Below are 72,089 nucleotides of genomic sequence, written 5' to 3'. Positions count from 1 at the left end.
GTATATGTTCAACGAGTGACAAAAATTCTCGAGGTCGCAGATTCAAATCCAGTAATCATCCATCCTTTCACATTTTCCACAGTCTCAGTCCTGTAAGGTGAGTGTTGATGTTGTACCTTTAATATTAATAGATAGGGACATCTCTCTCCAGTTTCAATGATGAAGACTCAAGTAGTAAATAACCTAGCAGTTTAATGAACTTTTGTCCGCCAGAGAGACAGTATACGAGTATAGGCCATCTCGTAAAATTCGAATCTCCACCCATAAATTAGTCTCGCTCAGTCCCTACCTCCTCCTCACACGTTTTGGGGAGTTACTGTTTTTCAATCGTCGTTGAGGTTAATCTAATTTCAAATATAAGTGACGTTAGAAGTAACTTTTCAAAACTGTCATGTCTTTTCAAGAATCTCACTTACAAATATTGTATTCAACATTACATACTATTTCGAGCTGGATATATAGTTTCGAAGCACTGAAATTGTCCTTTCTCCCCTAGAATCGAACCCTGCCATTTTTATGATAAGTCGGGTGAATTAGCCACTACGCTATCGTTGGTTAAAATCCAGTTTTTGTAATATTAAGCTATTTCCGGAACCGTCACTAAATTATTGCAAATAAACAGTCAAGTAATAATGCAAACTAATATAAAAAAATATTCTTAATACTCTTTAAAAATCTATGTTCTTTTCTCAGAATTTCAAATAGCGACATGATTCTTGGAAGGTAAAGCAAATCTTACCCTCCCCTAGGATGACCAGTCACATACATTCAAAATAGCGGACAGAGCATGGCGAAAAAGGAGGACAGAGTCATAAAAAAGAGAACACCGCAAAATATGGCACCACATTTGCCATTATTGACAATTTAAGCAACATTAAAAAATCTTAACAACACTTTGTTCACAGATACTTTTCAGGTGATCTCTTTTAATAACTTCCTCTTACCTTTAAGTAAAGAAAGGAATCTCCTAATCTGCTATTTAACAAATGACAAAGAATATCTACAATTTGAAGCACAGATCTATACTCCTTTTCTAATTCAGATCTATACTCCTTTTCTAATTCTTGGATATCAGAATGAAATATCCCCACAAGTGAATGCAAATGTAACAAGTCAGATTTATTTTAACTTATTTCCAAAAACAGAATAAACATTTGAGGTAGTTTACATTGTTTCAAGAAATATGATTTAAATGCCAGGAACATTGCTAGCACTCTTTCAACAGCAGGGGAAAGTGACAGCCACCTTACACTTACCTCATATTCGTTTCTTCCATTTTTAAATGCAAGATCATTGTTGAATTTACACTTTCGCTTCGTTATTTCATGAAAGTTAATATTACTTATTAATCAAAATTCTCACTACGCGTTTCTGTATCGCCTATGTATAACTCGAAAAGGAACTGGCCGATCTCCGTGGCGGAGAGGTTAGCACACCATGCCACAACGCCAGGGGTCCCGAATTCTAATCCCGGGTCTGGTATGGGTGTTATCTGTGAATGTCCATTCATCAAAATCCTCATATCATCGCTCATACCCATTAGTCAAAAGTGGCAGAAAAGCGAAGTAAAATAAACCAAATCAATCAATCGAAAAGGAACTGCACAGACTCAGTCGTTAGGGCGTCTGACTACCATGCGAGCGAGAGGTTCGATCCTTGGCGGAGGAGATCCGGGATTTTTTTTTCTACCGGGTCAAGCGGCTCCGACACTCACCCAGCGTCGTATTAAGTGGATTCCTGGAGGAAACTCTGGGGGGTAAAGGCGGCCAGGGGCTTGGTGCTGTATCACATCACCCCCACCTCCGACCGTGATCAAGGAAGTGGGGGGCCCTAACTCCACCCCCCTATAAGCCTTCATGGCTGGTGCAAAGCACAGGAGAGCACTTTACTTTTACAGACTACGTGCGTTCCTGCAGTCTCAAAGGGCGAAGCAACGAGTTAGAATAATACTAATGACTAGGGTGTGAGTAGAATAATACTAATGACTAGGGTGTGAAATTTGGCCTATTTCATTTCTTTGTAGTAAAACATAGGCTTTAATGTTTAAAGTTCGTTTCATGGTGTTTGTAGTCCGAAAACACATTTTTATAGTGCCTATAAATGCCTATTTTGAGGGTTAGTGCCTATTTCGATTAATCGTGCCAAAAAATTGCTATTCTGCAATTTTTGCATACTTCAGGTTGTTATTACGTGCCTTTGGCTTTCCCTACATTGGAGAAGGCTTTGTTGGTGTTATCTGGTATTCGGCAGATTTGAGGGTCACAATTGGAACACTGTTTACAATTTTTTGTCACAATGATGCAAATTGTTTTTCCATCACTTGTTCAAATCCGCACAGTCGTAAGCACAAACTCTTTTTGTGAGAATTACTTTAACTGACGATTCCCCACAAATGTGAATTTCGATCAAAAGAGTATTAATAGTTTGTGAATCATTGGCGCACTTTTATGTACTGAAGTGAATACAGTACATTGTAAGAAGAAAATTAAAATAAGTTCACATTCATTGCTCATTTTCATGTTTTATTTTTTTATTTTAGGGTGCCTATTTTCGTGCGTTTTTAGAATATAGTGCTTTGTTAAGTGCCTACTTTAATCATTTTGATACCTATAAATCCGCACCCTACTAATGGCTCAGCCGGGAAAGTGATTGTGTTGTGTTCAGCTCCCAGATGCTACGTGGACATTGTTCGAATACTTAATGCACCCCAAGTGATATGATGATCGTTATGTGTGGCAGCATTATCTATGCAGCACAATTGCTATGGTCGATACCACACTCTTTCCATAAAAGGAGGACATCTAACGATTTCTAAAAAATCCGCCCGGACGCCGAACAGACATCTAAAAAGGAGGACATGTCCAGATAAAAGAGGACGTCTGGTCACCCTACCCTCCCATATCAGGGCCGGCCCTGTGAGGGACGTAAAATGTATACAGGGTATAACCAAAATATTGCAGAAATCTGAAAAATCAAAGACTTTTGTTCTTAGGTTTGATGTACAGGTGTTATATGTAATGACAATTTCTTACTATTACCTAACAGCAATAAGCAGAAAACGTTGAAGGTTAAAAAACAAGACTGGGGTTATAAATTGGTGTTTCTTGGTTCGACGTTCATTGGCGGTTTTACCACAACAGCTTTCTCTCATGTAAATGATCAAGGGCGTATTTTGTGCTGGTTGTTCTAAGTTCTTTCATCTTCCCCTGCAACCACCTTTTAATCAGAGGCGTATATTCTGGGCTATCTAGGCTATTTGCGAAGCCCAGACTCAGGGAATAAAATACAGAAAAAATATCTATCAGAAAATGTGCATAAAATTGTTCATTTCAATAAGAAGATGAACCTGATTTCTTAGATGTTGGAAACATTGCCCGCTTTCTTTGAATTCGCGAGACGGCTGGGCCAGCTGGCTGGCAATTCACGGGGCTGACGGGTAAGCTTGACAGGGCTCCGATCAATGTTGCAAACCAATTTTTCCCACCATGTAATTTCTCCAGGATCGGGGAATTTGATAACCGTCGCTGCGCTTAAACTTGCAGAACGATTATCAATGCAAATAAAATTGCGTAATTAACGATAACCGTTATATTTAAAATAAATACAATACAGGCGCAGAAAATCTCACTACTTCCATCACCATTTTCGTACTTATTATTTCTCGTTGCTATGGTTACAGCAATTTGATTTCTTGTATTTTATACAGCGTCATAAGATGATTATAACAATATATATAAAATAAACATGCATAAGTTAAAAACAACATCAATAACATAAATAATATTAACTTTGAACATGACAGTTTGAGAATAGGACAGTCTCAATCTCTCCCCTTCTCCTGGTAAAAAAAAAAATGAACATAACATTTTTTTTTTTTTACATAATATATAAGATTTGAGTCCTGCTTTTAATATACACTCGTCAGGATAATGAAAGAGTTCACTTGACATAATGAACCAATTCACAAATTTACAATACTCTTTTTACTAAAGTTCTGAAAATGTCATCTTAGTGTTCGAATTTACAGCTACTTATGCATCACTTCATGACAATTACATTAGTTTAAGCAATTCTTCTTTTTTTTCATCAGAACAATTAAATTTCTTGATATTTGACAAGTTCTGCCTTGTTGTTATCTTATTTCCGTCCATAGACATCAAAATTGTATAATTGTTTTTCACAGCATCAACTATATAGGGTCCAAGCCATAATTCCATAAACTTATGAATTTTCTTGTTAATTGCACTACTATGTTCATGATTTTTCACTAAAACAATATCACCTGGGACTATCTTCAATTTATTTGCATCATACTCAATAGGTTTGGACTTATATCTTTCCTTAATACGTGCTTTGGCGATAAAATACTTATGTTTCCAGGGCACAAACTTTAAATCATCTGGCCAGTTAATTTGATTGATAATTGAATCCTTTAATTCGTGATGAAGGAAAAGTTCACTAGGTGTGAAACTTGTTATTTCCGAAACGGAATTATTAAGAAGTCCTGTTACATAATTCAAATATTTTACCCAGTCCTGATGATTTTGCGAAGTATATAATCGTAACAATCGTATTAACTCTTTGTTGTACCTTTCCACAGGATTTGCGAAAGGCGAATAAACTGACGTGGTGATATGTTTTATGTTACAGTCATCCATATATAACTTCCACTCTTGTGATTTAAATTGGGAACCGTTATCTGATAATATTACCTTACATGCTGGATAGTGGTAAAAATACTGGAGCTTGAATTTGTTAATTATTTCACCTGACGTTGCCTTCCTTAACGGATAAGCCATTAAAAATTTGGACATCGTGTCAACTATTGTTAATATGTAACTATATCCTTGTGATTTGGGTAACGGTCCAACAAGATCTATTGATAACATATCATGTGGAGTAGTAGAATATACATGCAATTCATCCTTACTAATTTTTGTGTGAGCTTGTTTAGTTTTTGCGCATGTTAGACAGTCGTTCAAATACTGCTTGATACTAACTTTCATTTTAGGCCAATAATATAAACTTCTGCACTTATTAAATAGTTTATAGTATCCAAAATGACCTTGTAAGTCATGTAATTTATGAAGAATTTTGGGTACAACAATAATAGGTACTACAAGTTTCCACTTGTCTTCTTTCAAATGTTTCAGGAATAATATATTATCTTGAATCGAATATTGCCTTTTTATATTCTGTGACAAATTCCCATTTTGTAACTTTTGTACAATGGCACTGCAATAAGAATCCGAATTTTTACTTTCTTGCCAAAATGTTACACTATCTTCGTCAAGAAAATCAAGACTTATGTTATTTACATATAGTTCCGATAGAGTTGGAAAACCTGTACTTAAATCAGGATATCTGCTTAAAGCATCTGCAGCTTCATTCGATTTTCCCGGCACGTGATATACATTATAATCAAACATTTGTAATTTCAAACTCCAACGATTTAATCGTGGATTCAAAGTTTTAGTAGATTCTAGCCAAGATAAAGATTGGTGGTCGGTAAACAATTTCACCTTAGTTCCAGCTATGTAAATGTAGAATTTTTCAAAAGCAAATAATATCGCTAAGCATTCAATCTCGTGAGTATTATATGATAACTCATTGCCTTTAAGAGATCTGCTAACGTATTGAATTATACGTGGTCCTTCTTCAGAATTTTCAGTTGAGTCTTGCCATAGAACAGCTCCTATTCCTTTCTTCGAACCGTCCGTGTTGACATTGAAAGGCTGCGTGAAATCTGGTTGATACAAAGCCTTTGGAGATATCAGTGACTTGCGGAGGTTTTCAAAAACTGAAGCATGAACATCATTCCATTGCCATTTTGATTCCTTTTTCAACAGATCATACAAAGGCTGTGCCATTTCAGCAAATCCTTCAATAAACTTTCGCCTCCAATTAGCTAATCCTAAGAACCTTCTCAAGGAGCGTTTGTTTGTTGGAATTGGAAAATTAATAATTGCTGAATTCTTTGCAGGATCAACCATAATTTTATCACCGGACACTATGTGTCCAAGGAAGCAGATTTCTTTGTAAGCAAACTTACATTTGGAAAATTTAATAGACATATTGACACCCTTTATCTTTTGTAAAACTAGTTCTACATGTTGCATATGTTGAGACCAATTTTTGCTGAAAATTAGAATATCATCCAAATAACACACAACAAAATTTCTGCAATCGGTGGAGAATATTTTATTCATCCTATCCTGGAACACTGAGACTGCTGATCGAATCCCAAACGGAAGATAGCGGAAAAGATATTGTCTGCCTCTATAAGAAAAAGCTGTGTAAGGATATGAATCTTCAGTCAACGGTATTTGAAAATAACCGCATGATAAATCAATTGAAGAAAAATAAACACATCCTAGGAACCTCTGTAACAGTTCGTTGATTGCTTCTACTCTCACTTGTGGAGAGATAACATGTTGATTTAGTTTCCTAAAATCGATCACAGGTCTCCAAAGACCTCCTTGCTTTGGCACTATATGTAGAGGGTTAAGATATGGTGAAGAATCCTGGTAAATAATTCCCCATTTCTCCCACTTGGAAAGCTCTTCTTCTAAAGGTAGTCTCCTTGATATTGGTATGGGATAAGGTGTGCTTGTAATAGGTGTTACAGTATCTAATTGAATCTTGTAAGGTTCAACAATTGCTTTTCTAGGTTTATCTGAAAATTGTACGTGATAATACGACAGAAGTTTGAATAAATCAGCTTTCTGCAAATTGTCTAAATTATCATTTCTAGAAACAGACTCATAAATGGACTTCTTAGCTGGCATATATTCTACATCATCATTCAAAGTTGACGCATCACGTAACAATCTACATGAATAACTTTCATTATCATTTAATGTATCTTCGGAACAAAAGTTAGACTTTGTACAATACTTCAAATCTTCTGTAGAAGAACATTGCCGAGTTAAAACAGAGGAAATTTCCTTTCCTTTATCATTTAGCAAACTTACATTCCCTTCTTTAAAATCAATTACAGCTTTATATTTCCTCAAAAATGGAACTCCTAAAATGACATCGGCATTCAACTCTTTAAGAACAAAAAATTCCATAGAAAAGTATTCGTTCTTTATCTGCAGATTAATAATTTTACTGCCAACAACTTTACACTTCTTGGATCCAGCGAAACCGGTGAGTTTTACATCTTCCACGTTATCCAGTTTAATGTTGCCAATCAAAAACGATAGTTTACACCAAACGTCAAAATTTAGAACATTTGCCTGACTTCCAGAATCTATAATACAAACTACAGGTATTTGACAAATAATTCCATGAATAACTGGAACTTCAGTTAATGGAACCGGAATATCATAATCACTAACAGTCCATTCAGGTTCTTCTTCAAACCATTCCAATAGAAAATTCACTTGTAGTGGTTCCGATATTAAGTCTTTATCATCACGTACATTCATAATTTCCTGTGTTTGAAATGAATTTCGCTTGTTCAAATTTGGCCTCTCTGAAAGAAAGCAGAGTGAACGAGGCACTTCCATCCGCTCCTTTAATTTAAATTTGTTGTTGATTGGTAAGATGTTCCAATACCAGATTGTCGTGTAAAGGTCCTTGATACATTTCCAGAAGGAGAATTTGATATTCCAGAAGTTGTAGATGCATCTTGTGGTTGTAATGAAGTCACATTAACAGGTTGACTGTAAGTAGGAGCGAGAGCAGGCTCACTTGTATACTGCGCTTGCCTATTGTAGAAAATCCTTCCATTCTGACTACTGTTAGGTAACTGAGAACTTACAGCATCCTGATTATAATGCCTATTTGTAATGTCACCGGAAATACCAGAGTATGCATTATTTCTTTGGAATCTGAAATTATTTCTGTTATTATGTGAAAATCGTAAATAGCCTCGATTATTTCTACGTCCTCTAAAATTGCTACCTCTAAACTGTCCATATCTTGAATTAGCATTGCCAAATTCATTAGTAAAAGGTACTTGAGCATCCATCGACGAAGTCTGAGTAGAAGATGAGCAAGTGTTTTTGGTGTGTTTAACATTAATTTGCTTGACACTAAATTTTGATTTCATACTGTCAGGATTCTTGTTCGGTTTAACCTTACTACTATTATCGGTTTCTTCCGGTAAGAAAATAAGTCCTCTTCTACTAGTTCGGACAACATCTAATTTCCTTAACATAGTTGTTAACTGGTCCATAGAACGTATCTCATGACAAGTTATGTTATTAGCTATATTATTTGGTAACTGGCTAATAACTAATTGAATAACATCCAATTCGTTTGGATTCTCAACTAAATTGCAATAATTTGAATATGTTTTCAACGCAAAGCTTTCTAAATCACCATGTACTGTAGGATCATACTTCCTGTTCCTTAATACTGATAACTGAGACTGTATTATTTCCGGACTTGCAAATTGCTTCATGAATTCCCTTTGAAAATGATCATATGAAGAAAACATACGTTTGTGAGTTCTATACCAGTACGCAGCTCTGTTGGTGAAACACTGCTGAATACTCTGTAGCCTTTTGTTAATTGGAATGCCCATAAGATCAAGCATAGAATTAAGATGTTCTAGATATTCTCGAGCCGATTGGTCTTCTATTTTCCCAGAAAATTTAGGTAAATGAGACAGTTCATTTATCTTTACATATCTGTTTCCTCTATCCCCAACAGTAATTACAGGTAAAGACGTTGGAGAAATACAACGATCAAATTGACTTTGTGGATTATCACAGTAATTGTTATTTGTATTTGACTCATTAACACCAATTTCAGCATTTGGACAACTTGTGCCAGTCATTAATTTTGCATTACGCCTTTCACCTTGAAACCATGGTCTGCAAGCTTCATTCTGCAAGGAAGAAATATGACGAAACCCACACGTTTCACCAGGGACATTACTATGATGAACGATAGGGAGGTTAGGTTCTTGCGAGTATGTAAACATTTGATTTATGTAACTATTTTCACCATCAGCAGAACAACATTGTTGAATATTGGAATGTTTATCAATATTTGTAACGGTAGAATTCAATCTAGAAGTTGTCTGCATATTGTTAATCGCATAATTACTTGTATCCTTAAACTGTGCACTATTAGGTGACATATTATTTCGATAATGTTCCTCATTGCAGGTTGGAATAAATCTTTTGTTTCGCTTCCAGCGAACACGATTTCGAACATGCGGTTCATCGAACGTTGTTTTCACATGGGTTGTTAAAGATTCATCAGATGAATAAGTAGATGAATTAGTCACCCCCGAGTCAACTGCATTTCTAGCCCTTTCACGCGATGTCTTAGTTTGAGAACTATTTTGTGCAAGGGGAGGTTTCAAATTTCCTTTTGTGTTGTGTTGAAAATTTGCATAATTAGTTTGCAAAACATCAATACGAGATTCTATATGTTGAAACCTGTTATTACAATCAATAAGATACGTTCCAAAATGTACATTTTCCTTACCAGCAACTTCCAACGATGTCAATCTATTATTAATATCAGTTATTTTGGATGAACATACTGTAATAGATTTATCGTATTCACTAATCAAATCTTTATTTATTAAAATTTGTTGACCTTGAACGTCTTGTTCTGTTCGGATTTGAGAAATATTGCTATTTAAAATACTTCCCAAATGTTCATTTTTCTTGACACATTCGGAAGCTATTGAATCAAGTTGTGTTTTAACATCGGAAGTCAAGTTGTCTAATCTTTGATTAACAGTATTAATTTCTTGATGAACCAATTCAAATTTTGAAGTTAGGTTACTATAAATATCCAATTCCAATTGTTCAAACTGAGACTTAATATTCTCACTAAACTCTGCAAATTCTTGATTAGATTGCTGTAACTGTAATTTCAGATCTTGGTTAGCAAGATCCATTCGTGTTTTTAGTTCTTCATTAGACTGTTCTAACTGCAATTTCATTTCAGAATTAGATTGTTCTAACTGTGATTTCATAGAATTTTCTAACTGAGATTTCATTTCAGCATTAGACTGTTCTAACTGCGATTTCATTTCAGCATTAGACTGTTCTAACTGTGATTTCATAGAATTTTCTAACTGAGATTTCATTTCAGCATTAGACTGTTCTAACTGCGATTTCATTTCAGCATTAGACTGTTCTAACTGAGATTTCATTTCAGCATTAGACTGTTCTAACTGCGATTTCATTTCAGCATTAGACTGTTCTAATTTCGTCTTGAGGTCTTCATTAGAAGCGACCATAAGCAATTGAATACTCTTAACAGTACTTAACAAATCGCCAAAATTCGGGTTAAGAGTTTCTAGATAAGCTGGCAAACTAAAAGGATCATAATCTGGTTTGCAACCTTTACAATAATAATTTTCTAGTGTAGTCGAATAAATTGTCCAGTGAGTGACTGTAAGTTTGAGACAAGATATGTGATGCCATGACGAGCACTGAGTACACTGAACATACCTCAAATCATTGTCTGGTTCATTACAACAAGATAATTTGTCGGGTTTTGTAGAACAAACATCATGTTCTGTAGTATTCGCATTACTGGAAGCGACTACGGGATTATCAGCATCAAAGTAAGTAGTCATTGTATTAGCCTGAATGTTTGTTTCTTTACGCGACGATTTAGATTTACTTTGCTTTAACTTATCAGCCATTGTGATCTTCTCACATATGACGATTCACTTAAGAAGTTACGTTATACAAGCACACTGAAGATTGTGACGTAAGTCTTACTTCAGCATATGACAAAAATTCTGTTCCATTACAACAGACATTCTTACCACTGTCAGAAGATTGCACACTTTTTGAACAATCCTGGCTTCTGGGTCGCCACTCTTGATAACCGTCGCTGCGCTTAAACTTGCAGAACGATTATCAATGCAAATAAAATTGCGTAATTAACGATAACCGTTATATTTAAAATAAATACAATACAGGCGCAGAAAATCTCACTACTTCCATCACCATTTTCGTACTTATTATTTCTCGTTGCTATGGTTACAGCAATTTGATTTCTTGTATTTTATACAGCGTCATAAGATGATTATAACAATATATATAAAATAAACATGCATAAGTTAAAAACAACATCAATAACATAAATAATATTAACTTTGAACATGACAGTTTGAGAATAGGACAGTCTCAAATTGTGGAGTCAAACTGTTACAGAAGAGAGAACAGGGTTGCATATGGCGGGGAAAAAAAACCTCTGAACTTCCTCAACAGTCTGCGTCAATGTTGCAAACCAATTTTTCCCAGCATGTAATCTTCCCAGGAATGGGGAATTTTGAAACCAAATTATCGCAACCAAAGGGGAAAGTGTCATGTGGCAGGGACAAGAACATCATTGAACGCTTGCAGAGGAGTTGAAAAACAGGTCGTTGACCTTCAACCTTTTGGTGCCCAAGCGTCTCGAACGAGATACCCAAAAGTAACCCTCGGGGTACCAAGCGTCTCGATCGAGACGCTGTGTCAAGGTCGTAGTTTTTACGTTATAACTTTTCTATTTTTGGCTAGAATTTCGATTTTATTTTTTTTATATTGTTCCTAACACATGTATTTAACAGAAATGTTTTTTTGCCTTCATGAAAATGGAGGGGGAAAGGCGGGAAAAGGGACTTCTCTTTTGCGTCTCTTTTCAAGGTCAATTTTTTGCCGACAAAGGAAGACCGACTTTGTTGTTCTAAAGCAATGCTTTTCACTCCCTCCTGCTAAGTGCAGTCGAAGGAAGCTTGTTTATCAATATCCGATGTCAAATTGAAAGTTTTCCTTGAGGGTGCAAGCAGGGGGGGAGGGGGAAGACTGGTTGTTGAATCTGCGTTGTGAGAATGGAATTTCGAAGCGCGCTAAAGGAAACCTTTGTTTGAGGAGGGTGGGGGAACCAATATTTTTTTCGAAATTTTGGAATTTTGAGAGTTAGCCCCCTCCCCCCGCCACATATACGCCGAAATTGCAAAAAATTCATATAGTCTGAATCTCTGGTTCATTCCGCGTACAATCGGTATATCACTCATCTCTCTAGAGCAATTAGCTTCCGATCTACACTTATTTAATTGAAACTCTGCATTTTGCTCAAAATCGGCTCGGTACCCAGAGGCTTACTTGTGAAAAAGGTCTTGGGCGTCAAAAGGTCAAGCAATTAGATACAGTGGGTAGTAGAAAATTGTTGGCTGAACGGGAATGGTTTACCGAAATGACCAGGACCAGTTCTAGTCTAGATTGCGTCGAGTGGTCTTGGTGCGTGGAATTTATTTAGAGGCAGCGTGTGAATACAGTAGTGAGTGGATTGTATTTTTGTGAATGATATGTGCTGTGTGTTGTGTAGTGAACTGAAATGAGGGACATAATTAACAAGCTGTCTTTTCGGCTTACGAATGACGATAAGCTCCAAATCGTTGTGGATTATTCTTGTATGTCCACTTTATAAACAGATAAGCTAATCGGGATCGGACCTACAGTTAAAGTGGTATCTAAACCATCATGCATCGAACCCGGAACCCCTTAGTTTCAAGGCAACAACGTTTCAAGACAACAAGGAGTACCCAAACTTAAAATCGTGAAAATAGGTAGGTTGAAATTTTATTTTTATTCTCGTACAGTATGTAACATTCTTATTCGTACACACGGATTTTCAAAGAAAATGCTTTAATATCTGAAAGGAAATACACTCTTTTGAAATTGTTTCTTTACAATTCAGGAACTAATATCATTAGGAACATAAAATCTTACCCAATTCTTTATAACCAATGACAATAATAAATTAAATGAAACTGAAAGAAACATGCAATTTTTTGTACAACTTTCCTATTCGTAAACTTGATAATATAAAAGAAAAAAAAGTATATTCAGAGCAAATTGACTGACAGTTCTAATACTTTGATGCGTATCCTTTGGCTTTAATTACTGCTTGACACCTGTTATTCATAGAATTAACCAGTTTACGACATGTTTCAGAGCTTATTTTATTCCACTCGGCTTGCACAACAGTTTTCAACTCCTGTTTGGACTTGACGCCTGCTTTATGGACTCCTCGCCTCTTCAAAATTGACCATAAAAGCTCAATGTTATTTAAGTCTGGACTTTGAGCTGGTGTTTATAGTAGCTTGGGCACATTCCATATTAGCCAATTCATGTTAACTCGCGCCTTATGCTTACTGTCATTGTCTTGTTGGAATCTGTAGATAGGCAGCATGTCCATTTTTGGGCACTCTGCTTTATATTGTTCTTCAATATGTTCAAATAGACATATGCATCCATGATACCACCAATAAACTGGATGGTACCAACACCTTTGGACCACATACAGCCCCAAATCATTAATGACCCACCACCGTGTTTAACTGTTGGAACTGTGCTAATGTGATCATTGTCTTTATTGATTTTCTCCAGACCCTATTTATCCCATCTGACCCGTGTATATTAATCTTGGACTCGTCTGACCATATGACACTATCCCAAAATTCCTGGTCCTTGTGGATATGCTCTTTCGCGAATGAAAGTCTATTCCTGCGATTCACCTTATTTACATACGGCCTCTTTCGTGGTTTTCTACCATGATATCCATGCTTCCACAAGGCACGTCGGACAGTTTGATCGGACATCATCTTGCCAGCAACATTTTCTACTAACGGTCGTAACTGAGGAACACTTAGTCGAGGGTTTTCTCGCACTCTTTTTAAAATAAAGCGTTCATCACGTTTATTCAACAGTCTCTCTTTTGATTTTCTCAGCACATTCTGTGTTGAACTTTCCACTCTAAATTTGTTTACTATGTATTGAACTGTGGAGTGTGATTTATTGCTTGTTTGTACAATTTTTCTTAACGAATAACCTCTAAGGGCTAAATTTATAATAACATCCTTCAGATCGGAACTAAGTTCCTTCACCTTGCCCATTTCGAACACGCTGATAGATAGACGACAGGTCTACAACAATATTACGCCAGCATTCCGCTTGACGGGGAGCGCGCCTGCATGTTCAAACTTGTTACGAAGTTGCAAACTGCACGAAATCGCCCGAATAGCGGTGGCGCTGTATGCGAGAAAGATTGAAACTCTTGCCTGTACGAATAAGAATGTTGCATGGAACAGCGTGTTTTTATCTTTTCACACAAATTATATGCTCTGTTTATACACTTTGAACATACATTTTTATTGACATTTGTTGGTGAAACCTTCATTAACATTAATTTCCAGGTACATATTAAAATGATTATATTTGCTAGTAGATATGACATTTTTTCCTCGGAAATTCTATGTGTACGAATAACAATGTTACATACTGTATATAGGCCTACATCATATTTCACAATATGGGCCTCTGATTTATGCAAATAAGGAAATTCTTGAAATCCTTTCCTAACTGACAGTGTATATTTCCATGTTTTATTTATGAGGTATATATTTCTAATCACAGAGTCACAGCACTTCAACGCGCCACCCCAAATGAGTTAAATAAACAAAAACACCCCCACCAGCAAATTTTTGTCCATTCGAACACTATGAGATGGTGCGATAGCCCAGGTTCTTAACCCAGTATACGCCACTGCTTTTCATAATGATACGACGTGATGGTCGACGGACGCACAGAGACCGCGGAACTATCCAACGGGACAACTTCCGAAAGGCTGCTTTAACTTTAAGATTCACCTTTGCCCAACAAAGAGGCTGTGTACATAGAGGAGCGTGAAGGATGCAGAGAGCGAGGCCAGGAACTCTTCAAATTACATTTAGTTTCACCACGGCACCTGTTTCGCAGAAATAGTTCAGGTTGTATCTATTTAGGAAGTGTAGGCACTTCTTATCTGAGTTCACCGACCTCTGCCCCCCCTTCCTCCATGGAGTATTACAAGCGAGCAGAAAACCTTGTGGAACTGGAAACAAAAGAAGTAGAGAATTCGTAGGGAGGGTACAATTCACATTGCACTTGATTTAAAAAGACCAAACTGCCATTCCTAATCTGATTAGGGACCTGTGAGTCACGTACTTCTTGTTCTTGCTGTTAGCGAAACTTGAGTCCATATTCAATATTTTCTCAAATTTTCTTCGGAACCAAAAATAAATTTTAAAAATATAGTTTCATTTTTTAGGACGCGAATGGGGAGGGAGCAAATGTATCTTATTGCTCAACCTCGATGATGAGTGAGGGGGCAAGTTGCCCCCTGCCCCTTTGGTTTTGACATCCCGGAAAACAGTTCAATTGAAAGAAAAACTGACGGATTTAGGATCCAACATGGCTCCTTGTTCAATTCTACATACTACAACGTTAATCATGTGACAGTAATATTCCTGAATTCATTGATGGATATAGAAAATAAATAGCAACATAATTTAATAAAATGGCGCGAGTGGTATGAAGTGAATAAATAATCAAATTTTTTAAAAAATTCAGTGATATATACCATTTATAAACTTTATCGGAAGTGACATCACATCTCTACCAGGAGGAATAGATGTCGTTGTATTATTGGCCTCGGCGCGAAACGGAGGAAAGCGTGGAGGAACGGAGCCATGGGAAGTCAGTGAAAATGGGTTAGACACATTTTAAGCCGGAAAGAAATGCTGCTAATCAAGTGTACTTAAGCTATATAGTTATCCAGAATTAGCTGTATGCTATGGCTGGTGGTAAAAAGATCATAAGAGGTAGGTGAAAGTTCACGGTGCATTTAAATGTAGCTACTTGTCTGCAGAGGCTTAAAGGTTTGAGAGAAAAATGTCTTTGGGCTTGACAACCACGTGTTGGATTCCATTGTTAAAGTGCATGAAAGCCTTGCATTAGATTTGTTTCATTGGATTTTTTGTAGATATAATTGCATTATATTTAATGAAATCGTAATATCTGTAGGAACAACTTTTGTTTTATGTACCCTATTTGCGGAAAATGGCATTTTCCGGGCGACATTTTTTTGTGTATGAAGCTTATAGGGAGGAGCAAGTTCACCTTTTTGAACTTCTAAATGTTGAAGAAAATTGTCTTCAGTACAGTAAAATATGCTTGTTAATTGTAGAATATGTGTAAGCTTTTAATGTACAGTACCCCCTGTAATGTGTGAATCGACTGCATTCCGATATCGAGTAGATGGCGCCAAAGGGAAAAAAGGAGTATACCTTCTAATTACTGGTTCGGTTAGAATTCGAAAGTAATGTATTAGTTACCACGTGTGTTTAATCGAATACTCTTTTGCGTGATGAGGATTTTGTTGTTTCAATGGGTGGAAGTGGATAAATTTATTTATAATACAATATCACCATATGGTATGAAAAACTTCAACTGACAAAGGAGGTTGAATCAAACTTCAGTGGGTAAGGGAACACAATGGAATTTTTAGTTACTGTTGCATGAGAGTAATGCATGATAAATATTTTTAACGAGAAAAGAGACGATGATGCATGATTATAAAATCTTTAAAATTCTTACACTTGAAGTAGGCATGGTACCTAACCAAAAATTACTGAAGAATTTTAAATCATGCTGTGACTAAATATGTTTGAATTGAAATTTGAATACGTAAAACTGCAAGCGTGATGAAATCCTATTTTCAAAGGATGGGTGCAAATTATACACAAGGGTTATTTGTAGTAATACTTTGATGGTGGGTGTTTCTAGATTTAAATATTTGAGTTGGCAGGATACTGGCCATGTGTTGACTTTACAATCTCTTGTACAGTATAATTTAAGAATAGGTAGCCTACTTGCAAATAATGAAAGCAGGCAATGGACGTGGTTCAGATTGTGTGATAATTTTGCAAGTTGTACATAAGGATGGGGAACGTGTTCAGAGTACTGGAGATGATCACGAGTGTTTGCAGTCCAGAGAAACCAATCTATGCACTTTATAGCAATAGAAAGTTTTCATTTAAGAGCTATTTCATCATTAAAAGTTGATTTCTTTAGAAATGCCATGGCATTTTCGCTTTACACTGTACCATTTTGTCCATAACCTAAATGTTAAGGAAAATGCTTTAATCTAAACTGGTCCTTACGCAGCCTACAATAATATGCCTAAAGTGCAAAATTCAGTACCAGTTAGATAAGTCGGACACACATTCAACTCGTTTTTTTTTTCCAAATAAAAATCATTTCTACTTATATGCATAGCAGAACATTTTTCAACCTGGGGATCACTTTTTTCCCAATGAAAAACACATTATTTTTAACAAGTCTTTATTTGTCGTTGCTAATTCAGCGGACAAATCTTGACTCACGTCTGTCAGGTGATATGCAGTATTGTCAGCTATAAATGCTGCATAAGCTATTCACAAAATGTTTCGAATCGAAAAATTGTGCCACAAGCCATTCACAGCAGGTTAGGTTAGGAAAATTTAGAAAAATAAATTTCAACAAAAAAAAAAATTAACATCTTGTCAAACTACCACGTGGTTGCTACACTGACGGGGTTACATAACCGAACGCATGGAACATTCGATTCACATAGTCGACGGCACGAGCTATCGTGCAACGGAGATGCGTGAATGACGAAAAATACCTTACTTACAGGCCAAATAAGTTGCACGATTCGAAAAAACTATTTCCCCGGCTTCAGAAAGTCCACAAGAACGCAATTCCGTAAGTACTTTCTAGTCTTTTCTCCTGTAAATTTGAAGAAATCAGTCTCCGGCTTATCTAATCGTTTCCAAAATTCTGTGCTTCTAGAGGTAATTTGGTAAATTCCGGATATTGGACAAACTAATTTCTTCAAATTCACAGGAGAAATTACTTACCGAATGCAGTTTCTTTGTACTTGTGGAAGTTCGGGGAAGTGTTTTCTCGCATCGTTCATTGAATTTTGCCGGTAAATTTGTGACCGATGCACGAAAGCTCTTGGATCCATTTACTTAGAGGTGGATGTAACCTGAGTGATGATGCAATCACGGTCAATGTCAGTCATTGTTTCCAAACAAGTGTTTTTGTAACTGAAGAAGGTACGTTTCCGCAAATGGCTTCCTGGGGAGCTGTGTCAATGGTTCGTGGGGCTATGCGAGAATGGTGTGTTGTGCTACACATTTTGTTTTCGAAACCAATTTTTAACTATCGTAACCTATACATGACCTAACCATACCAGAAATGGTTCGTGGGACTATGCATCAATGGTTTGTGAGGCTACCTAGGTATTTTTGGGTGCAGTGGGGTGGAAACATTTCATGCAGAGTACGAAAATGATCACCATTTTGCGTGTTACCGAAGGCAAAAGGAAACTAAGAAAACTTACTCGATATGTCGCAAATAGAGCTTATTTCCGTGAAATAAGCGAAATGCCACCTTCAACAATAAACAATGTTTCTCAATGCAGAATACATAAGTACGAATATTCAAATTAAATGAAGCAGTAAATTTCAGCAGTTTGTCAGATATCCGAAATTTACCAAAGATTCTTGCAGTATTATAAAGCGTATTGGTGACAATTCATGGAGTGATGAAAGGCTTTTTTAGTGACTCTCTACAGGCTGCACATACCTCCATAATAATCTGCGTAGGCTCCTGTAAGGGCCTTTCAGACCGGTGATACTTTCATTTTTCTGAATGTGGTTTCAGGGTAAAATGTCAAGTCACACATAAATGACTTATTAAAAAACACAGCCTCAGTTGTACAGTGCACTTCCCCCTTTTTTGTAACAAATTATTGCATGCACACACACAAAGCCAAGAGACATGTGGAAATTCTAACATTAAACAGCACTCCTAACTGAAATGAAAATTACTGTAATCACTTCATTCATACTTGTGTACAAAATTCACCTGCATGAATGATAGCATCACATACCATAATCCTTTTATAATATGATCCGAAACGATGTAAGCACATGCAGCTTGATTTTTAATATATTTCCTATTTCTCTGTAATCCATAGTGCATAAAACCAATAACATTTATAAACATTCGAAGTAACAATGAATAATTTCCCACGTTGAGTTGGCAGTCTTCTGATAAATAGTCAAGAAAAAATCCAACACAAACTCGCATCAAAATATCATTATATCAAAATATAATGTCCCAGGGGGAAACTGTTCACTTTAAATGAGGAAATTGGGAGGGGAAGGAAGCCATTGTTATTTCAAGGGACAGTTGGGAGTTTCTTGTGTTTCCCTTTGTATGACATTTTTGGGATTAAGTTCCGACACCTGAACTTTGCTCAGATCATGTCGCTCCGTGGACAAGCTTCTCAAGGTGAGATATTTTGCAAATCAGTAATTATTATGAATTTAGTGATAAACATTATGTACAGAACCCCTGAAAATTTGTTTGCCTAACTTGTATTTCTATGGAGTTATAAAGTAAAAGAAAACTTTTTGTGCTCTCCGTTGACAGAGATGTTCATGAAGGGCATAGTGTTATCCACGGTCATGTTTTTATCATTTGTTAAATCCTAATGAATAAAAATATTTGTAATATACAGTGCTCGAAAAATCTTCTTCAGAGCTAGGTGCCAGCACTGAAAATCAATCGCCAGGAAACCACCTACTAGCAATCGTGCAAACTAGGGGTTTGCGGGATCCCAAAAAGTCGGGATTGGGGGAAAAAATCCCGTTCTGATCCCAACTTCGGGAAATGACTTCCCATCTTTTTGGTATCCCGAGGAGTCTGGAAATACCAAATGGTCATTTTAAAAAAGTCATTAGTTCTAGACGTTTTCTGCATTGTAAATGTCTGGAACTTATTGAAAATGGTACTTTTTGTACCAGAAATGCAAAAACAATCACTTAAGGTGAAAATGACGTGTAGAACTCTAGCTTCGGGAAATTTCGAACATTTCCTGTCCCGAATATCGGGATTTTAAAAATTTCCCATCCCGACCCAAAAAATTCAGTCCCGCACACCTGTAGTGCATACTATAAGCTGCTGAGCTGGCCCCCGTGGCAGAGTGGTTATCACATCGCGCTACGACAGCAGGTGTCCCGGGTTCGAATCCCGGCATGTATGTTTGTGAGTGTTTATTTATCATATCATCACCCATCCCAATCTTCGCAAATTAGCCAAAAGTGGCACAAAAAGCGTAGTAAAATAAAGGAAATCAATAAAAATCAAACAATGTATAAGAAGCTGAATCATGTGAGGGGGGAGACATGGGGGAGGGGGATGTTCACAACGTTGATAGAAAAATAATTTGAGTGAGTTCTTGTAAATTCGAATACATTTATTTCTTTCCTTGTCCACCAAATGAATAAGTTAACTTATTGATAAGCAATTCACTTTTTTAAATGTAACCTGCCAAATTTTCTTAATTCTGAATAAGAAACTAAAATAAATTGAAGGGAGTGGTGTTTTTTTCTCAATGTGGATTCTATCTAGACTTTTTTCTATCTTCCATTTTTTACACTTCAAACTTTATGAATCTGCTCCATTATTCTTCTAAGAAAGGAATGTCAACAGTTGAAAGTCAGGGGGGGGGAGGGCTTGACATTGAAGGTTGAAATCAATATATTTGTTATCTTAGTTCGTGTCCAGTGTGGTTACTGTAATCTATCAGTTCCTTTTCCTTTGTTGTGGGAAAGCAGCCCTAGAACTCCAGAAAACCTTGAAGCAGTGGGGTGTTATTTTCTGCGGTCTCCAAAGCAGGCTGCTCTCAAACATGCTTCAACTCTTTAGTTGTCTGATCACGGTTTGCCTCGGAACTTCATGAAAAGCCTCTGCATAGTGACAGTGTTACTGTTTGGTGCGCGGTTGGAGAAGTATGGATCATTGGCCCTTAACGTTTTTTGAAGAGGAAGGTGTCACTGTAACCGTAAATTCTGAACGATACGTTCACATGATCAACCCTTGTTCTGCTTCGAGACTCAATGCGCTGCATATTGAGCAGGACGGGGCCACCACTTACAGAGCTAGGATATGTCTCCAGGAGCTGAGAGCTGTTTCCAGGGTGCTTGATTTCTTGACGTGGTGACATATCATGGCCAGCAGGATCACCAGACCTTCCCCCCCATATTTTTTTCTATGGAGGTATCTTAAGGCTGAGTATTTCAGACATCGACAGAGGACTGCCAGCTCTACAAAATGCGATACAAGAAGAGATTGCTCGTATTCCTCAATAAATGTTGGTTAGAGTGATGGAGAACTTTTTAACTGACGTTGGGAAATGCATTATCAACAAAGGACACCACTTGAGCGATATATTGTTCAAGAAATTAAACTTGTGAACATGTAACCATAACTTCCAACTGTGTAAATTTCATTCATGGTCATAGTTTCTTTATTTTGAACAATCTGTTTTTTATTAAACCTGAACGATCTTGCAATACGGGACACTTCCCCAATTCCGTTCATTTTTCGCATACTTAATAATTTAGGGCTTCTAATCACGAATCTACAGTTAATATTTGGCGTTCACTTTTGGAACTTGCAAAATAAAGGGCGTCCGTGATCGCAACTGACAATGCAAGATTGCTCATTACTTATCGCAAGATTTTGAGTTTGAAATACTTAAAGAACTAAATATATATTCCTGACATTACTACGACCCCAAATTTTAACTGTTTGCGACCAGGCACAGTCAAAAAATGTCAGTTTCGTACCACTTGAGTGACAAATTTTAACCACAGAATCTTGATCAAGTGTCCTAAATTAGTGAGTATGCGAAATATGAACGAATACCCCATATTATTATTTACCTAACTGAAACTGACTAAAAAATGGCTTTTTTCAAAGCAAAACTTTCGAAAAATGGGCATTACTTCCTCCCTTCCTCACATGAACTACTGAACGCTCCCTACACCGAGAACATAACGAATTGCGAATGTCACTTGTTTATATGAGAAAACATGGTTTCCAATCAGTTTGTCTCTAGAATCATAGTGGTAATTCAAGTTATTTTACAACTTATACATGTTAATTTAAAATTTCTACACGTAATCCCCACATCTTAACTGCAGATACGTCACCAGGACTCCATAATTAGTGAGTATTTGAATTATTAACGAAATTATGCCAATTTTAATTCTAAAATCACAACCTCCTAAAAGTTATTTTGCAAGTTCCACACGTGAGTGCCAAATTTTAACTGCAGATTAGTGATTAGGAGCCCTAAATTATTGAGTATGTGAAATATGAACAAAATTGGGGAAGTGTCCGGTATTGTAAAACCATACCTGTTCAACCTTTAAATTAGGGAGGGTGTTTTGCCACACCCTGTATAACTTATAACTGGCTGTAGTGTTTTGTATAAAAGATTTTTCTTTGTTGAAGTTGTCAAAGACCAGCTAATGAAATGTTTTCCAATAGAATGTTTCACAAAGAAGAAAGCAGCTACGCTGCAAGTATTAACAGGAAATACTGTTATAAAAGATAAATACTATATCAAAGTTAGATCTTTCACTTAAAAGATAATTTTTGTGATCAAAAAGAAATTGTTTGTCTACTTTTCACCAAAGAAAATGTTACGGGAAATAATGCAGAAATTGCCTTCTTGTTTCTACACCTTTTTTGAGAATGATCCAAATTATTCTTAACCCTTAACTGGAACCACTATATTTTCATTGGGCTCCACGTGAACCTGACTTATAACTTCAAAAGAATAAAATAACCAATATTTGCTTTTTGCACTTTGCTACAATAACTTGGTTTAACATGTTCATATGCATTGAGAAAAGGGAAATTTGGTGAAGACAAAGTAAACTAAGATACTCAAGATTACGTGGATTACAGATATTAATTCTGCCATCTTCTACGCAGTTTACCATTCAACCTAAAAATCTAATAACATGGCATTTTTTTTTCCATTTTTTTCTTCATGTTTTACACATATGGAGTGGAGAAGCAAGGTAAGGCACATCATTGAAATTGTCTACCTGAGGCCAAATAATTTCTTGTATGCATATGCAAATAACTGGTTAAGTAGTGTCGCATGTCTTTTTGGTATGCTGAAATGTTCAGGCAAAATGTGTGTTGAATTTGCCAAAGATAACATTGTTTTCCTCGTTTGTAGTGAGTTTTATCTCCAGGAAAAGCTGCTTCTCCCACCTTGATCTCACTTCTGTGTTCAATTGTGTGTGGCGGGTGTACTGCAGATGTTTATCATAGTAACTGTTTTAAGTGAAGTGACATTCAGTGACCAAGCTTAGCTTTTAGCACCACAGAATAAAGTGATATGTTTTTGTCCTATATTTTAATCATAAAATTAAGAGTGCATCTTATCATCCAAATAATACAAATGAAATTCATGTGTGTAAACAATAGTGGAATCCATATCCATATATGCACACATACCTACAGTGGGACCCCAGTTTCAAGTTCTTGGATTTTAAATTTTTCGGCATATAAATTTTTTTCCCTTGGTCCCCAGACTGCTTTGTACGTAACTCAGTTCTGTGTAATTCTGTTTTATAAGTAAATTACTGCAGGTCCTGACAAAATATAATTTAAAAACTTGTTAATTAAATTTATTTATACGTAGTTCAGTGTTATACATACTAATTTTCATGCATTACACTTTATTTCTACGTAAGCAACCTACAACAGTGTCACAGAAGTGACAAAGTTCAGTTTGCTACTGGTCAGCCATGGAGAACAAAGAGAAGTTACGCGCTTCATCAGAAAGTAAAATTTGTACGGGAAGTGGACGTTAATCCACATAAAAGTGAAATAGCTTTAGATTTAGGCATCAGTTACACCAGTCATTAGTAAAAGAAATGCTATTTTAGAAGATTTTTTTAAAATTTTGGTAGTAAAACTATAGAACTGTAGTGTCTACTGTAGTATTTCAGTATCCGTGTTCATTAATGTAAAGAGGCAAATATAGTTTATTTAAGAATCAAACTTTTAGATTTGTTAATTTGCCACTTTCGCATAAATAACCTGTATTATGTATATCTTGTTACTCAAATAGATGAAATTACAGTATTATTATAATATGACATGGTATCTAAATCTTATTTGTAAGTAATTCTTAGCTATACATATTTTCTCTTCACCTTGACATACGTATAACTCGGGTTCAACTGTATATATTGAGCTTGCATGTTCCTCTTCAGGTGTGAATAGATAGGTTTACATATGCACACTGCATAGATCTGAACATGATTTAACTGCATGTTGACATGGGTTGAGGTCCTGCAAACACTGTTCAGGTTTTGGGAGAAAGATTGAAGTTTGGGCTGCAGTATGAAGAATTCCTTGTGTTGAAATCATACATATTGGACGAAAGTGGTATTAAGGCAGTCACTTCACAATCCTAACACCTAAAACCTGCAAATAGTAACACAGTGTGCATGCAGGGATATAATGCAAAGTGCAACAAAGTTGGCCTGTGTAGCGTAACTCACGTAAGCATATAGGATTGTGTTGGGCAAAATTGTTACACACACACACACACTCGCACAGTATTTTGAAAACTTGTTTAGTATGTGCTAAGTCACAAACAGGATTCAGGGTGTAAGAGGTGACCCTGCATGAAGATACCCAAATATAGGGAGACAAATTTATGGTAAATAAAAACGGAGGAGAGCGGTGAATAAAACGTTAGATCAGAGGTATATACTAGGGATGGCCAAACGGATCCGGATCCGAAAAATTCGGATCCGGATCCAAAAGTTACGGATCTGGATCCGGATCTGAAAGTTTCGGATCTGGATCCGGATCCGAAAGTTCCGGATCTGGATCCGGATCCGAGAGTTCCGGATCCGGATCCGGGTCTGAAAGTTTCGGATCTGGATCCGGATCCGGGTCTGAAAGTTTCGGATCCGGATCCAAAAATTTCGGATCCGGGTCCGAAAGTTTCGGATCCGGGTCCGAAAGTTTCGGATCCGGGTCCGAAAGTTTCGGATCCGGGTCCGAAAGTTTCGGATCCGGATCCGGATTTTCGGATCCGGATCCAGATCCGAAACTTTCAGATCCGGATCCGGGTCTGAAAGTTTCGGATCTGGATCCGGATCCGAGAGTTCCGGATCCGCGGATCCGGATCCGGGTCTGAAAGTTTCGGATCCGGATCCAAATATTTCGGATCCGGGTCCGAAAGTTTCGTATCTCAATCCCATTATAATATTACCACACCTTAGTCCTACAAGAATTTTTTTCAAGTGTTGTTCCTAAAATACTTTGCTACGCATCGGCTAACACACTCGTGCACAAATGTCCGAAGTGATTTTGCAAATGCCATTGAAACGAATATGTATTCATTCGAATGTATTGGAAATGAAAACACACATAAATGTGAGACATTCCATTCCAGGATGAAACCTTTAACACATATAACAAGATAGAAATGTTATACAAAAATTATACAATTGTTCTACAGTTACAGTTCAACAAATTAAAATAAAACATTATAATATATGCAGTGTTAAATAATTACAAAATGTAAGACTAACAAGGGAGGTTATCTAAGTATCCCCCTCCGATTTCCATGAAACTTGGCAGGTGTATAGTGGGGCCCAAAGGAAGAATTACGTGTTTTTTTTGTTTCAGCTAAAAAACGGTTTTAGGGGGCAAAACCCCCTCAAATGTCAAGATGAGGTCAAATTGAAGTGAGGATCTGACCCCTGTGTCTTTCCGATTTCCATGAAACTTGGCAGGTGTATAGTGGGGCCCAATGGAAGAAATACGTGTTTTTTTGTTTCAGATAAAAAACGGTTTTAGGGGGCAAAACCCCCTCAAATGTCAAGATGAGGACAAATTGAAGTGAGGATCTGACCCCTGTGTCCCCCTCCGATTTCCATGATACTTGGCAGGTGTGTGTATAAACGGGCCCAAATGAAGAAATACGTGATGTTTTTTGTTTCAGCTAAAAAACGGTTTTAGGGGGCAAAACCCCCTCAAATGTCAAGATGAGGACAAATTGAAGTGAGGATCTGACCCCTGTGTCTTTCCGATTTCCATGAAACTTGGCAGGTGTATAGTGGGGCCCAATGGAAGAAATACGTGTTTTTTTTGTTTCAGATAAAAACGGTTTTAGGGGGCAAAACCCCCTCAAATGTCAAGATGAGGACAAATTGAAGTGAGGATCTGACCCCTGTGTCCCTCCCATTTCCATAAAACTTGGCAGGTGTATAGTGGGGCCCAATGGAAGAAATAAGTGTTTTTTTTTGTTTCAGCTAAAAAACTGTTTTAGGGGGCAAAACCCTCTCAAATGTCAAGATGAGGACAAATTGAAGTGAGGATCGGACCCCTGTGTCCCCCTCCGATTTCCATGATACTTGGTAGGTGTGTGTATAAACGGGCCCAAATGAAGAAATACGTGTTTTTTTTGTTTCGGCTGAAAAACGATTTTAGGGGGCAACCCCCCCTCAAATGTCAATATGAGGACAAATTTAAGTGGGCATTTGATTTGTGTGTCCCTCTCCGATTTCCATGAAACTTGGCAGGTGTATAGTGGGGCCCAAAGGAAGAAATACATGTTTTTTTGGAGCGAATTTACAATATAGAGAAAGTCTCCAATTTTGTTAATTTTCGGTATACTAACTAATTTTGACCTCCTAATCACGAATCTGTTGGAAAAAACCGGCGGTCACGTCTGAAAATTTCGATGAATTTAGGGGTGAAATGAGTGCTAATGGAACCTAACCTAACAGGCCTAACCTAACCTCGTGTGAATGGTTCGTGGGGCTACCCGTGGATGGTTTTTGGGGCTAACGTCAATGGTTTGTGGGGCTACCCGTGGATGGTTTTTGGGGCTAACGTCAATGGTTTGTGGGGCTACCCGTGGATGGCTTTTGGCGCTAACGAAAATTTTTGTACAATTTCCAGACGTGACCGCCGGTTTTTTCCAACAGATTCATGATTAGGAGGCCAAAATTAGTTAGTATACCGAAAATTAACGAAATTGGAGACTTTCTCTATATTGTAAATTCTAGCCGTTTTTTTTTTTGTTTCAGCTAAAAAACTGTTTTACAGTGCGAAACCCACTGAATTGTCAAGATGAGGACAAATTGAAGTGGGGATCTGACCCCTATGTCCTCCTCAGATTTCCATGAAACTTGGCAGGTGTGTGTATAAACGGGCCCAAATGAAGAAATGCGTGTTTTTTTGTTTCGGAAAAAAATTTGTTCTAGGGGGCAACCTCCTCTCAAATGTCAAGATGAGGACAAATTGAAGTGGGGATCTGACCCCTGAGTTCCCCTCCGATTTCCATGAAACGTGGCAGGTGTATAGAGGGGCCCGAAGGAAGAATTACGCGTTTTTTTGTTTGAGCTAAAAACTGTTTCAGGGGAAAAATCCCCTCAAATGTCAAGATGAGGACAAATTGAAGTAAGGATCTGACCCCTGTGTTCCCCTCCGATTTTCATGAAACTTCGCAGGTGTATAGAGGGGCCCAAAGGAAGAAATACGTGTTTTTTTGTTTCGGCTAAAATACTGTTTTAGGGGGCAAAACCCGCCTCAAATGTCAAGATTAGGACAAATTGCCGTGGGAATCATCTGACCCCTGTGTCCCCCTCCGATTCCCATGAAATTTGACAGGTGTATAGAGAGGCCGTATGCCCCCTGTTTCTTCCTATGTCATATTTACGTGGTTTCGGGGACAGATCCCCACTTCAATCTCCTCATCTTGACATTTGAGGGGGGGGGGGCTCTATACACCTGCCAAGTTTCATGGAAATCAGAGGGAGAGACTTAGACCTCCCTAGTAAGTAAGTGTATTAATTAATTACAAATCGCGCACGCGAGCACACACACTATATATATATATGTGTATGTATATTATATATATATGTATATTAGCAGGTAACAATGTTATAAGCACATTCTTACTTTCCAAAGAAGCGCATGTGGGATGGCAAAACGGATCCGAAAATTCCGGATCCGGATCCGAAAGTACCTGATCCGGATCTGAAAGTACCGGATCCGAAAGTTTTGGATCCGGATCCGAAAATTCTGGATCCGGATCCGAAAGTTCTGAATCTGGATCCGAAAGTTCTGGATCCGGATCCGAATATGAAAATTCCGGATGCGAAAGTTCTGGATCCGGATCTGAAAATTCCTGATCCGCGGATCCGGATCCGAAAGTACTGGATCCGGATCCGGATCTGAAAATTCCGGATCCGCAGATCCGGATCCGAAAAATTTTAGGATCCGGATCCTTAGGATCCGGATCCTTAGGATCCGGAACCAACCGGATCCGGATTTCGGATCCGCCAGGATCCGGATCTGGCCACCCCTAGTATATACCAGTGGTGGAAAAAAAATGGCACACACTTTTTCATTATGAGAGGAAACAACATACAAAAGAGCTATAAATTGATAAACTACTTCATTTTTATATACTGTACACATACACAAGTACTTAGCTGTCCAACCAAAAAGAAAACATCAACACAAAATCACTTCATTTCTAAATTGCATATCTCAAGTGATTTATTCATTGTATGTATTTAAAGGATATCCTTGCTGTCCAACAAATAAAATAATCACTACTGCACATATGCAAACACATGTTGAAAATCACATGATAAACAACATTCATTCATGACTGAACACAAATGATACCATTGTTTCCTTTGATGTGCGGAAACAGACTAATATTATCGCTGCTACAGCTAGCAATTTCAATGAATCTGGAAGTTGAGTAGACATTCGGGAGAAGAAAGGAATGCAGCTTGACAGGGAGCGAAGTTTTTGAACTGAGATTATGTGCATGGGAAATCCCAATTTGCAGCATCTTCCTGTTGTGATCGAAGATAAAACGTCCTTCAGCTGCAAGTGGTAGGAAACTTTAGGCAAACGTTTCGTTACAAATCGAGAGTTTGCGCGCACAACCTCGATTGCCGGTTTTTGCGTGTTTTCTACTTAATTTGATGATATTTCACGGTTATTTCGCGAAAAAGCGTTCATTTCGTGGAAAAGCACAATTTCGCATTACTTCACGAATAAAACTCATGCATATTTCATCATTGGAGGTGTAGTTACGTGCAGAATGTTCAGAATTGCATCTTTTTTTCACATTTCGCGCATCGCGAAAATTCAATGTCCCTACCCAAATATCAACTTTCCCTTTTACGTAATAAAAGACTAAAGAGGCTCTGCCATCTGCACCCATGGGACTTGTCTTCCCTTAATCTATATCATCCTCATCTTCTTAATTAGCCAAAAAGTGGCAGAAAGTCAGTAAAATAAATCCATTCATTCATACAAACCAAATTCACGTCATGTCATGTCACAATCTGAAGTTGAGCCTGTTTACACTTATTAGTCTGCCACTGCACATATTGCCCTAATTACTTCAATAGAACCATATTCGAGCAATGGATGTTTGAATTGGGACATGGTTTGAAACCACCCACATCCTCCCCAGTACCTCCATGCGTTATAATTTGATTTTGGTGGGGGTTTGTGGCATGTAGAGTCATGGACACTTCTGGGTTGTAATGATTCCATTGAAAGTAAATGGAGTAGTTACAACCCAGAAGTGTCCACGACTGTACTACAGAGCAGGTTTAGACTGTGATTAAACTAGGGCAGGTGTGTCTTCCAATGACTTTGAAATGTCTGATAATTATGATAAATGTGATTGGATTGTCATGTTGCAGCACAAAATTATGGTCTGGCATTGTAGATTAAAATGTGTGAACATTTTTTTTCCAACTATGGACAAAGCGATAAATACCAGTGCTAGACTTTTTTCAATGGTTACCCAATCGGAACCTATTGTTCGCAAGGGTAATAGGAGGATTAGAAAATTGTAGTGTGTGTGTTTATATTTTTTGAAGCTGTAATTTTTGTTCCAAAAACCATTTTGTGCTATAAGGCTTTTTACAGCATACCAACAATCAAATCAGTCAACTGAATCAGCTTGTTGGAATAACGCAGCAATTTGTTACTGATGTTTTGCTTTTATTAATAAAGTTTCTCTTACGTTCTTGAAACTTACATATTTAATACTATTATGTGACTTCGCAATCACCTCTTGTTTATTTACATGATCAAAGCTGTGGTTTTAATTTTTCTTGTAATTGAACCAATATTACCTTTTTTTGTAAATTCTATTAATTCTTGATGTAATTTATCAACAATATGTTTATATGTAGTTGTGATACTCTGAGCCCTCTTTACATGTCCTTTTCTTTTCGATTTCCTCTTTACCTTTTTCTCTCTTCCTCTGTAAAGGGGGGGGGGGAGGAAGAAGAAAAGTCGCTTTCATTCTTGTACCAAAATGAAAGGGTGAAGTGAGACAGGAGTACCTACTGTAATATATGGGATTCCTTCCCGTGCTTAATGTGTTAGGTTTGGTGGCTTTGTAATGATGCTTTAAAACCGAAGTGGTGTGCACCACTTGGAAACAGACTTGACAGATGACTCATTGCACTCTAGTGACTTGAGGCATGCTACATTTGTCTGGGTGTCACTTTGACTGAGCTTTTTCTATTGTTCTCTCTGTGGCTTAATGCTGAATTTTTAATAAGTGATTTTGTAGCTAAGCTATAAATATGTAAACAGTGGGGGAGGGAGTCTGACACAAGCGAAGGTGAAAACAAAGTAGTTTCTCCTTTATTTCAGGAGTTTTCTGCGATTCTTCTCACCTTGGTCAAGCTCTACATACAAATTGAGAATATTCTCATTTGCAAATAATTTGATCAATCTTTGCGTTATCCTACATTCTGTAGGTCCAGTCTCGATTAGATTTTCTGATTATTAAGTAGCCTAACAATGAACAAAAGCTCATTTATTCTGTTTTGTTTAGTAAGCTTTTTATTTCCACTGCCAAGGTACTATTTATTTGCATAAACTGAACATTTATATCGATGCTGTCTGGCTGATTCCAGAGCAAGATCTTCACATATTTTAAAACTATAAGCAGTTTGAATGTGGGCATTATATGTATTTTTTTGTATTATCCAATTTGAGGACTGTTTTCAATTAAGATACTTTTACTTGTTACAGGTTGGATATGGCTCCAATTATCCCTATCAAGACCATTGATGGGATAATATGGTAACTGAATTTGTGGAAGGTTGGACAATAGTCCAAACTTTAGGGGAAGGAGCTTATGGAGAGTAAGTATGTTTGTAACTGTACTTTGAATGACTTAAATATTGCTTAGAAAGGTGATATTTTACACCATGTGCTGTCAATGTCCACGAAATTACCCCAAGCCTAGCGACAGGTAAAGTTTGCAGCAGGTGTTATGTATTAAACAATGAGAGAACGGCGCTCAGAATCTCCAGTGCCAGTCTTTCCTCAACCGTTGAGCTGTTCATATCACAGACTGAGAAAATCTGCAGTATTCCAGCGGAACTATATTCTGCTTGCACATTTGGGTCTATATATGTGAAAAGTTGCTGCAAACTTAACCTCTCGTAATTTTTAGTTTAACTGGTTCCTTTTTTTTATTATTTGTCAACTCTGCATGTAGTGAACTTTAATATCTAGCTGCAACCCAAATACACTAAGAATTTTGTTTAAGGTGAACCTTTAACTTTGCATGTAGTATACCTAAAAAATGAAACCTATGAAAAATTTTCATCAAAACAAGGTGGGTTGATTTTAATCCGGTAATTTTTTGTTAAAAAAATATAAATAGCATTGCTCTTTTTGCGATAGTTTAATTTCTTTTTGTCAATTTCACACACTTCATTCTTCACTATAGCCACGTTATTAAAGCCTCTAGCTGTTAATAAACATGCAATTTACATGCCTCGGTTTTATAAAGTAAATGTCTAAATGTACTGTTTTTTCTTGGATGCTAGAACGCACTTCAGTCTCATGCTAGATATATTAACAAAAAGGGGTTAGTGAAGCCATTGGTAGAATGAATATCTGTACCTTATTGGCAGAAAAAAAATCTATATATTTTAAAACATTGATCATTAGGGCTCAGAAGTTGTTTTTTTATTTTGCATTTTTTAGGCGTTTAGGACATTTTTCAGTAATTTTTGCAGGTTTTGTTGCATTTTTCCAAACATGGGTTTTATCGAATTATTCAACTACTATTTTTTTAATTGGACAAATATTGAGCTTTCATTTTCAGAGCAAAATTTATTTTTAGGCCATCAGCTTCTGAGCATCATATTTGGCTCAGTCTAGATTGTGGTGATGGACAATTTCAGAACCTTACCTTCTCATGAAGTCATATACTCTTGTATGTTGTAAATGTAGTCTTTCGAATATTCATATTCCCTGGACTCGAGTAGCATAAGAGTCACGCTGTATTTCCATATTGCAATAGTTACCACATTTGAGTTGTGCAACTACACTTTCAGGGTAAAACTCTTGGTCAACCAGACCTCAGGGGAGGCTGTTGCTATGAAAATAGTGAATCTGGAGAGGCACCTTGAGGCAGGCTCCAGTATTAAAAAGGAAATATGCATCCTTCGCATGTTAAATGACCCTCATATCATCAAGTTTTATGGCCAACGCAAGGAAGGAAACATGGAGTACATATTTTTGGAGTATGCAGCTGGAGGGGAGCTTTTTGATCGAATAGGTAAGGTTTATTCATTACTTTCAGGGTTTTTACATTGTACTTTTTGTGGCTGACCTGTTACCAATGCCCATGTATAAGTGGGTATCTGCTGGTGGTGGAATTTATTTAGATACCAGTTGATACTTTTCCGGCATTTTGGTCTTTTGCAGGGTCCCTAAGAAAGTCACTCCTATTTTACGGAGTTTAATTATTCTTGAAATTATGCAAATTTCGAAATTTGTCAGAAATATTGTGTGAAAAACTATACTTTGTGGTTACATAATAGGTTTTTCAATATTCTGTTATAAGTCTATAAATTTTGTTCTAAAACTCTGGTAAGTGAATGTCTATAATTGAACTGGAATACTCACCCAGTAATATTTTGAACAACTTTTATTTGTTACAATTTTAAAGTTATATTTTATGTAGTATATTCTGCCATGGAAGTAATTGCAAAAGTAATTACAGCAGAAAGCTAGTTATATTCTGAGTGGAGCTCTTTTCTTGACAAGGAAGATTGTTGTCTTTGCATAGAGTAGTAAAGCATAACATTTGAATATCTAACTATTCTGTCTGCTGTAAGAATATTCAGTGTAAATAAATGCATGTGCCTTGAGAATTCATACTGGTTTTTACAGTGGCAGCTGTGCAGTAATCTTGCATTTAGGAATATAGTGCATGCGATAAGGCCATACCACTTTATGTAGCTCCTATATTGAAATTGTGGGACCTTACATTAAGCTGTACTGCTGAGACCTATGTATACATGGGCTAAATAAAACAGGAACGAACATGCAGGAAAGTAACTTTCTCAGAAGGCACATGGTTTTCTGTGCATTATCTTTGTTCTTGCAGTGGATGGATTTGAAAATGTTGCTTTAGGGTATGCAATATATATAAAATTGTCATTTGTAACAGTTCTTTTGTGCTGTTCCAATGCTTTCAGTGATTGCATTTGAGTACCATTTGTTTGTAATTTTATTACAGAACCTGATGTTGGCATGCCATCATGGGAGGCTCAGAAATACTTCAAGCAATTATTAAATGGAGTGGTAAGTTTGATTCCGTACTTGTTAGCTTCCACCTACAGTAATATTCACTGTGCTTCACTGGAAATGTGCAATTCCTTTGGTAGAACATCACAAGTTTTTTTGGGAATGTTGCTGTCTTATCTCTTTTCTCTTCTTTCCTCTTCCAATAGGCTGCAGTCGTGGCATTATCACCACTCAAACTATCCATTTTGTCATAATGCAACGATACAGTAATGGTAATTGTTACTAGTGCTCTTCGAAACACTTAGACCAATACCAAGTTGAGTGTCCACCAGTTTCATCACAATCTCTTTCCTTCTATTCTCAGTTTGGCTCATGAGGGTTTTGTCTTTGTAGGGATTTTCCACAAGTTTGCACTATGGTACAGGCTTTCTGAAATAGACCGTGCGGCATGAAAGTTGGGGTTTTGGCACACCTAGACAGATCAAGAATGGCCAAGAAAGAAAAATAGAAATTGTATAGGCGTCGCAGCGTCCCAAGATGTGATAAATGGGTTGATCATGGAAGTTTAAAATGCATCGCAATCTGTGATGCATTGTTTCTTGTATATGGGTGTGTGTGTATATACATGCACACATTCATTAAATGCTTCCTAGATAAATTTTAGAGGATCTCTGAGAGTGAGTTCTATTTCTCATTACCTCGTTCCTCCTCTGACATTTAAAAATTACTACACTGGACACTGAATAACATCTGCCTCGGCAGAGCATGAGTGATCTAATGATACTGAAGGTTTCAGGTTCTACGAGATATTAAAATGTGTTTCTAAATTGTTCATTTTATGTTGATTTAGTGGTATTCTTTAACAGGAATTAAATGCAATAAATTCTAAGATTTCAAAGTTCATTATCACGAATTTATTCTCTGTTGGCTGTAAGAACAAGGTCAATAAACAAATACATGTGCTTTGAGAAATCCTGTTGGTGGTTCAAATGGCATCAGGGCAGGAATCTTGCAGATATGGATATGGGGTGAAACCACAGACTGAAGAAACTTAAAATCCAGGAAACTTTTGTGACATATTTCTCTACTGAGACCATTGAATGTTGAATCAAGAACGTAAAACCAGGGTTCTACTGAAGTGCAAGTAATAGTCATATAAATCAACACAGCTTCTATGTTGAAGTTGTGGTACTTTACATTATAATGTGCACAGCTGCGATGAATGTGTTCATGGGCTAAGAACACTAGAGCAGGTACACAGGAAAGGAACTATTTCTCAGTCTCATAGTTGTTTACTTTAACTTCGTTCTGATGGTGGACAGAGAATAGTGACATTTGTTGATTTTTTTATAATGGTTCCATCTCTTGGTAGGAAGATGATTACCATATTTGTGAGGCCTACTGCCTAAATGAATGTCCACCACTTAGCACTGGTGCAAATTTAAGAATCCGAACTGATCAGAGCACTAAAATTTGGCAAGGTTGAGAAGATATTTGGAAAGGAGGGGGAGGATGTGGTGGGGAAAGGGAGATAAGGCAGCAATGTAAAAATACTTGGCAGTCTTTGTGCTACTTGAGCTTTCAGAGCTTCAGTCTGTAGGAAAGAAAGTAGGGCTGGTCCGAAAGCAGTATTAATATTGTCTGAAGTTTGACGGACAAGATCTAAGCAATCTTATCATCCTTACCAGTTTCCTTTAGGTCTATTTCAACCTTTTCCTAACACTAATAGTTAGAGGCATGCATATTTCGTTTTTGAAAGGTGTGAGATGCATTTTGTGACCATGTTTTGTCACGAAATAATGCGAAATGAACTGCAAAAAGCAAAATTAACTCTTAAACACGAAATTCAGGGTTTATTCACCGACACGACACCTTCTGAGGTCTGAATTATCCTGATAGTTATGCAATTCCCGGAAAATTGTTTAATTCTGCTGCTAACATTGGAGAATCAAAGATGGACTCCTTTACACAGAAATAAACTTAATACTCTTATAACTACATAAATGTGCTATTAGAAGTGAAATGTTAATTCTGTGGAATAAGTGTAGTTTTTAAATCAAATTTAGGATTATATTAACAATTTTAAAACCAAAATGTCTTTTTATATACCACTTTCATCCAATTTTTCACCGCTATAACACCGATATTTATTGTCCATTTTTTTCCACTACGAAGTGGATGTAAACAAAAGCACGTGTTCTGGAGAAAGCCAGTGCAGCCCTATTGGTGGATTCTGGCAATAGTCCCTCCGCAGACCTTTTGCACCCTGATAGATAGTCCATTCAATGCCGTCTTGAAACTAGAGTAATACAGCATTGTATGCTGTTCAAAGCATTTACTAGCCTTACCCTTGTTTATGAATTCATAACCATTCTTTAGTAAAGCACCTATGGAGACATTCACTCATTTAAATTAACGAAATTCCCGCTACTTGTCCGTCACTCCGTGTTGTGCAGTGTTGCAAATTCGCAATATTAAGTACAGTCTATAATCTTGAAACACAGGACTAGACAGAATCAGAAAACATGATTTACACTGACAGTAACTGACATGGGAATCTCTAGATTACACATGTGTTGATGTATATACCACAAACACTCACACACTACTTTCAACTTCATGCGTTTTATCTAGAATGGTAAAATCAACACACTGCAAAAGATTGTAGCGAAACCTTTGAGAAAGCCAAATTGCTTGGTGCAAATACAACCAGTGATGCTTAAAATCGTACGGAATATTAGTTTAGCATTCATTAAATGATCCACCTATGCTTCCTTTCCTTACTTCCCACATAAAACATGCTCAGATTTCAGGAACCTGAATTCCCCCAGCTTGTCAAAGAAAATTCCAGATGCATACACTGGCAAATGCTTCCAGGAAGGAATTTGTAGAGGGCGGGGACACAAGCTTTTGGCGTTACAGATGGGCAAACTGTGCCATTCAGTGTTGCTACCCGACCTTTATAGAAACATCGTTACAATTCGGTAATATTCCAAAGCTGTTATCGTATCTAATTGCTACATAGCCAACTTCGCAACTACAAAGTTTTATTAATGTTCCAACACGCGTGTACCTAATAAGACATTCACATTTCTTGTATCTAATTCATAAGGGAAAAACTAACATAGTTGGAGACACTACTTCTGGTGGTCAAGAATCTTCCGAAACACTACTACCCTCAAGCACACGGCTATTTATAGCTTTCCTCCCCTCGACCCTGCAAAACCTGCCCTCCTCTCCCTTGCCGTGTGGTGGTTCTCGAGATTTTGCGTAGTGTTTATAGGTTGTAAGTATCATTGAATGTTGATGTGGCTTCAATAGCAAGTGTTACAAAACATCTACATTTGAAACCTTGAGCAAGTGGCGATACCAAAATTGCGGGGAATCCAGAGTATTGTGTTGAATCGTTAACTTCTGAACAGGTGTCTTAAAAACAAGGATTTATGCGGTCCGCAAGGAAATTCAGCCGAACAAAAACGCGGATGGCACATTTTAGCCGATTTTGTACTTGCTGCCGTCAGCAGGAAAGTGGATGTTTGTTTTTCATGGATATGAGTTTGTCTACGATGGTTAAATTATTGCATGATTCATTTGGTTTATTTTACTTCGCATTTCTGCCACACTTGATTAATCGCGAGGATGAGGATGAGTGATGATATGGTGAAATTGATGAAATAACACTCACAAAGAACATCCATGCCCAGGCCAAGATTCAAACTCGGGACTCCTGGCGTCGTAGCGCACAGTGATAACCACTCCGCCAGCTGTGTGAATTCTTCTTACATGGTATATTACCATTGACGAGAACTGACATCGTAAGTGTTTACCTCTATTTTATTATATTTTATTCATCTCTCGTATTTACAACAGTGTTCATTTTAAAAACTAATATTTGCACATTTTTAAAAGCCACTTTAGTTTCGAAACGTTGTGAAAAATACTGACACTGAAGCTAACACGTGCGCTAGGAGGGAGGGGCAAGTGCTGGCGAATAGAAAGTGGGCACCGCGCGCATTAATACAAATTTCGGTAACTTATTGGCCACACCTACTTCGTTTTAAAGCTGGAAACAGTTTAATTTTATTTACCGCTTTTGAACCCGAAATTGACTCAGTTTTTGTACCGAAATTTTGCTTTTTTATTTACCAAAAATATGTGCCTCTACTAATAGTGTTTTTTTTCATTGAGTTTCCCATGCATGTGCATTATCTCTTTTCTGTCCCCAATGTGTCATTTTCTTAAACTTTTTGGCCTCTGGGGCTCAGAATGTTGTGGACGGTCGGTAGTCAAGAGGTTCCAGGTTGGGATTGGTGTTCTTTTGTGAGTGTCCCTCAATTCACCCTCATTACAACCTAAAGAGGCTAAATAAAAATTAAATGCAAGTAAACTTCTACACTACAATTACAACTTTTTTTTTCTTTGTAAAAGGAATACCTTCACAGCAGAGGGGTAACACACAGGGATCTGAAACCAGAGAACCTGCTGCTGGATGCTCACGATGATTTGAAGATAACCGATTTTGGCATGGCTACGCTGTATAGAAATAATGGCAGGGTGAGTATTTTTCCCTTCCCACTGTTTCTTTGTTAGCTTAGTGGAGTGTGTGTGTAGTGTAGTGTGTTCTGGGTTGAAACTCTGGATAGAGCATGAGTTTTATTGCGTTCTTGCAATCTTATTTCATGTTATTTATCATTGTGATTTTACCAAAGAGGGTGAACAAAAGTATGCATAGACCTGAACATAGAATCATCCAATATTTTACCAACCCAATTTTTCTTTACTAGAAAATATCACCACTGCCATACTTTGAATCAAAAGTTTAATATGCTTAAAAGACCTTATTTGCAACACTTGTTTCTTAAAGTTGTAATATGAATGTTATATGTACCTACTAGCTGAGAAGAGGATGAAAGATGGAAGAATTAGAATCAAACTAACTTTAGCTACATCAGATGTACAGGGTGGCTCAATAAGTCACTTAACACCCCCGGTACAAGGCCACTGCAGCGCGCAACATGGAAATGATGTACAATCGTTATCAGGCCAAGGGGGAACCACATTGACGACACCTGCAGGGTCGGTGGCCATCTTGATGTCTGCCATCTTGAATTCAACTTCAGAATTTTAAATGGGAAGGGGGTCGTGCGACATATCAAAATGGGCTAGAATTTCACGAGAAATGCAATGGTCAAGGTTTTTTCGACGTATCTTTAACCAGTAAAAAGTTATGACTGAATTCTTGTACCAATTTGCTCCTTTTCGAGGTGTTAGAAAAATGCCTTAAAATTTGTTGAGCGCATCGGTAATGCATCGAGATCAAAGTGACGTCTAGGGAGAGAAGTTGGCATGCCATTGCACATTATTTTAATCGGATACATCCATGAAGAGCTGCTCATTATGAATGGTTGTCGCGAACAATTTACAGTGTGATGCTTCCACTGAATTAAAAGTCCTTCACAGTGACAAGGCTAATGTTTATGTTCAGAAGGAAGTTCATAAACAGAATATGCGACCCTTGTCATCTGATAACTAACTTTGGACAAAAACTGCTTCATAACATTCCCATAAGTGTTCTGGTGTTCTTCCCTATTGAAAAAACTCTGTAAAAAGTACCTTCTTCCATAAGGAAGGATGGAAAAAACTGTTTATTTAACAAATCCAAGTAGCCCTAAGCATTTAAGGTTCCGTTGATGGAAAATTGACTAACCAATCGTGTTCCACACAGCACGTCACACCATTAACTTACCAACACTAACCATTCAGCTTTGATCTGTCAAAAATGGGTTATCAGATAAAAAGCATCGTCACTTTGATCTCGATGCATTACCGATGCGCTAATAAAATTTTAAGGCATTTTTCTAACACCTCAAAAAGGAGCAAATTGGTACAAGAATTCAGTCATAACTTTTTACTGGTTAAAGATACGTCGAAAAAACCTTCACCATTGCATTTCTCGTGAAATTCTAGCCCATTTTGATATGTCGCACGACCCCCTTCCCATTTAAAATTCTGAAGTTGAATTCAAGATGGCAGACATCAAGATGGCCGCCGACCATGTGGGTGGCGTCAATGTGGTTCCCCCTTGGCCAGGCAATGATTGGTCATCGCCAATTTCAAATTCCATGCCGCAGTGGCCTTGTACTGAGGGTGTTAAGTGACCTTATTGAGCCACCCTGTACAATCATCCTTATTATCTTACCTGATGACTGTTTGAAACAATGCAAGTGTGTTTATAAGAGGAAAACGGTCACTTAACATTATTTATTCCTAATGTTGGTACAAGGCATGCACTAGGCCTCTAAAATGCTGTTCATCAGTAAAACAGAACCGTAACCTGTGGAGTGAGGGCCAGGACCTATCTACAGACTGCCGGCCTCACTTCCACCAGAAGTGGGATATCATCCAACCAGTTACGGGTTGAAGTGTGGTCAGCAGAACATGACCTTGTTTTGCTATTCATTCCTTGCTCCCCAATTTCCTCATGTTGGTGGGTGACCACCAGTCCCCCCTTCCTTACACGGACCGAAATCTCAGGAGAAAAGTTGTTATAGTTGGCTCTCGATCCTATGACTCTTGAAGTAACGACCCTTTTCCTGGGAACCGTGACAAATTTTGGAAAAAAATAAACAACTTGAAAAATTGAAAGAAATCTGAGAAATATGTTGCACTCATTCGCTGTGTTGCTATTCCCTTCACTAGACCTCTGGCATGTGGGTGTAGGGGAGGACAATGTTACCCTGCACACGACTGCTGCTATTCACGTGCCAGGCTTGTTTTGCCATTGTGATTTTGCTTGCTCGTGGATATGCTACACTGTCTTTGTGCTTACGCTATTATGACTTGGATTTGTGCATTGTGTTGTGGATTTCTCTTGGTTTTGATTACAGCTTGTTGACGACTTATGCTATTTTATATTTCAATTTGTTCACATTTTTTTATTTAATTTTGTGAAAGATTTTTGACGACCCACGCTATTTATTACTGTTCGTGATTTCTGTAAAATGAGTTGAAAGAGGACATTCTTGACACTGATAAATAATTATGCTGATTGTTTCAGCCACAATTTTCTTGCTTGTGTGTGCACAGGGGCTGATTAAGGGTGAGGGTGGAAGTGGACCCCTCCTCCTTTCCTTTGACGTCTAAAATGAAGCAACCAGTTCTGGATACATTCTTAAAAACTAACAAGAACAAGTAAAAAATAAAATGATTCCCCTTCCAGTGTATTCTCTGCCACAAATGTGCACGGCAATGTGATAATTGCAGATTTCAGGTCTTTTTTTTATATTTATTTTTTAATGCAGCAGTCTGCATAGGAAATATTGCCTGTATTATTGTCTGTTGCATGCCAAAACTTAAAGCAAGGATCATTTCTTTCGTCACACTGCCGATAAAAGTTTGGTCTTCGACAGTTGCGTTATTTTTAAAATGCAGAGGATTTTCTCTTCTGTCACCTGCTGCTCTAATTCCCTGCCTGTCTTGTTATTTTTACGCTGTTGCTTGCCGATAACAGCAATGACTCATCCAGGGCGTTAAAGCAACTTGATGTTCTGCACCTTCTGATAAGCAAAACTGTAACTTTTATTTTGCACCTGAGACAAGAGTAAACTTCTTGACCACTCAGAGCAGTGTTAGAAGGAAATACACACAAAGTTATATATAATCGCCACTTTTCTCCAGAACCATTCACCTACCATAAGAAAAATCACACAATGCTCAATGTAGAAATTAACTCTTGAGACCGATTTAAAGAAAGAAAATGAGGGGGAAAACTTTTGGCAGAGTGGGTGTTGGACATTAAGACTCCTAAATCCAACATTAAATTGTTCATTAATGTGACAGTAAATAACAATCTCCCATTTTAATATCTGAAAATGTGCAGGTTTCATGAAGCTTGTTTGAGTTCATTTTATGCTGATGGGCTAATCAGGACTAAATATACAGTTTAAAGTGAAATCCAATTCCAAACCCGAATAATTGAGTGTCCTAGGATAAACATTCGGTGCAAACAGATCGCTAGTTGCGTGTTTTCTTTTTCAGTGCAGATTACAATGCAAGTGGAGGAAGAGTTTGGATGGCTCCCTGGAATGAAGTTGACTGAAGCAAAGAAAACTTTATTTTCGTGACTTTTTTACACCATGTATTTTACACAGCCAAACCAGAACGAAATTTACATGCTTTTTTTCTGGTGCCTAGAAAAGGGGTGGTCTCTCGTGAGAGGTCTTACCTTACCAGTTAATCCTGAAATGGAGAATGCTCTAGTACAGTGGTATTCAACCTTTTTTTCTCAGTGTACCCCTAAAGAAACTTTTTCACTCAAGCATGGACCCCCCCTTTCCCCAAGTTTAATTCAGATTATACATAACTACATCTAAAATAAATTATGCAAATCATTACCTAATAAATACAGTTTTACTATAAAAAGGAGAACTATAAAATAAAGGAAAATTACAGGTATATTTCTTACCTGTTAATGAGATCGCTGAGCTTGTTTTCTGCACACCAGCTCCTCGATTGTTTTGTCTTTATACTCTTTATGATGTTACCAAGTGTGTGCGAGGGAGGGATAGTTTCATACAGTTATTCGATAAAGTTTGATTACAAATAAAGCAGAGGGGAAGAGGTGGGTCACATGTATTAGATACAAATCTATATTTAATGTAAGATTCATTGTAATAACTGTATTTAACATTTTTCAAGATTTTCGACTTCCTTGTAGATGGTTCGACACTATTTTCAGTGATATCTGGTGGAGGAGGAACCGATTCTGCAGCACTTTTCAGTGTCGGTGGTTCAACACTAGCGCTATTTTCACTTGTCTCGCTGATTTTGTTTTCCTCTTATGAATTTATCCATGATGCAACAGAAGTTAAAATCACCACACTAATAACGAGAAACTGAACGTAACTATAAAGAGGGAGAGACTAGAAGAAACCGCACCTTCACGCAAGTCACGAAATAACACTGAATCCCCCTTTCTCTCCCTCTCTATATTTACTTTGAGGAAAATGTTGACATAGAAATGTCTATTTTCTTTGCTTCCCTTTATTACATTTTCAAGTTATCTCTGTCAGAAACAGTTTTCATTATTTATAATTATTTTAAATTGTGCCCCTAAAAATATTTGCCTACCCCCAGGGGTACGAGTACCCCAGGTTGTATACCACTGCTCTAGTAGTATAAAATCCAACATTCATTCTGCCCAGACTTTTGCTGGCGCCAGTGTGACTGCTGTCAAGATTCTTAGTTTCACTTGCAGTAAACTTAGATTTTTTCCTTTCCATAGGTCTCAATACAAACTGGTTTCTCATGAACTACAATTGGAAGAATTTCGTAGAAGAGCAACAACTGTGCACAATTAACAGAAAATAACACCATTTTCAATTTTTTTTTGTGAAAAGTTTTCAGGTTGTATAACTACACACCTTAGTTTTTTGTTTTTTAAATGCAGGAAAATGTAATATCGAGGAAATTTTATAACATTTTGCTCTATTGGGACCATAAAGATCGGGTGTATAATGCAGGAAAATGTAAAAGTCCGGGAACTTATCGGGGTTTCACTGTGTATAGTTTAGAACACACATAGCTCAATGGTACTCTACAGTACTATGATTGTATTGTCTATTTGAGGACTAAATTGCCTATTCCTGATAACAACTATGAAACATGTGAATGAGATTTTTGGAAAAAGTGCCATATCTAAAAACTTGTGGCTTTGTTGCTCGAATGATTCTTGTTGAGAGAATTGAGGGGGGGCAGGGGCAACAATCTCTGCAGAGTGTATTGTGATCACCCATGTGTGCTTGATTTGAAAACTGCAGTAAATACTCTGCCGTTATGTCTGCTAGTAACTAGAATCATTTCAATTTTGATCATTCATTTGAGAAAAAAATACTATTTTTTTGGTAGTTGAGATATGGTTGTCATAAGAATTGCTTTGATTTTGGATTACATTTGTTACAGGAACGTCCCTTAGACAAGCGTTGTGGTACTCTTCCATACGTAGCACCAGAGGTTCTTCTTAGGCCTTACCATGCAGAACCAGCAGACATTTGGTCGTGTGGCATTATCCTGGTTGCTATGCTAACTGGTGGTAAGTATCACTAGTCTGGATAAATTTCTAATGCAAAGTGTTGGCCGACATTATTTTGCTATGTTGAGACCATCAAAATTGAGTGCATGATGTTGGAAAATTTAAAATTCAGGAACTTAAAATTTGAGTTGTATTGTGTGAAGTTTATGGAGTTGATTTCGCATTTATTGCTGTCCTTTATCAATACTGCGTTAACATTTGAGATAAGTTTGTTCTCCCACCCTTCCTGGGATTTAGATTATTTGGGGGGGGGGGGGGTATTTTGCATATGTATATTTTTTTCCGTTCAGAAAAAATTGTCTGCCTTCATCAATTTATTTGGAATCCTCTGGTTAATTTTTTATAGTTTAGGTAATGCATGGTTAAGACTTTAATTTATATTTTAGCTTAATGTACATGTACTGTAGAATCTTTTTAGGGGATCAAGACAATAATGTACAATACAGGAAAATTCTATGTTGCTGTATTGGGACCATGAGGATTGCATGTATATGTAGAAATATGTGAAATCTTGGAATGATATAAAATTGAGAGTTCCACTGTAATTGTATATTTTGGAAGTAATTTTAATGCATTTGTGCATTTCAAGTTTGTGCTTGGCTCTTCACATTCTGTGATGACCTGCATTATCACTGTGACCACTTGTTGGGTCGGGGGCATGTACAAACTGTAGGAACTCGGACCAAGTGAAACAAAGCAACACAGCTGTTTTTCATCAAATATATATATTTTTTAAAAAATTTGCATGATAAAGTTTAATACATTGCAATTATAAGTTTCGCGATAGTACGTTTTTTTTCTGGCAGTCCCTGCCAATTCCCATAAGACTGCGTGCTATTATATTTCAGTTATACGTTCGACAAGCTCAGTCCCAACAAGGAAAAGACTTCAGTTATACGTTTATAACTCTGCTTGCTTGAAAGAATGCTGCTCTTGAAGTTAAAGATTTCCGTGATAATAACATCTGCCTCCCATTCTCATACAGGTTTTCTTATTAGCTGCAACCATGGGACCAGACTCTCGACTTGGAATTCTATTTTTATCGCATTGGAGAGAAGTGGAGGGGCTATGCACCCTTCAACAAGATTGGCATGTGCTAAATAATCCTGCTTTTGTTCTTTGCATTGCCTTCCACAAGTCGTATCTGCCTGAAGCAGATCGGAGATTGATATCTTTCAAGCTGTCAGAGAAGTTACTGGTGCCACACTTCCCAGCCTGTCGTAAACATTACAAACAAGCTGAAGAAAGGGAGGGGGAGTAGACAGCGGCCTGCAGGGGGGAGTTCAGCTGGGTCTTATTACCATCATATTTAAAGATAATACGGTTGTTGAAGACTGAGGTGTTGCAGTACTTTTTATTATGCAAAACTAAATCGCAGAAAAACGAATTATTGAACATTGAGACTTATTTTTAACGTGTGAAAGCAGCGCTCATAGACTGTGTGCCTTTTTTTCTGCAAGCTCCATTTGTAATGAGCACTTTTTCCCTTTTGTTTCTATGGTATAAATTAAAGATAAAAGGCTATACTGTTCAACCACTGCTTCTTTTATAAAATTTTAAATTCTAAATATAAGAATGAACAGAAAACAACATTTTAAGTAACTTCAGACATTTGAGTCCAGGGGGGAAGCGGGGGCAAAATCCCAAAGTTTGAATTTTTCCGTAATTACGCAAAATTTTTGAACACTGTAATTTCCATCTTTTTCAAATTTGCAGGGGGAGCATTACATATGCTCATAGTGGCCTTTGTGTTGTTTCTCTCAAAATTTTGTCCATACAGCATGCATAGGGGTCGATGCTAAAAGCGAAATTCCGTAATTATGCAAAATTTCAGAATGCAGCGATTTCAGTTTTATTACATTTTTTTCGAAGCTGTAACTCTAGCATTACATATCCTCATAGAGTGGTATTTTGTTGTGCTTCCCTTGAAATTTGGTTAACCCAAACTATTGGGAGGCACAATGTGTAAATTTTAACTCCGCTAAAAGCCATGTGTTTAAGAAGAAAACAAAACAAATTTTAATCTCTCTAAAACAATTAGTTCTCGAGCTACAATTTTTTTGTGCTAGCAGCAAGTTTGAAAAGCACATGCTTACAAAGGTGCCATCTGCTAAAGGTTTCAAGTCCACTTTATGCACAGAAGGCTAATCGGGACGACCTACAGTTTAAAGTGCCTCCACCAGGTATGTAACCTGGAACCCCTTGATTGCAAAACGATGCAGATGCCATCGGGGAGGCAAGAAAGAAATGTATACGTAACCCCCCCTCCCCTTGAAAATACTGTCACGCCACTGACTCTTAGTGTTCAAAAGGATTAATCTTGTATTATCCACCAGAGTCAGCAGCAAGCTTATTCCTATATCAAGGTACAGAAAGGGGGAAGGATTATTGTAATGTAAGGGGGACAGGAGCAATATTTCCTATGCAGATAGCAGCATTAAACAGAAGGCTGCTTTATGAATGGCCCTGCACAGTGGTGTGCCCAAGGGGGGGGGGGGGGGTTGGGGTTGGTGGGAATCATACCCCCTCCTCCTTGGCCCAGTATTCCTAAAATAAACGTTGTAGGCAGGAAAATATGGCAAAATTAGGGCTGACTACTAAAAAAAATATACTTAAACCACTTCCTTTCAAAAATCCTGGGCATGGCACTGGCCCTGCACAGCAGTTGCAGATTATCTCTTGTGAGAGGAGATTAGAGACTTTTTTCACCCCGTTCCTAAACCAATATTGGATAACTTGGATTGGCAAATTATTCTTAAGCTTCTCCCGGCAAACAAGAGAGAAGTTTTCCAAGCAAGTTCCCTCTCTCCTTCCCCCTTCTACTAGGAACAATTACATAGATAAAGAAATGGGAATAGTGATTGAGCCATGTTCTCAATTGTCCACATATGTTTTTTGGGGGGAGGCACAACAAAGACACCCAAGTCACGCTTTTAGAATGTGTTAAAATGCTAGAGAAATCAGCATTCAAAGACTAGTTTCGGTAATAGTTAGCTTGTTTCCCGATCGTAAGGCAGGAGTTCAAGGTCGCATGGTGATTGAATAGGCAGCTACAAAAGCAAGGAAGAGGGAGGGAGAGGTTGACTGGCATACAGGACAGGCTTTTGACGGGGTTTGGAAAACTTAAAAAGCGGGGATACGAGAGTTACAGTAAACATAAGATCGAGATGAATGTCCTAATGTTCAGCATAGTTTTTTGCAGGGAATTGGCTGAATGGATCAAACGGGTAACCTTGCTTGCACCCCTCGCACCCCCCCCCCCCTGGTGCCTTCAATTTGTGAAATTACAATAACTATTTAGAATATATTAGTGCAATATAGCAAACTTTGGTGTATATGTAGTACTCCTTTTCTTTCTTTTGTGTACTTAATTTTACAATTTTAATTATTTGAATAATATGTTTTTCTCAGTTATAAGGTTTTACCCTTCTGTCCCCCATAAAACACACAACTGAGATCACTATTTTTTTTGTTTGTAAAACATTAACAACTTGTTTGATATTGACATGTCATGCATGGGTCCACCAGATTCAGTAACCACTTCGAGTTACCAGAATTTGTTATTTTTATAATGAGTATTTCAGTACCAGATGGGCTATGCAGTCTGAGCATTGTACATGTTAAAAATCTTTATTGACCCTCCTCCCACCCCACCCCACCCCTAAAGAACCACCTGATTTCTTGCTCTCTCCATGTCAACATAATCCTCTTGGAACACTGTACTAGTTTTATTTTCAGCGATAAAAGTTTTCCTGCAACCTTGGAAACACACTTCCAGTCGACAGAAGCAACTACAAAGTGGATGAACTGGTTTTGTTCTTTTCTTTGGTATCCTAGCTGTAGGATGTGTTTTAAGAACACCTACACTAGGTTACCAAGGTCAGGAATGGAATTAACTACTCAGTGTATGGGAGCAATTAATTGGATATGGTTATTTGAGAGTTTGATACAAAATGGTATGTTAGAAGTCAATCCAAGTGTTGAATTTGCCAAGAGTTCTGAATGACTTTTAATTTATTTTGTACAATTCCTATTAGTTGCTAATTCAAGGCTCATCTTTCTCATGTGTTACTGTTTTAATTGATCGGGGACCATACATCTCCCAGCAGGAAAAAGTTTCACATAAAAATATGGTCCCAACCCTACACATATTCCCGTTTGCAACTGGACCTGAAACCTTGGTTACAAACTTGGTGAAAACTTGTCACAATAAAGTAAAATTTAGTATTTTAGTCTTTATTGAAGACTTAGTGTTAGTAATTGCATTTTGATTAGATACAAGTCTGCAAAGATTTGGGAATCATATTTGTAAATTGTCTTAAAATTATATTGTTTATATGATGGCGACTTGATTGTGTTTTTCTAGAACCTGTGGTTACGACACTAAACAAGACAGATTTTTTACGAAGCTTTTGTTATTCCAGAGTTGCCATGGGATAGCCCAACTTCGAACTGCCGGGAGTATCTTAACTGGAAAGACCACCACTTCACGAGCACTCCCTGGACGAAGCTGGACAACATGGCGTTGTCCCTTGCTATGCAGATTCTTGTGCCTCTCCCTTCAAGTCGGTCAACCATAAAGAAGGTCAGGAACCACATGTGGCTCAAGAAGAGGTTCTTGAAGACTCAAGGTAGGTGGCAGAGCAAGTTCCTATATCAACATTACTGTGCCGACATGGCACAGCTGCTTGCTTTGCTTTATGCTTCCAGTTGATTGCTGTGTTCTGACAAACACAAGGTTACAGTTCTATTCAATTTGTTTGGGCTATGATTGTGCTCGGTGGCCACATGACGTGCTCCATATGCACGTTCATTGTGTCAAGGTTATGACTAGGCCTCTGATTTTAGGTTTTTAATCTATTTTTACCTTTGAAGGTAAATAAAAAATAAGTAGAGGCACATATTTTTGGTAAATAAAAAAGCAAAATTTTGGTACAAAAACAGTATTTCGGGTTCAAAAGCGGTAAAATAAAATGTCTTGTGTTATAGCGGTGAATAATCACATCAAAAGTGCTATATAAAATGACAATTTGGTTTTTAAATTGTGAATATAATCCTAAATTTGATTTAAAACTGCATTTATTACACAAAATAAACTTATCCCTTCTAAAAGCACATTTATGTAGTTACCAGAGTATTAAGTTTATTCCTGTGTAAAGGGGTCCATTTTTGCTTCTTAAATATTTACAGCAGAATTAATCAATTTCCCGTGAATTGCATAACTCGCAGGATACTTCAGAAAGTGTCTCGTCGGTATATAAATGGTAAATTTCTTAGTATATTTCTTTTTAAGGATTGTATCTGAGAATCATTTTTAAGGAATTTTGAACCATTTCAAGTTTTATGGAACCTAATTTAATTTTTTTTTGAACCTATTTTAGAATTTTTTAGAGCCTATTCTTGGAACCTAAAAGCTTTTTAGAACCCATAAATCAGAGGTCTAAGTTACGACTTGGAAAGGCATATTCAATCTTAACCTTGATGCCCACTGAGATGCGGCGAAACTCTGAAATACACTGCAACAGAACTTCTGTTGTTTGCTTCTATTGAAATCAAATGGTTTAACACCCACTGCTGGGATTTCCGTGCCAGAAGTCTGCAGGTTATCGCCCACAGACGCTGGATGCGGGTCTGTTGAGTTCTGTTTCCAGCATCTCGGTGGCCTTAAAGATTTACAGGACAGTGTTACAGTTGTACAAAGTAGGCATATTCAGTCTGCTAAACAAGCAAACAATGGCATTATGAATGACATGTATGTTGCTTGCTTTTACTCTAAAGCAAAGATTAAGCAACATATGCAATTTTATATTGATAACCTTACTGGCAAAGATTTCAACAGTCCATCCTTACTGCATAATACATAATTGAAAATTTGCTGAAATGTTAGTTCGATCATTGACAGTATTAAACTGAGAGAGACTCATGTCACTGATCTCGCACACATTCAAAGCATTTATTCTTGCTTGGTTCATTTATCACTAGAATAACCATAAAATTACATTTTGTGCCTATTTATGCAAACATTAGTTGCATAAAATGAATAGCAAGTTATATCGTGTATTATTTTAATGGCAGGTTTTTACATATCCAATTAAACTAGTTCATTTATTTAGCAATAATTCTTTTGTCCTTTTAATTTTGTTTCATGATTTATGAACTTTGAAGTCTAATATTTTTACAATCATTATTTTTCATTGTTTAGCTTGTTAGGAACGTGTCTCAATTTCTTTTAGAATTTTATATGTATGTACATATAAAATTATTTTTGATTTGTTTTGTAACTGAAGTGGGCTTGTTTTATATATAGTGTGTGCTCTTGTAGCCTGTCCTCATGACACAATAAAAATATTTTGTAAAGAAAACTAAAAATGCTCCACAAAGTTTTTAAGAAATATAATTTGCTGAAAAGTTGTGAAATGTGTGGCTCAACTTGGTATTGAGCTGTTGTGGATAATGAATTGGTAATACGAAATCTATCTTAATGGAATTGAAGTGTCTATCATAAATAGTAGACCTCCTGTGTACCGATCTTAGCACTATTGCTTTTGGTGTGGATGGTCCTGGGTTCACAAAAATTTCAGTGTTGATCTGGTGTCTGTATGATCCACCATTTGCCTCTATCACAGCCTCTACCCTTCCAAGAAAGCCTTTCCATCAGTTTGCGGTAAATGTCTGTCAGTAGTCACTTCCATTCCTCCGAAAAATGACTTAACAGCTCGCTGGTTGTGCATGAGCAGTTTAGGCTGGATAGTAAACTGCACTAACTCATTCCACAGATGTGGAGTTTAGATCAGGGCTCTGAGGTGGCCAATTGGGTTCATTCACTCCCATGTTGTCAAACCACTTGGTCATGGCCCTTGCTTTATGGATGGTCATGTTGTCGTGCTGGAAATGAAAAGTGCCACTTCCGAACTGCTGTCACAAGGTGGGGAGCGGAGTTGCCATATTATGATTCAATCGCCGCCAAGTTTCAGGGTGGGTACGATGTTTTTCATTGTTCTAGGGACAACCTGGAGACCTTCTTTGGACCTTTGTAATCAACGTGGCACGTTCCAGATAGTAATCATTGGCGGCTTCTGTGCCACAAGTCTTCCATGGAATCCCAGTGCCACCCACCACCTGTAGCCAAATGGTACAGTTCTGGTGTCACTTCCCCAATACCATTCGGAAGTGTGGCCACTGTCCAGAGAAACTTGCCAGTTTGACTTCACATGTCGGATCACTTGCCTATCGGGTAATTTTTTTTCGCTTCCCAGGTCGCAGTTGTGGTTTTCACACACACATTTTCATTTCACCACTACATCACTGACTTGCACTTATTTTGACTGCCGGCAGCAGTATAAACGTCTGCAACACACTCAATGTTCTTCATGAGTCATTCTAGTGGCTTATGATGTGTGTATTGCTGGTGCAGATGTGATGTTCCTTAGTTAATTGGTGTCTGGTAATTATTGTCAATAGTGTACAAGGGTAGGATTTTAACGGGTCTGTAGAACCTCTCCTATTGGTAGTATCCCACTTCTGGGAAGTCTTTATTTTATGAACTGTATTTATGCGATACTTCTTGAAAGTATAAGTTTTAAAATCTCATTTAAAAAAAAGTCCTGGTAACCGCATGCAGTGCTGTTAACACACAGCATACTTGCTTTTTAACACCAGGGAGAGCAAAATGTGTTCATACCTAACTGAATAGCTTTGAAACTGCTAGTAAGTTCCAATTGTACAAAACAGTTGCCTTTTGTAGAACTTAATTTTGCAGTATATGTGTGTTATATACCATAACATGCATTATTATGCATGGTGAACTGGCAGCTATACCAAGTGTATTAGTCTGTGAATAGCAATTATTATGCACCTTCTTTGTGTATCTTTATGTATGATTTTGTATGTTATGATGTAATCCACCTTCTTATCAGTTAAAATATATCATTTATGAAGTTCCACTCTTGACGTGTGTATTTCTGTTTAGGAAATAACAGTGTGTTGGAAATGGTCACAAACTGGATTGATTATTCTTGTTCATACAGGGTGATTCTCAATATACAGGAATCCCCAATAATGTTTTAATTTTGTAATGTATATGCTCAAGTGGTATAAAGTTGAACCTCAGCTTCAAAGTTTCTTTTGCTGCCTCCCTCTCTCAGGTACTGAGTGACTCTGAGGTCTTGTTCAAGTTCAGGTTTACTCGGTGTCTGGGGTAGTGGGGCAGTGATCATCAGTCACCTTGCATATGTATTGCGAGTGCAAAATACCATGAAGTGTGTATCATGTATAGTAATTGTTGAGCAAAAAGGCCCATGCATCTTACCATAAATAACATTAAATATTGCCTTGTATCCCCAAGATAGCAAGGTAGAGGAATTAGTGTTTAATTGTTTAAAATGCTGGGAAACAGCACATGATCTAATAGTTTCTCCTAAACTGATCTTGATCTTTCAGTTTTGTTCTAATGTTTTTGTATGTGTGGAGGTATGACATGGATGTGTATTGTAGGCTTTACAATTTTTTGTTGGTTGATTTTTTAATTGATTTTTACAATATTTGACTACATAAATCTAATGTTAGAGAGAGATCTGTCTGCATACAGAATACTGAATACAGATAAACATAAGGGATTGAATGTTGTACATTTTGAGTAAATCTTAGTTGAATATTGCAACATGAATTAGTTTCATAACCTAAGCTTGATAGAAAGGTGATTTCTCCACTGATGATCAGCAACACAGATATTATCGTAGTCAGGTGAAGTTTCTCAGGAAAGAGAAAAGTTACAATTTGAAACGGTGTAATTTTATGGATATCTATAAATAGCCTGTAATTTTTGACAAAGTTCTTCCATTTTATTATTTGTATGCACGTAAATATAGGATTCATGTACCCTGGTTTTGTAAATATGTATCCCAGGGCTGTTTCTATGTTAAGTTTATATTTTTCATGTAATCTGTTTCGACCTGCCTGAATTGTATGTTATTTTCAGTGCATTATAGATCACCATTAAATGCAAGTTGTCCAAAAAGTCCACCATAGGCCAAATCACATTTTTTTTACATCCTCAGTTGAGTTACACGCAGGTCTGTAGGCAGAACTCCAGGTTGAGCACATGGGAACATACTCTGGCCACGTGGCATGGTATTTGACCTCGATCCTTGTGTGGAGGTGTGCCAGGTTATGAATCTTCACGTTGTACATCCGGGATTTCAGATATATCTAGAATGTAAAGTCCAATAGATTTAGCAGGTCATCTGCAACCAGTCCAGTGTTCTAGAAACATTGTATCCAGTCAGTCTTGCCAAATCCACAAAATAGTCAATTTCACTTATGCTGTGGGTCTTTTCGGACAACCTGCAGAGTAACAAAGGTAGTTAGAATGAAGCAAGTAGGGAGATGTCGAAGAACCAAGATGACCAAAGTGCCTTTGTCGTTTCTTTGGTGATATAGCTGTATGATTGCATCATACGTCATAAAGCTAGATTACCAAAGCAGGGAACATTGGCAATTTCACCCAGGAGTTCGCGTAGATGTAGCAGAAGGTCTGTTCGCAGCATAGTTGAGAAGACAGGCTGTAGTCCTTTCTTTGGTGATCTAGCTGTATGAGAAGAATGGATATCATAAAGCTAGATTACCGAAGTCAGGAACACAGTGCAGACAACTGTTGAGAAAATGGAAAGATGTCCTAGGTGAAAGTGTGAGTATGGTAATTGTCAGTTTTGTGCTGCTTAGGAGTAATAAAATAATAATGGAATGTTTACATCTTAGTCAATGTGCAGTTTTACAGGAGTTTTTTTTTTTCATTGTAATGCTAACATTCAATTATAGAGTAGAGTAATAATATACACAGTTGAAAAGTGAGAAAATGAAATGTTCCTGCTGAATGCTTTGTCATGTGTTGGAGCCAAAATGGATTCATTGTAGTATCTCTTTTGTTGTAAGCAGTGTATAGGGTATTATAAATGAATGAAATAACTTTGTGCTTAAATACGGAGAAATTACTACTCACTTTATCCGCAAAACTGTTGTTTCTTCTTTGTTCGATTAATTTCAGTGGCCGCTGCCACCATCCTTGTTGGAACTTGCTGTACTGTTGCTTGGCGTGCGTCTTTTGTTTGTAGTTCTCCGGCTGACACTAGGTGTCCTGTTGTTAACTGTGCATCTGGGTCCAGAAGTACACGAAGTTCCAACGAGGATTGTGGACGTACAGGCTAGCTCTTTACCCCCTGGGCCGCTTGGTTGAAACCGAACAATAGGTGGTTGGGGACGAAGCCTTCCAGGGTTCGATGCCTGGCTGTACCTGCACGGTGCACATAAACAAATAGAAAATATTGAGATGGGGAAAAAGGATGGGGTTGCATATGAAATTATAGCGATTTGATTGATGGACTGTGATATGTGAAATTGATGGACTGTGATATGTGAATTTGTATTATGTTAAGAATCTCTACATGATAATGAGAATTGCAAGTCCACACCTTATTTCAATTCCATTCACACTTACTCCGATGTCCTGGTGCTGTGTATTGATATCTCCATTGTCTGTCATTAGGGAACCTGGTTGTCCCAAGTCTGTGGTATCAATAACACTGCCCTCCGGTGACGATTCCTACATATATATCAGGCTGCGGAAGCACACGTCACAGTTCACATCTGCCTTCTGTACACTGACCAGTTACATATATACTTTTATATGTAAAAATATATAGTTTTTGTGACGAAAACTATCCCGTTCATCGTAACTGAAATGTTACGTGCAATACTCTGGGCACTGGCGGACACTGGCTTCTTAACGCATGCTCTTCATGACACACTTTTCTGTACTATTCCTAGGCACAGATTTGTCACCGTAAATTCTCAACACAGACTTGTCACCTGAATTCTCAACACACTCTTCTCTCTAGCTTATAGACACACACTGAACTGCCAAAATTCACAGTTAGGTTAGGGTTTTTTGTCCATGTCCACTTTCTATCGGCTGACGTGGAGGAGGGGGTTTGTTGCAGGGAAGAATGGAAATATTTCACGTTGGGGAGACAAAGGGGCTTCTGGGAGAGAAAGCGTAAATATAGCAGTCTCCTTTTGTGAGCAAGGCAAATGACCTTTGCTTGGCTTCTCTGAAACTGACGAGGATTTGGGGACGTGTTGAATGTTCGATACAATGATAATATAAAATAATTGATGTAAAAGAAAAATGATATATATATATTGATAATTATGTCCACGTATAGGTGTACGGGTACAGGATGGTGGCAGCGGCCACTGAAATTAATCGAACGAAGAAGAAAAAACAGTTTCGTGGATAAAGTGAGTACTACTAATTTCTCCGTATTTACCATTAGCTTTAAAGTGATGGCAATTTATTGTTAATGTTCACTGCCTAGATTTGCCGGCATCACCGATCTCGATAATCCACTGATGCTCATATAAAATCGAAAATAAAGGATTCCCGGAATACAATATTGTAATCTTCCCCTTAGCCACGGTGCTATATAAAAGTAGCTGGGGAGGTAAGAGGGGGTGGGTGATGCAGCCAATATAACAATATCACATGAAAAGTTGGTCTTTGTGGGCCGGAGCCAATGGTGGTGGCGGCATCATAGTGGGGCAGGGGGTGGGTGCCACAGTTCACAGCCAAACGAGTGCAGGAAAGAGCCAGATCTGGCTCCAAATGAGCAAAGTTGGCAACAGTGATCAGCAGCGAGAAAGACCTCTCCCCCTTAAGCCTATCTGTAATGCAATCAGTTTCAGTTAATCTCTCTTGAGTTCAAATAGATTTCAGTGAAAACCTTGTAGGTTTGTTATTGAAAGTTTAAGAATTAAGACCACTGGTCCTGGTCTGAGTATTCATATTTGATATTTACTTGATTATCCATGTAATAAACATCATAGTCATTCAAAACTTATATCTTGAATATCAATACCTGAATTGACTGTAGTGTTGCCATATTTGTTTAATTATTTTACCTTTCAGCAGATGGATAGCTATGTGCATGTTGGGTGATGTTGCATACTTATGCAATGTATTTAGGAAAAGAGCATGAGAAATACTTCCCTGGTGTCTAAAGGGGGTATTAAATCCTGGTTCTCACTTCATGTTTGAAGAAGTTGTTCCCCATTTGCATGTGTGCATTACTGATTGACAAAAAAAAAGAAAAAGGGGGTGATCCAGTTTATCATTGTTTAAATAACACTCCACATAATTCCTTCTAACAAAATGAGTGATTACTAGTGTTGATGACAGTTCTCCATGTATTTTTCTGGGGTACAGGGTGGTCAAGAAGTGGGTGACACACATACTTACTGGCTTAAGTTTGCTGTAGGCTTTTAAAGTTTCACCTAAGGGAAAGAAACAGTGATTCTCGTTAGTCTACACACATCTCCTTGCCTAATATTGTGGTACAGTACAGGATGTTTGTAAAGTAGGTTGGTTTTTATATGTATTTTTAGTTTTGATTAGTAATAATTTTAAATATTTCTTTGGCATAGATATTCAAAAATTTGTAACTCATCTGCACTGTGGTACTCCAAATGGCGCATCTCTCTCTCTAGCGGATGGTCACATGAAAACCGGTTTGAATTTTTTTTTTTTTTTTTTTTGTAGAAAATTGGAATTTTTGAGTTTTGGGTTGCATAATGGTTAGGCACCTTGCCTAAGATGCCGGACCATCGTGATACTATCATAGTTTTTAATAATATGAACATAAAGTTGTTTCATGTATGATTACCCTGTATTTATGGTCAGGGAATGAGGAAAATTTCTCTTCCTCGAGTACCCACACCCTCCATAAAGCTGTAGGCATCACTTGGACAAGATTTAATTTTCCAAATTTCTCTGTAGACATTACCTGGTAAAATACATAATGATGTATCACTATGCCACATTTCTTACAATACACTTTTTATTAGTGTAAGATGACATTTCAAAATAAGAAACTACATATTTGTGTGTGTACAGGTAATCTTATGCTTAGAATTGTTTGTTGTACTGTTGCTACGTATTTTGTATGGATGGGACACATTAATGTGTACACTTTTTATCAATCTGACATTTCATAATTTTTATCGGTATAAATATAAAATTCATAAACCCTATTTTTGTTACAACTGGCTCAATGCAGTCTCTTTTTCACATAGCTGGCCCCCCATGGTGGAGTGGTTTAGCACATCGTGCTACAATGCCAGGGGTTCAGTGTTCAAATCCTGGCCTGGGCATGGATATTTGTGAGTGTCCATCAATTTCATCACTCATAGCATTAGCCAAAAGTGGCACAAAAGCGAAGTAAAATATAGCAAATCAATCTTTTCAACATAATGGGTTGGTAGTTTGTACTTTACTGGTATTGGCAAGAATTGTATTCCCTAAAATGATTCATTCTTGAAAGAATCAGCTGGTATGAAGATAAAAATGTAGAAGGAAAATAAATGGGTTTTATTCTTCTTTGCTATGGTCTTAATGGGAGCAAATTGAACAGATATGTCAAATTTTAGCCTCATTCAGTCACTGTATGAAATTGACTTTTTTTTATTGCTTTTATTGCTTTGAATAACAGTTCTCCCATTTTTTGTTCAGTGGTTAGGCCTGCTGAGACACCACCAGCTGGGAAGAGAATATGCTCGGGTAGTGACTTGTCTCCACCGGTCCTGAACGAAGACAGTGATACGAGATTGGGCCGCTCACAACCGGAGCCGTGTCTCATGAGTGTCCCCTCGGATATTTTTTTGGAGGAGAAGGTTGTGTTCTCATTTTCGCAGCCAGCCCATATAGACGACCTGCTCCTGAGTTCTCAGCTGAATGGAACTCAAACATCAACACAAGTAAGTTAATTTAAAATAATATGCTTCCGTCTGATGCAACTACACACAAAGTGGTGGGGTTCAAAAGTCAACGTGACCCCAACTTTGATCACTTGCAAAAACATATGAAAATTCGGAGATATATTCAAAACTGCTTTTCATGAGTCCTTTTCAGACTTTGCTGCGATGCACAAAAGAAAAGCAAAGAGCACTACAAATCTGACCATCAAACCCCAACTTGCTTTAAATTCTTGAACATGTTTGTTTCCTTTGCTACTGAAGAGCCTTCAATTGACATGTCTCTGTCTGAACTGCAAACCAAATTGTTGCTTTTTGTACACACAATCATACAGCTTTCCTCCGGATTCTGAAAGTTTATCCTTTCCTCCTAAAAGGACAATCAAGTTTTTTTCCCTATCTTCTCACACAGCTGAGAGCAGCAATAGGATTTCACATTTCCATCATTTCATCTTTGTGCTTAATAATTCATAACTTTTCTTCTGCTGTAAAAAAAGATCAGTTCCATACCTTTAATACTAATGTCTAAACACTGCACAGCAAGGTGAGAAGACCCTACTATAGATTCACCAACCTATCTGAAACCCTGGTGTGGGAGCAGTGTCGCTAGTTAGTTATGGGTAATTTTGTAGTTTGCATATTTTCCAAGGTTTCAGAGAAAGCTGTGGATCTACAGAATGTCAAGTGCAACATGCAAGAAAACCTTCAAACCCCCCCCCCCCCACTCCCTCTTTCTCTCTTAAATCAGACTGGTCTGCTGTCTTAGTTTGTATTTAATCTTGGACCAATGTGACTGAATGATTGCAGGGAGGGTGTTTCTCTGAAGGGGGAGATGTTGTTTTCCTTTTGTCAGAACTTCATACAAACAGGTTTCTAAGTAATAGTGGGCTGCTTTTAGGTGGAGGTGAAGGAGGAAAGGGTCAAACTATAATTGTGCAAGGGAACCTATAATTGTTATTGAATTGATAACTTAGGACTGCCTCAGTTCATAAGTGAATTACGGTATGCCATGAAGTATCGCTGATTCCATTCCTACACAGGATAAAATTAATAATTTTTAGCAAAAAAAAAAAAAATGCAGACTACTATAGTAAATAAGGTAATTTGTTTGCTTAATGTAAGTTAATGTGTTTTCATGATTCTATCCCCCTCAGAATCCTATGCAAAAGCTGGTTCGTCGTATGACAAGGTTCTTCGTTATCACTGACAGACAGGCAACACTGAAGGAGTTGCAGGCTCTGCTGGAGAAGGCTGGATACACATGGAAAATGAATTCTGCTGGTGTGGTGAGTGTCAAAAATAGAATTTACATTTCAAAAATTTTTACCTTTTTGTTTTTCATGCTAATTTGTTCGTGCAAAAGAAAATGCTCTCCCAGCAGCATTTGTTGCTGATGGAAATTTCCATTGCTTTTTTAAATGTCATGTAAAGCATGTGGTTTTTTAATATTTGGGTGTTTTCTGCATCACATGCACTCACTCTTAGCCAAATTTTAGAAATCTGAAGCAGTATGGTAGACTGCCATACATTAGAATGTATTGCAGTTATATTCATGCTATTACCAGTTTAACCTTCTTTAGGAAGGCCACTCCTGTGCGCATAAACCCCTCATATAGGGCATATTAATAACTTACTGCAAAGTTGTGCCACAACTTAGTTAATTCAGTTAATGTTCAATAGTATAATTTTAGTATGCTCACATAAAACTTAGATATCTAAGTTATAGATATTGTTGAAAAGACAGGTTGGTTTGGTAGTTCAGTGGTATGCCAAAGATGCACACATGATATTGGGTTGATCCACACATTTCACAGAACTTTGCAGTACCAAAAACAGGATTTTACCAAGTTAATGCAAACTTCACTTGCATAGAAATAATCATACAACCATAGATTTTTTAGCAAGCTATGCAGATTTTGTGCTATGACAATGTTCTTAGTTTTTCTCTGGTGTTCTTTGTACTTTTGTTGTACTGTACATAATTAACTATTTTAACATTTTTTTTGGAATGTGTGCATGGGACCACTTTCACTCGTTCAAGTCTCCCCATGCTGCTTGAGCGTACTGCACTTGTAGTGGAATGATTGACAACATCCCCTATTTCAGATCCTAATAAGCAGCACTGTCAACTTAAAAACCCATACATGGAAGCAAACCACTCTGCAACTACAATTCTAAATAATAATTCCGCATATGTATTATGTAAGACTCAAATACAGTATACAGCATGTCCAGCTTAAGAGTACAATAAAAGAAAAAATCATTACGTGCAATATTTAACCAAGAGCACCTTATGCCTTACGTAGTTTGAAAGATAATCTTAAAAAGGTTTTTTCCCCACGCTTGCAAAACTTCAGCAGCATGCGCGAACTGAACTGAATGAACAATAGCCACGTGGACTCCGCAGCAGAAGGTGTGGTGTGTTCTTTTTTTTTTTGGGGGGGGGGGGTGATCTACGACATCACATTTGTGCTGCAGTAATGCTGAACAACACATGGGCGGAACTTGAATACAGGTTGGACATCTGTAGAGCAACTAATGGTGCTCATGTTGAGGTGTACTAGGTATGTAAAAAAAAAATTGAGTTACTCAATAGGTAGAAGAACACTCTACGGAAATACTTAAAACTTATAAAATTTTCTTTTATTGTACTTTTAAGCTGAACACACTGTATATGAAAGTATGCAATATCTACAAACCAAAACTTAAAATGGATACACATTCTGACAGAGCTGCCTAAGCAATTGCAAATATATTCTACCGAAAAGGATGATCCTATTCTGCAAAATAATAAAATGCAGTTATAACAATCATTGATTTTAACGTGACAATAATTGTAGAAACATAAAATGTCAGTCTAGGTAGTTTCAGCCCGTAATAATCTACTGTATATATAATTTCACATATCTTGGTAAATTGTACAAAACTGCATTTTTAACATGGAGATCATAACTATGTTCACTTATTTTTCAATTTCAATTAGTATTTTACTTGAGAATCCACATTTGAGGGCCCAGTACCATGGACAAGTGACAAATATGTCTACTAATAGGGTTCAAGTGTATTCCGCTTACTTGAGCTGAAGTGCAAACTATTTGCCGCTAGAGCGAAAAACTCATTGCAACACTCTAGTGTGGTCACTGCTAGACATGTAAAACACTAATGCCATCTTACTGCAATTAAAGGAACTACTGTAGTTCATTATCATTACTAATCCAACAAGTGATGCAGAGTTTGAAAATAAAAAAAAATATTCAAAGCATCTGGTGTTGATCTAGGCCAAATCTCTTTACAGATAACAATCAATACTGTTGACAGAAGAAAGACACGTCTCATATTCAAAGCTAATCTGATCGACATGGATGGAAAAATATTGCTGGATTTTAGATTGTCGAAAGGTGATGGACTAGAGTTCAAGAGGCACTTCCTGAAGCTGAAGGAAGGCTTGGTTAAAATCATAGCAAAGGGTCCGGTTGCATGGCCAATAGCCATTGCTACAAATTCTGTTCCATGAGAAGACTGAAAAACATTTGATCTTTGTAAGAATTGTACATCACTAATATTTTTTAATGTGTACCATTTTTTTTAGTCATTGACATTTTACAAACTGTGATAAAAGCTAAAACATTGTAATGTGTTGCATATTGTTGTTATTCCATTGTATGTTGTGCTATTGTAATATTTCTGTAATTTTTTTGTACTGGATGTGCCTTATGTTCAGAAAGTCCAGTTCTATGCAGATTGAGATGTTGAAACGCAATGCTAGTTGGCTTGATGTATGTGGTTTTTTAATGTACCTGTAATTAATACGCAACACAGATTTTCCATGAATGAGATAAATAGGAAATAAGTTGGAGAGAATCTAGATGAATAACTGCGAGATGGCAAAGTCTGAATTTGTGACTAATCTTAATTGAACCCAGTCATTTCAAGTATTATTGTAAATGCTTTAAGAAATATTACCACCTCCACTTGCTTCTCTAGAAATCCTAATCATATGTTATGTACATACTATTCATTTGTGTAAAAGTTAAAACTGCTGTTTTGTGCCTTTTTATAAAATATCATGTCTCAAATATTGAGACCTCTGTGCACAATTGCGAAACTATATTACAACTCCAAAATAAGTTTTTTACTTCGTTGTAAGAAAAAAATTGTAACTCTCTATTGTACAATACAGTTGTGGAATTGCTTGTTGAAAATTGGATGCATTTTTTAAATAAGTGCTTTAAGTGCCACTACAATAATTTGTAAAGTACATGTTCTTATATACTTTATGTACAATTTCTGAAAATAAAGCGATGCAAATTTCATATGTCCCTATTTTCATGTTATCATATGTACTCTTTGCATTTGACTGCCCCGAAAGAATTCTAAGTCCCGAATTCGTAAACTTAGCAACATTGCACTTCAGTTCAAGCTGAGAGTAACAAACTTTGAGTTTGTCCCTCAACTAGACAAAAAATGCTGCTGTAGAAGATTTTCAATTTTTCTCCACCTGGAGGAAATCACCAAGTTTGTGCAGAAAGAAGCAAATTTGAGGAGTTCATGCGACATTTTATTTACAATACCATGCATAATATAGAACAGTTCTCAAAAAATACAGTAATAATTTTCACGGCTTGTCAAGAAAATGTGCTTGGAACTCAGGATAGTGGATGTGTTTTTAAGGGTATATTGTCAGGAAGTTAATATAGAGCAGTTGGTTAGATGCTGGTATCCTTATTTGTCATCAAGCTGATCAGACCGTTGATATTAGAAAGTTTCAAAAATGAATCTGATGCACACTGAGAGAAGTCCCTTCTGTACATTTTTCCCTGTAGACACTTTGATTACCAGGATTTAAGGTTAAACCTTTTTTCTTTTAGCTATTTTTCATAATTTGTGTTAACACACACATTATGATTAATTCATGTATCATATATATGTATGTATATTATTTAAGATATGTATTGTTTATGCTCTTCAGACACCCAAAATATTATTAGGCAGCAGTGTCTTGCATTACTGTAACGAAGGGAGACTTGAATGAGTTCAAATTGCTAAAATAGATGATTTTGCATTCCTTCGTAATGACTTGTTAATCCCCCTTGCCTCCATTTTTCGATGTCTTAAATCTGTCCCCTCCACTAAAACAGTAGTGTCAAGGTCTCACCACCCACCTAGAGTTTTGCGAATAAGCAACAATTTCAACTTTCAGTAATTCTGAAAAAAATGTTAGAAAATAGTACATAATGTAAAGAACATTACGATGTATTTTTACACCGAAATACTTCCTTGGCCATTCAGCAACATTTTTTTTCATGAAATTAAGGATATTATTTTTTTTACTTGAAACTAAAAAATAATGGAAGAAGTGAGTGACACACGAGGGTTGGAAAAAATAGTGAAACATTGTTAAGGTTCATAGATTCCCACAGTATATATTTTATGCACAAAATGTATAAGCATGTGAAGTAAAAAAGTAAAATGTTCCATTATTCGCAAAAATTTTCGGGTTATGTATTTTAAAATATCGTCGCTGGCTAACACTTGTTCTATTTCATCACGTAAAAACTTTCAGCAAGAAAATTTGTAATAAAACCTTGAAATTAATTTTAAGAACATAATACTGTACAGCATCTTTAGTGACATCTCTGCTATATTTTATTTAAAATAATTTTGCTGCGCAGTGATCTCACGTTCCCGTAAGTCCACATATTTGTATTTGTCAACAGTAAGAATCATCACAATCTCTATATAACAGTGGTGGCCCCAAATTAAGGGGGTGCAATGTTGAAAACATGAAACAAACATGTACGTATGTTAATACCAATCAACTTTTGGTAGGTTCTATAAAAATGTAATTGAAAGTGAATTCTTCTACAACAATTGGTTTTTGTGTTAACACTTGATTTTCTGCCACCTTTGACCAATCGCGATGATGAGGATGAATTATTGGATGACACTGATGAATGGACACTCGCAAAGAACACAAGGCCAGCACTAACCAGTGAACTTCAGTGGCGAGAGCAATATTCATCCACTTATTGAACTTTCCACTAAGGCAGTAATTATTTTTTCAAAATTTTACCATAGCCAACAAACAAGTTTTGTAATTTGAAACTAACAAGGCTTGTTCAAGGAAGGCAATACTACATACATTATGTTTACACTTCAAGAAAGTGGTTATAAATTAATCGATACTCTTATCGGGATCGGCCGATATAGGCATATCGGTAAAATTACAGATTATTTTACCAATCTGATATATCGATAAATATCTTATAATTTAGTGTAAAATTGTGCCATTTTGTTGTAATTTTTATGGATAATCTTGATTCCCTACTTTTTTAAAAAGTAATTGTCTAAATATTCAACTTCCTTTGCACTGCAGTCACCTCGAAACACACATTTATGAAGGAGATCAATGAACATTCTAGGTTCTTCATGGACTATTTCTAATTTTATATCGGTACTTTATCAGTATCGGCCAAAATTTCATATCTGCCCATCCCTATTATAAATGCAAACTGAAAACCACAAACTGGTCTGCTGAATAAACAAATGGGGAAACAATTCTTAACACTGTTGGTGAAGGATGGACGGAAGCTGCTGATCTTTGTAGAGACCTTCGCTGCTACATCAAAGCACATGTTAAAATCGTTCAGTTCAGTGTTTTTGAGTTCCAGTTTGTAACTCTCTCTTGGGGACTCGAAGACATTTGTTTGGAATATTATTTTGTGCACTGCAATATAGTTGGAAAAGGTGTTAACTCGGACAAATGTGTAACTGTAGTCCTTGAGGCTTGACTGGACCTTTGGCAGCCATCAGGGCAGAATTTTTCAAATTTTTCTCCATTTGAAAAACTGCTTTGATATTCCAATATATATATAAAGAAAAATACATCAGCTTAGAATTCCTTCTAGAGCATTGACATGAATTTTAGTGTAGTTTGCTTTCACTGTTATCTAGATGATATCATTAGTTTAATACTTATGTAATCGCGGAACTATTGAGAATATCTAAATGACAGCTGGGACGGCACCAGAAAATTTTTGAGCTCGAACCTAGGACCCCGGCCATCATAAATTAATATGCTAATCCACTTCATAAAAAGGGTCCCGGTGAAGTGCTGGAAAAGAGCTTCCTTCAAACACACAAAATCCGCTGATGTGAATTCTACCAGAACTCGCAGCGGAAATAAGCAAACACAGCTTTACGCTAAAAACACTGTTAGAGAGAGAGAGATGCTCGAGTCAACGGTTTTAACAAATGAAAGTTCGAATTCCACATAAATAGCTTGAGAATATTTCTCGCCCCAGTTGTTATTAGAAATCAATCGCGAGAACAGTGCTTGTCTTCCCCAAGTTATGGGTTGAGTATCGATGTTACGTAAAGAGTTCCTGTGGGCAGTGGTGCGTTGGTGAAGTTTTATTTCAAGGACTGTGTGTGTCGTCACTTGTCATAACAGAATCTACAGATTCTATGAGATCTTCAAGCTACAGGAAATCATAGGTAAGGAATTTTCCTTTATCCCCTCTTCTTTTTCTCGGCACCCTGCCAGACCAGTCAACCATCGAAGTGTTAAACACTAATGATTAGAGTCGGGATGCGCTAGCAAGCAGAGTGGAACCACCCGCTCTGGTAGCGACGCACAGTTGCCGGATTGACCTACTTCAGGATTTTCGCGAGTCCACAGAAACACGTGTAGGATTAAACATCTGCTTAAACAGTCAACAACTGGACACTTCCATTGTTCTCATTCTCAGCAAAAACAACTGATTCTTTAACTACTACTTCTGTTCTTTCATTCATTTTTTTATGTTTTTACATACAGGTAGATCGAAGCATTAATTACACATGTACCAAATGTATCATTAATGTTTAGGAAATCGAGCAATTGCAAAGTGTTTCGTTGTAATTAATTGAACTCTGTATTGCCAGAGCCTGTATTATCCTGTAGCTTCCCAAATTATCTCACTTCACACACCCACATGTGCCTCCCCGATGGTGCAGTGGTAGGGTAAGTGTCGTCGCCTTGTAATCTAGTAGTGCTGGGTTCAATACCCTGTCAAGGCACATAGTGGTTCGGATCCCACTTCCAACTGTAGGTCCGTTCCAGATTAGCCGTAGTGTCCATAAAGTGGACTTTAAAACACCAACTCAATCAATCAATCAATTCACACACAATTGATTTGTTCTTGATAAATTCTTCTCTGTAACTCAGTTCTGTGAAATTCTGTATAAAAGGTAAAATTTTGTAGGTTCCGCAAAATATAATTTAAAAAAAAACGTGTTAATGAAACCAAGTTGTACGTAATTTGTTTATACGTAATTTGCCCTAATTTTCAAGAAATACATTTCATTTGTAGGTTCTGAAGCTTCAACTATGTCACAGAAGTATAAATTCCATGTCATTACAAAACAAGAGGGCGAGTTTCATATACAAATCAACAGGCGGGCATATCTGCGGTCGGTATCGAGCTGCGAAAAAGACAAACTTCGCGGTGTGACAAAGAAGGCAAAGAGAGGCGGCATGAAATCAAAGGAGAACAATTTGCCACAGTTGTTCATAACACAAGGTGCATTTTCTTTTGTAGGTAATTATGATACGATACAACACAAGTAAAAATATGCCAGTAACTGATGCTTGCAATGTACCATAATAAAAACACAACAGAGGTTCTTTCAGTGAAGGTTTTCGGTTGCTGTGTAGAGCAGGAAGATAAAATGTTTCATGCTTGCCAGAATGTGAAATTCACACGGGAAGTTAACGTTAACCTACAAGAAACTTGAGATTCAAACTTCTAGATTCGTTAAATTATCACTTTATGACTGAAATAACATATATTAGCATACTGATACGTACGTGCTTAATTTCGCGTGACGCTTAATTTTTTCCCGAGCTTGCCAACAGCTGACTAGACTGTCCGTGTGTTTGTGCGAACGTGGCAACGTAGGAAACCCCCAGCCACATAGCAGCCAACGAGGAGACAAAATTTGGTCACGTTCTGCATTCTGATTGCACGCCACTTCTTATCGCGTCCCGACTGTAAGTGTTGTTCTTATTTCACAGGGGCAAGCCCCACTTTACTTGGTTACGTTGTTTGTTTACGTGTACCTCTTCACTGCTAATCCCCCTAGCCCCAGGCTCTCACATAACCTGAGGTTCTATCCCCTAAATCTCCTTAGACAATATTGATCAATTAGGGTGGGCAGGGCATGTACAGTAGGCATTTATGAGTTTCAAAAAAACATATTTTCCACTATCTATGTTCTTCCCGTCCATATATGTTTATTTAGTTATTTCTAGTATTCTTTCTCAGCTTGTGTTACTCACCTCCCAGCGATCCAATCTTCAAATCTTCCTCCTAATTGATTTTTCGAATTGCATTGCTCTATCATGTCCTATAATCTCCCACTTTCTGTTACGAGTATGTTTCCTTTCTTTGCCTAACTTTGTCTCCCAGACTTTTTCGACTACTCAGTGTGTACACAACTGTCTGTACTTGTTCTTGATGGTTTCGATATGTTTGTCTAACCTTTAATCTTCTTAGGTGAAACAAATTAACTTTTTCGTACCTAGTATCTTTTATGTTGCTTTACAGCCAAGTTTGACTAGTAGCGACGATCATGATGAGTGATTATTCAAGTAAATTGACGAAGGGAAACTCACAAGGAGCAGCATGCCCAGGGGGGACTCGAACTAGGAGTCTTCGGTGGCAAGATCGAAGGTCGCTACTTATGCATCGAGCTGGCTGAAACTGTTTTATACATGGAATTACTCTGGAAAATATAACAGATAAATTACTCAAGAAAAATGGTTTAAAAATTACTAGTTGGCAGGAAACGATATATATCACAATCACTGCTAGCTAGTACATGCATATGACGTTGCAAAAATAAACATAAAGTTTATGCATGTAATTGATTGGGAATTGAGTCACATCGAGAGCAATAAAATACCATCTGTGTTTTTCTTGCTCTAATGCTGGTTACATTTGACAATGACAACAATAGAATTTGTATAAAATTTGCGAAAAATTATTTTAATGCCTGTAATTCAAGGGTATGTAGCAAAATCGTATTATGAGTTTTTAACTGAAAAAAGCATTGCTTCTCTTTGAGGGTTCATGATCCGTTTGCTTCACCGAAGGGCTTTTGTTTTCCTTATTAGGAATGTGAAAACTTATTGGGAGTACATTTTTTTTTATTTGAGGATCTTGGTAAAATTATTAAAATTAAATAACATAATTGATTGATAGATTGAGTTGGTGTTTTAAGTCAACTTTATACACAGCAAGGCTAATTGGGACTGGACCTACAGTTTAAAGTGGGATCCGAACCACTATGTGCCTCCACCAGGTATCGAACCCGGGACCCCTTGATTACAAGGCAATGATGCTACCACTGTGCCATCGGGAAAGCCCTAACTAATTAACATAATCCATTTTGGGAGAAAATAACTTTTATCAGTATTCTTAGATAGCCTGTAAGTTAAATAGCTATCACTTATTCAATTTCTCAAACACTTATCGACATGCTTCAGGTAGGAGAAGGAACCTGTTCAATGGAATCGTGCTCATTGATATAACATAGTTCTCATGCGTTTGGAGTAGCAATTTGAACACCAAAAATTATCAAAATTGATCATGAAGTCTTCCCTTGATCATTATCAACTTAATGATTCTGCACGATTTTTCCAAATGTACAAGAAATATGAGCCCAAGATTCAAAATTAACTGTTATTGTGAAATATAATAGCTTATATGTAATGTATGAGTGAATAGTATGACTGCTCCCTAAGAATAAGAACAAATTAATATCGTAGTTTTAGAGGGATTGTGCCACAGTGGCGGCTCGTGGTGAACCAAAGTGGAGGGGCGACAGCTCACAAATTTGCTCTACTTGTAATGTGAGTTTAATTTATTAATTTCGTATATAACAGCCAACATGATAAGAAATTGATATATTCGTCTTTACCGAATATCATGCTTTGCACGTTTGCACATATTATGATAAATTAATAATTATTTAACAGTAATGCGAAGATTACGAAAGATGAAAGAAGAAATAGAGTTCTAACAGATTTAGTTGTTTGTTTTTTAACTTAACAGAGGGGAAAATTGATAAGCACAACGACGAATATTTACGTGCATTGAACGTGAAAATTTCTAGTAAAAATGTTACACAAAAAACGTTTCCTGTCCAACATGACTAATTGATATATGAAATAGGGCAGCAAAGTAAATATCTCACTGGAAAGGTGATATCTGTGTTACCAGAAGCTCAAGCTCTACAGTAAAAACTTCAAACTTACCAGAAATCTTCTTCAGACATGCTTGTTCTAGATTCAAATTTGGTCTAGGCCTAGGTTTTTTATGTTTATTTTATTCATCTAGACTTCTGGGAAAAAAAACTTCGCACCAACAAGTTCTCCACATAGCTCATCGCAACAAACGCACAACTACAGCACACTACCGAAAAAGCTTCACTTTTCCATGGAAAACGAAGAAACAACAAACAAAGAGAATCGAGTATTCTCTTTGCAACAAGTGTCAATGCTATCGTCTTCCCATGCAGTCATTTTATTGCCTCGGGGTTGCCAGACAATTTTGCCAAATTTTCAGAAATTCGTAGTACACAGGTTTCTGTAGCGGCTTTTGGTGAGTTTAGATGACTAGTTTCTAATTTATTTAACAGCCGGATCGAAAAGAAATTGTGAAACTTTGTCACACTATCAGGGGTTTTTCAAAACGTGCTAATCAAAACATGTAATTAAATCTAATTTTGTGAGTAACACGAAGCTGTAGCCGACTTCCGTGGCTAGCATACAGCATTGCAAAGCCATGGTTCCTGGGTTCGAATCCCGGCCTGGACATGGGTGTTCTTTGTGAGTGCCCTTCCATCATTTAATTATCGTCGTGATTACCGAAAAGTAGCAGAAAGCGACGGTATATAACAAATATCAAGCACCTGTCTGTACTTTTTTCAGTTACCGATATTTTCTTTCCTCATTGGAAATTGCATTATTTATTGCTCTATGGAATACAGAATGATTTCTTTCGACGGTTGGTAATTTTCCTTCTTGTGTTAACTTCATTGCTTCTGGCAACTCTTCATTGTTTACCGTTCTCCGGAGAGGGGGCCAGTTTCGCCTAGGGGGTTGGTTTCGGACGACAAACCCTCCGTCCTCCCAGCCCATTCCCAGCCACAGATCCCGCGCTTGTTATTCCGCCAGTTCCCTCGCCTCTTACCCCTCGCGGCAGCGCCTGAAAATGCTCTACGTCTCGTAAGGTGGGAGGACGGCACCCCGCCAGATTTCTCTCGAAGTTCCGTATTCCCCCGCACGGTGGCCTGCAAACTTCGCAATTGTCGCGGAAGAATGAATACAGAACCGACTAACCAACGATCTTTAAGCAACGGAATATTTGTAATTCAGACAATGTAAAAGATAATATATAAATGTTAAAGTAATGTTTGTTCACTTGTGATTACAAGACGGCAGTGCGGCATCCGTATCGTCCTTATGAGCGGCCGCCCCTGTTGTGCCATATTTAATCTTGAATCACCCCCAATAAATAGTTAAATATATACAACACTAACAATTAGCTCACTATCAAAGTAATTCAGTCATTCAAAAACATTATGCATATATTGCTGATCAACCTTTTCATTATGAGATACTACTTAAAGAAATAAAAGTGTCAGTCGAAAATAACCATGCTTTCCTATTGTTTTCCAGTGCAGAAAGTAGCAACAGAAACCAAAGTGAGAAAAGTTTTCATTTTTTGTTTGCTTGCGGATTATTTTTGTCATATCTTCTACAAAAACAAGTGCCTTGGCTACAGCTTGTTGGTTGATATTACAGTGCTTCTATCCACATAAATATTAACAGAATTACAATTTTCTTATGTTCAAAATGCACTGAAAATTATTTCTGCATTCTAAGAAAAACATTAAGGAAGCTGAAAGCAAACCTAAAATTATTTAAATTTTGCAGGTTTTAAGCATAAGAACATTGGCTACGATTTTCGTAACGTTTGTCTATAAACTATTTCTGCTTCAAATGTCAGTGAATCTGACTGAAATTATCATTTTGAACATTTCTAGAATCGACAACATTCACAATAAATATTCACGAAATCACAACATATTTATAGAAGCATATTTTCCTAAACATATATGTTTTTTCATCAATTTGTTTGGGTGGGCACCCTTTGCACCCTCCTTGGATAACAGTGAAAGCAAACTACATGAAAATTCACGTCAATCTTCTAGGATTGATTGATTTGCTTTATTTTACTTTGCTTTTGTACCACTTTTGTCTAATTTGCGAAGATGGGAATGAGTGATGATATGATGAATGGACACTTACAAACATCCATTCCCAGGCCGGGATTCGAACCCGGGACCCCTGGTGTCATAGTGCAATGTGCTAACCACTCCATCATAGGGGCTGGCTCTTCTAGATGGAATACTAAACTGATGTAATTTTTCAGATTTTGGAATATCACAGTGGTTTTTTGAATGGAGAGGAAAATTTGAAAATAACTTGCCTTTTTTAATGTCGTGTTTGTCCTGTGGAAGTGCTTTTACAACTTGCATTTTTAACCTTCCTCAAAATTCTCTTTACATCCTTTTTTTAATTTAAGATAAGGGTTTTTAGATAAGGAGATTTTCCCCATGTAGAAGGGTGCAAAAAGGCCACAAAGGCCAAAGCACCCAAAAATTTTAAATAATCAATGAGCTAGTCCATCAGCAGATCTCATCTCATAATAATAATAGTGGTGATGTTATGGCTTTGAGGGGAAATGGAAGGTATTGTAAAAAAAATAAACAATATGCACTGAGAGGTGCCCATGCCCCCCAAAAAGAATTGTTCATCATAACCACTCCACCCTCCACACACAAATATAGTTTGGATAAACATGCAGTAATCAACTGAAGATACATATAATTGATAGCTAAACTACAAAATTTTATCCCCGTCAGGCACATCATGAATCCTCCCTGTGGGCACCCCTGGCTGCACTGTGTTTTGACTATGGAAAAAAATTTGAAGATTCTGGAAAACTGGGAAAATACATTTAAAGTTCACGTGGTTACCATGTATAGTGGAACCACAAGCAAAAAAATCTCCGCAGAAGCACATTGCGCTGGCGGGTGTGGGAAAGGGCAGGGGGAAGGAACATTCAGAGAGGCTCACGTCAGTGTTGCCAGACCTATTGATTTCTATGGAGAATTCTTTAATAAACTATTGCTATGGAACCTCCAACGCCTGCTGAAAAACACGTTTCCTGCTCATCTTACTTGAACATAGAGGGGAAAGGTAGAGTGGGACTCCACTCAGCAGTGAAAAGTGCTGTTTGAACTGTGAAATTATGCCAAACTCTACTTAATTGTGCTAGGACAAAATTATTATTTTATTACTATTTTTTTTTACCCCAACCCAAAATCTATTTATATTTTAGTTATTTTACCTCGCTTTTGTGCCTCTACGTGTAAGTACGACAACACGGATGAATGAAAAACTGATGAAAAGACACAAACACATTGAAACATCCATGCCTTACTAGGTAGAACCTCTGACTTCGTAGTGTGGGCAAATTATTTTATACGTGTATATGTTTGTGGGGAGTGTATTTCTAGCAGATGGGGAGGATAGGTGGAACCCTAGCATAAGCGTTATCTTCAATTATTGAGGAAGACATGCTGTATAATTCACCAATATATTTCACATACGTAATTCATTTTCTCATTACGGTGCAGGACGCGTGTCAACCCCTAACGATACCTGTACACCGAACACCGGCAGAAGGCAAATTAATTTGTTATTGTTAGCATTTGACTTGGAAGCATTGAAAGATTGTGGAAAATCGCCGACAACGAAAGGCAGCACGTTAGCTTCATTTGTGAACACA

The 72,089-nt window shown here is 37.3% G+C and overlaps 1 protein-coding gene across 1 annotated transcript; it reads left to right on the top strand.

The window, feature by feature from the left end:
• Positions 1-15,429: 15,429 nt before the first annotated feature.
• Positions 15,430-61,494, top strand: grp (serine/threonine-protein kinase grp). The gene is made up of 10 exons (XM_083118696.1): positions 15,430-15,616; positions 30,774-30,886; positions 32,093-32,316; positions 33,283-33,347; positions 37,719-37,844; positions 43,251-43,380; positions 47,805-48,011; positions 56,942-57,186; positions 58,338-58,469; positions 60,479-61,494. Exons 2-10 carry the CDS (start codon positions 30,822-30,824, stop codon positions 60,695-60,697), a joined length of 1,413 nt encoding a protein of 470 aa, XP_082974822.1. The 5' UTR covers positions 15,430-15,616; positions 30,774-30,821; the 3' UTR covers positions 60,698-61,494.
• Positions 61,495-72,089: the final 10,595 nt, after the last annotated feature.

Source organism: Lepisma saccharinum, chromosome 3 (genome assembly GCF_977018435.1).
Source record: "Lepisma saccharinum chromosome 3, izLepSacc3.1, whole genome shotgun sequence".
NCBI classification, from domain to species: Eukaryota; Metazoa; Arthropoda; class Insecta; order Zygentoma; family Lepismatidae; genus Lepisma; species Lepisma saccharinum.
This window is presented reverse-complemented; position numbering and strand designations above follow the sequence as displayed.

Excerpts from the sequence above, each read along its gene's own strand:
- grp (XM_083118696.1), top strand. The coding sequence starts at position 30,822 with ATGGTAACTGAATTTGTGGAAGGTTGGACAATAGTCCAAACTTTAGGG. Across the intron at positions 32,317-33,282 it reads GGAGCTTTTTGATCGAATAG|AACCTGATGTTGGCATGCCA; the intron begins GTAAGGTTTATT and ends ATTTTATTACAG. Across the intron at positions 57,187-58,337 it reads GAACTCAAACATCAACACAA|AATCCTATGCAAAAGCTGGT; the intron begins GTAAGTTAATTT and ends TATCCCCCTCAG.